This window comes from Hyaena hyaena, unplaced genomic scaffold (genome assembly GCF_003009895.1).
Source record: "Hyaena hyaena isolate Hyena2069 unplaced genomic scaffold, ASM300989v1 scaffold_41, whole genome shotgun sequence".
Lineage (NCBI taxonomy): Eukaryota > Metazoa > Chordata > Mammalia > Carnivora > Hyaenidae > Hyaena > Hyaena hyaena.
This window is the reverse complement of record NW_024080673.1, coordinates 4,513,960-4,586,048: the sequence shown is the minus strand read 5'-3', so window position 1 is coordinate 4,586,048 and position 72,089 is coordinate 4,513,960.

The window sequence follows — 72,089 nt, the reverse complement described above, 5'->3', positions numbered from 1 at the left end:
CACGGATTGAAGAGGCAGAGAGAATAGATGATTTAGAAGATACAATTATAGAAAAAGAGGAAGCCAAGAAAAGAGACAGAAACTAATCCAGGATGGGAGGAGAGTTTGAGAACTGAGCGATACAATCAAATGGAATATCCATATGAAAGGGAATTCCAAAAGAGGAAGAGAGAGAGAAAGGCACTGAAGGAGTCTTTGAAGAAATTATAGTTGAGAACTTCTCTAGTCTGGGGAAGGAAACAGACACTGAAATCCAAGAGGCACAGAGAACTCCTCTCAGACGTAACCTGAATCGATCTTCTGCACAACATATCATAGTGAAACTGGTAAAATATAAGGACAAAGAGAGAATTCTGAAAGCAGCTAGGGATAAAAGGGCTCTAATGTACAAAGGGAGACCAATCAGAGTAGTTATAGACCTATCTACTAAAACTTGGCAGGCCAGAAAGGAATGGCAGGAAATCTTCAATGTCATGAAAAAAAAAATGTGCAGCCAAGAATCCTCTATCCAGCAAGCCGGTCATTCAGAATAGAAGGAGAGACAAAAGTCTTCTCAAATAAACAAAAATTGAAAGAATTAATCACTACTAAACCAGCCCTACAAGAAGTCCTAAGAGGGATTCTATGAGGGAAATATTGCAAGCAACACAAGGTACCAAAGACACCACTACAAGCAGGAATCCTACAGACAACACAATGACTCTAAACTCCATTTTTAAAAATAATAACACTGAATGTAAATGGACTAACTGCTTCGATCAAAAGACAAAGAGTAGCAGAATGGATTAAAAAAAACAAAATCCATCTATTTGCTGTCTACAAGAAACTCATTTTAGACCTAAGGACACCTTCAGATTGAAAGTAAAGAGATGGAGAAATATCTGTCATGCTACTGGAAGTCAAAAGAAACTGGAGTAGCCATACTTATATCAGACAAACTGGACTTTAAAGTAAAGGCAGTAACAAGGGGTGAAGAAGGGCATTATATAATAATTACAGGGTCTATCCATCAGGAAGCTCTAACAATTATAAATGTCTATGCACAGATACGGGAGCACCCAAATACAAAGAACAATTAATCATAAACAGAAACAATCTTATGGATAAGAACGTGCCAATAGCAGGGTACTTAAATACTCCACTTACAGCAATGGATAGATCAACTAGACAGAAAATCACTAAAGAAATGTACTTGAATGACACATTGGACCAGATGGATTTGACAGGTATATTTAGAACTCTACATCCTGAGGCCATGGAATTCACTTTTTTCTCAAGTGCGCATGGCACATTCTCCAAGATACATCACATACTGGATCATAAAGCAGCCCTCAATAAATATAAATTAATGGAGATCATACCATGCATACTTTCAGATCACAATGCTATGAAACTTGAAATCAATCACAGGAAAAAGTCTGGAAAACCTCCAAAAACATGGAGGTTAAAGAACACCCTACTAAAGAATGAATGGGCCAATGAGGCAATTAGAGAAGAAATTTAAAAACATATGGGAACAAATGAAAAGGAAAATACAACAATCCAAACTCTACGGGATGCAGCAAAGGCAGTCCTAAGAGGGAAATACATTGCACTCCAGGCCTATTTCAAGAAATTAGAAAAAGCGCAAGTACAAAATCTAACAGCGCACCTAAAGGAACTAGAGAGAGAGCAACAAGAGCACCCCAAACCCAGTAGCAGAAGAGAAATAATAAAAATCAGGGCAGAAATAAATAATATAGAATCCAATAAAAACAGTTGAACAAATCAATGAAATCAAGAGTTGGTTTCTTGAAGAACTAAACAAAATTGACAAACCTCTAACCAGGCTTCTCAAAAAGAGCAAAGAGAGGACCCAAACAGACAAAATCATGAATAAAAATGGACTTATTACAACCAACCCCTCAGTAATACAAGCAATTATCAGGGAATACTATGAAAAATTATATGCCAACAAACTGGACAACTTAGAAGAAATGGACAAATTCCTAAACACACACTCACTACCAAAATTCACATGGGAAGAGATAGAAAATCTGAATAGACCCATAACTAGTGAAGACATTGAATCAGTTATCAAAAATCTCCCAACAAATAAAAGCCCTGGGCCAGATGGCTGTCCTGGGGAATTCTACCAGACATTTCCATCAGAGTTAATACCCATTCTTCTCATGCTATGCCAAAAAATAGAAATGGAAGGAAATCTTCCAGACTCATTCTACGAGGCCAGCATCACTTTGATTCCCAAGCCAGACAGAGACTCAGCTGAAAAAGAGAACTAGTGGCCAATATCCTTGATGAATACGGATGCAAAAATCCTCAACAAGATACTTGCAAGTCGAATTCAACAGCATATAAAAATAATTATCCACCATGATCAAGTGGGATTCATCCCTAGGTTACAAGGACTGGTTCAATATTCGTAAATCAATCAATGTGATGCAACACATTAACAAAAGAAAAGATAAAAACCATATGATCCTGTTGATAGATGCAGAAAAAGCATTTGACAAGATACAGCATCTCTTCTTAATAAAGACCCTCAAGAAAGTAGGGGTAGAAGGAACTTACTTAAACATCATAAAAGCCATCTATGAGAGACCCTCAGTAATATCATCCTCAATGGGGAAAAACTGAGAGCTTTCCCCCTGAAATCAGGAACATGACAGGGATGTCCACCCAGCACTGTTGTTTAACATAGTGCTCGAAGTCCTATCATCAGCCATCAGACAACAAATGGAAATAAAAGGCATCAGAAACTTTCACTTTTTGCAGACAACATGATACCCTGCATAGAAAACCCGACAGACTCCACCAGAAGCCTATAGAACTGATCCATGAATTCAGCAAAGTTGTAGGGTACAAAATCAATGTATAGAAATCGGTTACATACTTATACACCAATAATGAAGCAACAGAAAGAGAAATCAAGAAACCAATCCCTTTCACAAATGCACAATAAAACATAAAATACCTAGGAATAAACCTAACCAAAGATATAGGAGATCTGTATGATGAAAACTATAGAAAACTTATGAAGGAGATGGAAGAAGACACAAAGAAATGGAAAAATATCCCATGCTCATGGATTGGAAGAAGAAATATTGTTAAAATGTCAATACTACTCAAAGCAATCTACACTTTCAATGCAATCCCAATCCAAATTGCACCAGCATACTTCTCAAAACTAGAACAAACTAACCTAAAATTTGTATGGAACCACAAAAGACCCTGAATAGCCAAAGTAATACTGAAGAAGAAAATCAAAACGGGAGGCATCACCATCCCAGACTTTAGACTCAACTACAAAGCTGTCATCATCAAGACAGTATGGTATTGACACAAAAACAGACACATAGACCAATGGAATAGAATAGAGAACTCAGAATTGGTCCCACAAATGGATGGCCAACTAATCTTTGACAAAGTGGGAAAGAGTATCCGATGGAAAAGACAGCCTCTTTAACAGATGGTGCTGGGAGAACTGGACAGCAACATGCTGAAGAATGAAACTAGATCATTTTCTTGCACCAAAATGGATAAAGGACCTGAATGTGAGACAGGAAACCATCAAAACCCTAGAGGAGAAAGCAGGAAACAACCTCCTTGACCTCAACCACAGCAATTTCTTACTTGACACATCCCCAAAGGCAAGGGAATCAGGAGCAAAAATGAACTACTGGGATCTCATCAAGATAAAAAGCTTCTGCACGGCAAAGGAAACAATCAATAAAACTAATATGTAACTGACGGAATGGGAGAAGACAGTTGCAAATGACATATCAGATAAAGGGCTAGTAATCAAAATCTATAAGGAACTCACCAAACTCCACACCCGAAAAACAAATAATCCAGTGAAGAAATGAGCAGAAGACATGAACAGACACTTCTCCAAAGAGGACGTCCAGATGGCCAACAGACACATGAAACGATGTTCAGCATCCCGCATCATCAGGGAAATACAAATCAAAACCACCTCATGCCAGTCAGAATGGCGAAAATGAACCAATCAGGAGTCTATGTGGAGAAACAGGCACACTCCTACACTGTTGGTGGGAATGTAAACTGGTACAGCCCCTCTGGAGAACAGTGTGGAAGTTCCTCAAGTGTTAACAATAGAACTCCCCTATGACTTAGCAATAGCACTGCTAGGAATTTACCCAAGGGATACAGGAGTGCTGATGCATAGGGGCACATCTGCCCCAATGTTCATAGTAGCACTTTCAACTATAACCAAATCATGGAAAGTGCCTAAATGTTCATCAACTGATGAATGGATCAAGAAGATGTGGTTAATCTATACAATAGAATACTCCATGGCAATGAGAAAGAATGAAATCTGGCCATGTGTAGCAACATGGATGGAACTTGAGGGCGTTATGCTGAGTGAAATAAGTCAGGCAGAGAAAGACAGATACCATATGTTTTCATTTATAAGTGGATCAGGAGAAACTTAATGGAGGACCATGGCAGAGAAGAAGGGGAAAAATAGTTGCAGAGAGGAAGAGAGACAAACCATGAGGGACTGTTGAATCCTGAGAACAAACTAAGGGCTGATGGGGGTGGGGGAGAGGGGAAGGTGGGTGATGGGCATGGCAGAGGGCACTTGTTGGGATGAGCACTGGGTATTATATGGAAACCAACTTGACAATAAACAATGAAAGAGGGAAAAAAAGCTGTCCCAGTTTTATGTAGGCAATGAAGAAAGTAATAAGAAGATAAATTACTTGCTGGCCTGTTGGAGTCAAACCAGTCTCCCAATAGATAAGAGATACAAAGAGATAGATGATAGATAAGGGGAAGGAAGGAAGGAAGGAAGGAAGGAAGGGAGGAAGGGAGGAAGGGAGGGAGGGAAGGAAGGAGAGAGGAAGACATAATTAAAGATATAAAAGCCCATGAATCTTCCCTTATTTGGCAATATTGAATATCTGCATTTCAGATTCTTGCCAAAGAACATAACGTCAGGTTCTCTGGTCCTTATCTAAGGCTCAATGATAAAAAATTCACTTTTCCCAGGAAACTGCCTGCAGAATATACACTCTGCCCTTTCTCTGAAATCAATAGTTCTTATTAATTAGGAGTAGGGCACAGACTCCCCTATAAATACTATTTTCTTAGAAAAATATATGTACAAAGAATTTTAGAAGATCCACGGAGAGCCCATTGAGCCTCATTATAGAGGGGAACTTGGTCAGTACATAGCTTTTTCTCTTAACTGTCTTTGGGCCCCTGGACTTTGCCTCTAGAAGCATACATTCCCAGTCACTTGCTGGGTACTTTCCTGCTCCTGCAGAGGCCAGGGTTGAAGCTTGATGCAAAGGAATGCTCTGGTACATGTATCTTACAGCAGTACAGTTACTCAGACCCAAATGGTACATCCTTCCCAAATGTCAGAGGAGATACAGACAGGAGGAAGTTTGATGAAGATGATTTCTCAGCTCCAAAAGAGGGTGCTGTCTTTGGCCTCCCTAGCATGAGGTCTAGTTAGGCCCAAACAAACTGTTATACTGAACCTCTCATGCCCCAAACACCATCTTGAAACAAGGATAATTGCATTATAGGATTGCTAAACCAATGCACCACACTTCACTCCCTTAAAATGTTGCCCTTTAGGGGGCCACTCTGCTTCCTGTCTAATCTTCCTTATACCAAATCCCACCAAGACTAGACACCCACAGCTGCTCAGAGAGGAAATCCCTTTCTCGGTAAGGTAAGCATCCGTGTAACATTAAGTGAGAAAAGCAGGTTACAACTTTTCATGCAAAATGAACACCCGCACCATCATTGTTTGTAAAAACAATGGGAAAATTACAAAATGCTAGTAGCAGTTATCTTTAGAGGGTGAGATTGATAGTAAGAGTTCTGTTTATAATATTTGCTGGGCTTTTTTCCCGAAATCTCTGCTTAAGCTTACATTTATAATGTTCATAATCAGAAAAAAAAATGCCATAAAAAGTATGTGAGAACCATTAGCTCTTGCTAGCTTCTTCAAAGACACTGTGAGCCCTTACAGTGGAGGCAGACAAGGAATGAATATTTATGTGCTAACAACTTTATGTTCATTATTTCATTTAATCTTCACAACAGGACTGTTATAAACGTTATCCACCTTTTCAACTGCAAGGGAGAAATCTGACATTTATGGAGGCTTATGAAATGTACCCACTGTCACATGGCTAGGAGGTAGCAGAGCTGAATATTAAACCCAGGCCTGTCTGTCTCTACAACCTCAACACTTTCTACTGTTCCTCAAATGATAGAAATAATCAAACAATAAAAGTGACATTTTACCTTCCAAGTCTCAGCCATGACTTGTAAAGAAACGGCTATGTTTCGGGGGCTGTGCCCATGCTAGCGGGAACATGGAAGCTTCTCCGCCTTGAACACCAAGGCTGCCAACCCACTAGATACACGACTTCTCTCCATGAAGCACAAGGAAGTTGCAGAACTTGAAGAAATATGAGAACCGAACTCAGAAGTCAGGTAATGAGCCCTCACAAGGCAATAAGGTCACCGCCTGCAGGAGGAGACCAAGAGACAGCAGTCACCACTGCAGAAAACGGGCTCCCACACAGGCCTGCCCAGCTTTCTGGTACTTTCCCAAAGTTTCCTGGAGGAAAGCAGTGTTTCTCCTCATTGCACGGCCTGCTCGGGGCCCAGAGCGATGCCGTACCTGGCTAGAATTTGCATCAGATGGCTGAACGGCTGGCTCTGTGGCTTGGAGCCTAGTGCTTAGAGGCCGGCTTGGTGCTTCACTCCAGTTATCTTTCTGTGAAGAAACACTCTGCATAATTTACGGAGCCTGCACTGCTAATCTCTACCAGCTGTCTCACAAACGCCTGTGTTGAACTAAAGTGAGGCTTCGGGGAGCTGGAGGGAGAGCCAGAAGAATTCCTTTTGATGGGTCATCTTTGACAGCTGTGACTTTAAAATAATGAGGCTTCGGAAACATTCTGTAAACCCTTGTATTCATCAGGGTGTCAATGACTCCAGGAGCACTCTGATACTTTCTCTCCCTTCTCAAAGCCACTGTATGACCGGAAAGAAACAGAAAAGAAAACCATCTCCTGGCAACACTAGGAATAGAGTGGGGTGGACCACTGCCCGATCAGAAATGCTTACAGCCTTCCAGAAATTTAAAAGGGGATGGACTTGTTCTAAATAGATGGATGAGGTCACAGCCCAGAATATGCTGAGAAAAGTCCTTGGTGTGGGAGGTGAGCTTCCCCTCAAATGTGTACCTCTTCCATGACTTGGAGTAAACAAATTCACCATAAGCCAGGTGGCTTAAAACAACACCAATTATATTATCTTGGATCTCTGGAAGCTCAGGAGTCTGAAATTGGTCTTACAGAGCAACCAAAGTTGGTGTTCTTTCTGGAGGTTCTAGGGGAAAATGTGTTTCCATGTCTTTGCTGGTTTCCAGGGGCTGCCCACACTCCCTGGCTCGTGGCCAAGCACTTCACCAATGCTCCTGTTGTCAGGTCTCCATCTCTGACTCTGACCTTGCAACCTACCTCTCAGAAGAACCTTTGTGATTATTTGGTCCACCTGGATAATCTAGACTCCTCTTCCCGTCTCTAGATCCCTAACATAATCACACTGCAAAGTCCCTATTGCTAGGCGAGGCAGGGTATTCAGAAGTTCCAGGGATTAGAATGTGGACATCTTCGGGGGCGATTATTCTACCTAGGACACATGGTAAGGAAATACAGAGTGAAGTGAGAAGCAGAACAAGAAATAAGGCATTAGATACAAGACAGTTCCAAGCAGCTATACAAGTTGGTGCCACATACTGAACTCAGAACAATTGGTAACACTGAAATGCTTGCCCTCGGGATAAAGCTGGATAAACACTCTCCAAAAAATTTGAACAGTCTGCCAGGGAAGGTCTCATTCCCACACAAAAGAGAAAGATCAGAAAGAACACACAGAATGACTAATCCCAGAGGAAAGAGAGATGGAGGAAGGGATTTAAAGTTTTTAGGTAGTATCCTCACAAAGATGTTAAAGGTTTTACATTCATCAAACAAGAATAGTCTGCCATGAAAAGGAAGCAATTCTGTAAGTGTTCTCAGAACAGAAGATGGTGATTTGTAGAAAATATACCAGTTAGCCTAGATAAAAAGTCCAAAATAACTTCAAATCCTAAGGCAAAGAGACAAGGGTAGAAACTATGAATGAAATGGAAGATAAACACAGAAGGCCCAACATCCACCTAACAGTTTCTGAAGGAGAAGAAAACTCAAATAACAAAAAAAAAAAAAAAAAAAGGAAAAGAAAAATTAAGGAGCATAAATAACCAACAAAATAAAAGAAGAAAAATTCCCCAAACTGAAGAGACAAATGATTCTTCTTTTGAGAGAGCCAGATGAGTGCTGAGCACACATCCTCACAAAACTATAAGCCATCACAATGAATGAAAAGACTCCAAAGTCTCCACAGAGATAAAAAAAAAAAAATTTTTAAACAAACAAACAAGCAAAATCCCTCACCTACAAGGGAATGCAAATCAGTTCTCAATAGTAACATTATTTAGGAGACAATGAGCTATGATTCCAAAGCTCTGCAGAAAATTATAATATTAAATCTAAAATTCAGGTCTTTAGACAAATTATCCATGGTGACAAGGGGGAAAAAATCGATACATTTTCTGACAGGTTTCGGGAAGTGTGCTCAGGAAAGGTATTCAGCAAGTTGCATTTTTATTTTAATATACCTGGGAGTTGCTGTAACAGAATAAAGAGACGAGGAAGGGGTCTACTGGAATATAGGTGCAGCAGACACCACAGTTAGCTCACCCAATACCCACGCCAACACCCTTTCCATGAGCCTGGGTGCTACAGGGACTAGAAAGTCAGAGACTCCCCTTTCCCTGCGGTCAGTAGCCAGCTGCCTCAGGAGGTGACATGGCTGGCTACAAATTCTACAAATTCTGCTCCCTCTTTCCTAATATCCTAGGTGCTGAGCAGCAGCCAGAGGCATTTGTTACCCAAACTTCCCATTTTGTGCTTGGGAGTTTCTCCTGGATAAAACATTCATTCCTGGCCCTGTCACATCTTCTCTGAAGAACATAGAAATTCTGTAAACCACATATTACCCTGACATAAATCACTTTCTGCTTAAATAAGCTAATGTGGATTCTGCGGTCTGACTTTGGGGATTAGGAATAAGAGCGAGGAAGGATAGGACAAGTGGTTATTGGTTTCATTACAAATGGTTCTGACTTATTTTTTGCTGTGTACATGCATTACTTTGAATAGACATTTTTTAAAATTTTAATATAGTAATGGGCAAAAGAAATGAGGCCTTTTGTTTAGTTCACAGATTAGCAAATCCAAATGAGCTGAAAACATGTGCACGTTTCTGCAATTCACCAGTAACCAAAGAAATGCAAATCAAAATTATGCTATGCCCATTAACCTGGCATAAATTTAGAAGGAACACACCCATTACAAGATGTGGAAAAACTCTACTTTCAGGTGGAAGTGTGAAATGTTACAGCCCCCTTGAGAAACCAATCTGAAAACGTTGATTAAAATATAGATTAAAATTTTAAATATATGTACTCTACAATTCAGCAAACTCAGTCCTGGAAAGCTATCCCACAGAAATAAATAAAACCACCAGAACTTAAAGACTTTTTGTTACAATTGTTTATAGTAGTAAACACTAGTGTTAAAAATAGTAACCGGGGCACCTGGGTGGCTTAGTCGGTTAAGCGTCTGACTTTCGCTTAGGTCGTGATCTCGCGGTTCGTGGGTTTGAGCCCCGCATTGGGCTCTGTGCTGACTGCCAGCTAGGAGCCTGGAGCCTGTTTCAGTCTGTGACTCCCTCTCTCTCTGACCCTCCCCTGCTCACGTTGTCTCTCTCTCTCTCTCTCCTAGAAATAAATAAAAATATAAAAAAAATAATAAATAAAAAAAATAAAAATAAAAAGAGTAACCAATAGTGATTAAAAAATTGAATAGATCAGGGGTCACCCGCACTATACCTTTTAGAAGAATGGATCACCCTTAACAGTTGATATAAGAATAGGGAGTTCAACAAGGTGTGAAGTGAAAAACAGCAAGCTCAGGAAAAGTGGGAAGTTGCCCCAAAGGCAGTATATATGTTCCTATCTCCCTTTTGCTCACACTGTGTCTTCTATTTAAAACATTCTTCTTCCCTAACATCAACCTCTTACCTCTGCCTAAAAAGCCTTACCCATGTTGATTATAAATTAGCCTTACCATTTTAGAACAGCGGTATACAAAAATATGATTCAAAATATAAAATGTATACCATTTCACCCATCTTATACCTCTGAATTTGCAATAAAGAGGTAAATGTAAATGAGGCATCTATAAGAAATTACATAATATCAAAAAAAAAACAACAATCCAAATGTTCATCATCGGGGCGAACGGGGCTACTCAAATGATTTATGATTTGTACGCTCCATAAAATATTATATACCCATTAAAAAAGATGACGGAAGTCATACGGATTTGTTAAAAACATCTGGGACTTACTGTGTAAGTGATTGCGGTCATTTACAGACAAACATGTTATGTTATGATTCAATAGAATAAAGTTAGGTATATTTACCTGGACATATATTCATATTTGTTTATTGAGAGATTAGGATTTCCCAAAATATTTCAACAGTGGTTACCTTTAAACTTGTGAGATTTGAGTTCATTTTAGTTTCTTGTGCTTTTTCATTTTTATGTACTATTTTAATTTTTACCCAGTTATGTTATAGTTTATAAACACGATAGTGCTATTTTCTAAAAGTTAAGTCTACAGCTCCAATTTCCAAGCTTTAGAAAGTCAAATTATGCTGAATAGACTTCAAAAAATAATCATTGGCATTTATTGAGTATTTACAATGTAAATACCAGTACCAGTACCATCCAGTACCATCCTAAGTACTTGTACCCATGTTAACTTACTTATCTTCACAACAAACTTATTAGGCAAGTACAATTATTATCCAAATTTGATAGTGAGGGAAGTGAAGTATAGAAAGGTTATTTGCTTTAGAAATCCAAACTGTGATATTTTTAAATTTTTCCACCGTTTTGAAATGACAATGTAAAAAAGTTTTTCTTTTATTAGCACTCACCCCATTATCTAGAAGAGTCAACTAATCAGGACCCCTTATTCAATCTCTCATTTCCTAAGCCATTTGCTTTTAGCATGAAGGTTTAACTCGTTTTGTTCTTAACAATGTGGCCTCTCTCTCCCCATTGTATTTTCTGCAACCCTTTGAAGTACAGCTATGGTGAGGCTTTCTAGCATTGGTCTATCCTCATTTACATGCACCAGTACCTGTGTGGTTATAAAATCATCCTTTGCAAGATTTTCCTTCGTGCTGTGACACCCAGAAGGCAAAAGAAACATAATAAATGACTCAAAGTTTTAGTGCTTAAAGGTTTGTCACATGGAAAAAAAATGCTCAACAAACACAACCCAACACCCATGCACTTTACATTTCAGAGCACGCAATGGGAGAGATGTAATTACTATGGTTAATTGGTTCCTGGTAAAATGTCACTGAGAATAAGAAGTCATTAATATATCATTTCAATCACTGGAGACACCAGGTGCTCTTACTCAGGGTCTGCTCTGTGGTATCCACACTGAGATCTTTCTCAGGGTTACTGCCTTCTTCAAATGAGAAAATATAAACATCAATTTGTATATTATGATTTGGAATGCATTCTCTACAGTTTCTGTAAAAAGTCATGCAAATGATCCAGCCAGGTAAACTTCTATATAATTCAGGGAGATCCATGTGAGATTTCTGTCTAAAAGCCTGACCTTCACACATTAACCAGGTGTGTGAGTTTGATAAATATAAATGCAGATGAATAAAAAATACTATCTCTGGCTTGTCTTTATTAATGCAATTTTGGGAAGAGGGGATTTTAATTCATCAGACTGAAAGAAAAGCTGTTACATCAAGATTATCTCACAGGTCATGTTTCCACATTAGAGAGTTAAATCAGCCCTAGAGATGAAAATAACTCAGGAAAAAGTCCTAAGTGTATCCCACCAGCTTTTAACATCAACTCTTCTGCTCTCATGTGCCTCAGTATCCATATAACTCCCAGATCTCTAAACACTGCACATTGAAATGAGAATGAGGATGATGATGAAAATAATGAAAGAGAAGAAGGAAGGGGAGGAGGGTAGCAAAGGGGGGAAGGAGCAGGGGAAAGAGGAGGAGAGGAAGAGAAAGATGGCAATGGTGGTGATGGTAATGATGGTAATGGTGGTGGTAGTGATGAGGACGATAGTGATAATGGTGAAGATGATGCTGGTGATGTTGGAATTGCTGATGATGGTGATAGTGGTGGAGATGCTGCTGCTGCTGGTGGTGGTGATAATGCTCATGAGTGTAATGGTGGTGAAGGTGATGCTGATGGTAGTGACGTTAGTGATGCCAGTAGGGAGACAATGGGTGCCTTCTTGCATTAGGCACAACTATGCACTTCTAGGTTCCTAACATACATGGCTACGTTAAAAAGATGGTCATTGGAACTGAAAGAGAAACTATATTTCCACATTAGACATTCCTTCATTTTACTTTTTAATTTAGTTATTATTTTTAGCAACCAATCTCCATATCACCTTCCATGAGAGATACTTCTAACATTTCCAAACTTGTGGGAGACTTTTAGCTAAATATGTTCATCCTCAAAAACGTGGGGGGAGGGATTTTCTCACCAGAAGACTGAACTTGTCTCTATGTGGAGAAGTTTCTTCCTGAAAAGCATTTGTGCTTTTCACAAAAAATGAGTATTTATTACCATGAAAAATTGATCTTAAAATGTTAAGTAAAAAAAACCAGGTTACAAAATAGAACGGACAACATGAAAATCACTTTGTTTGCAGATATGACATCAATACACAGCCAGCTCTGTGTTGTAAAATGATAGATGATTTTATGTTCTTGGAGTTTTTTGCTTTTCTACATTTTTCCAAACTTCTTTTTTTTTTTTGCAATGAGCATGCAATACTTTTGTGATGAGATAAAAATATTCTTTTAAGCCTCTGCAAAGAAAGAGGATATTTTTTGTGGCTGTAGCTGGAACATTAAAACTGTAAATGGAATGCTTATATGGAGAAAGCAATGGAACCTGAAAATACAGACCTCACTTCTCTACTAGAGCTTAACTTATCACAGTGAAGGGGCTCTTAGGGAGGAAAAAAAAAAGAAAAGAAATAACATGAAGTGTTGAACAGGAAGCACTTCCAAGGGTCAGGGAGAGATGTCTGAAGGAGGCAGAGTTCTTTTCAGCTCAGCAAATACTTATTTATCATCTTCTCCATACAAAGCAGTGAGCTCCCAGCAAGACAGAGAATCAGAGTGTTTAGGGAACCTACAGCCCAGCAGGAGAGAGAGAGCAATGGAGGCACCTGGCTTCAATGCACTGGCAAGAATGTTCTGCAGAGGTGGGCACTGCCTCCCCTGAAATCCCAGAGAGACCCAGAAAACCGGTGTGAGGGTAGGTTTCTCAGAGACACAGATATAGAAGGTGAGTGACACTAAAAGAGAGAAATAAGTGAGGGCATGTTCCAGGCAAAAGAATGCCACTACCAAAGATACATCAGTGAACCGCAGGGTGCATTTGTGGAGTGACATACAGAGGGAGGTGGATAGTGCGAGAGTGCCAAGCAAGGCAGATAAGCCTATGGGGTTGGGAGCCTCTACTCTTCTATATCAGGACTAGGAAGGTTGGAATTTAACTGGTAGAAATGGAAATCCACTTATGGGTTTTAAGAGGGTTCACGATGCTGAGCCCTATATTCCCAAAGATGTTAAGAACCCCCTCACCCGTTTGTGTTCCTGAAATAGCTTCAAAAAAAAATACCCATCCTCCCCACATGACTTATGCAAGACATGGCATCCACATTTTGTCGTGACTCCAATAAGACCATGGGTGCCTCCCTTGTTTGCCTTTGACAAGACTGAACACAGACTTTCCCCCTTTTTCTAGGCACAGACTATACTAGTTTCCCAGGGTGGCCATAACAAAATACTGCAAATTAGGTGGCTTAAAACAACAGAAAACGTTTTGTTTCACAGTTCTGAAGGCTAGAAGCTTGAAATCAAGGTGTTGGTAGGGCCATGCTTTCTCAAGACTGTATGGAACCATCTGCTTCATGCCTTTCTCTTAGTTTCTAGTGTTGCCATCAATTTTGGCATTACTTGGCTCAAAGATGCATCTCTCCAATCTCTGCCTCTACATCACGTGACCTTCTCCCCTATGGGTCACCATCTTACCTCTTCTCATAAGGACAGCAGCCATATTGGATTAAGGCTACCCTAATGACCTCATCTTAACACAATTACATTCAGCAAAGACTCCATTTCCAAATAAGATCACATGCATAAATACTGGGGGTTTGGACACCAACATATCTTTTAGGGGGACACCATTTAATCTAGACCCTCCCATTCTTTATCTCATAAATGATTCAAGCTCTTTGTTTCCCTAAAACTAGCTAGCCAGAGGGGAAAACAGAAACAAAAACAAAACACACGTTACTTGGGCAGATAACTGACTGAAGTTTACCCTACTTAAAATACAACCCTAACTAAATCACTCCATCTGTAATGCCCTTACCCCTCCCTATAAAATTCCAAGGCAAATCTACCTTCCAAGATACCCTGAGCTTCAGCTCTGGGGTGGTTTCCCTCATGCAACAGGGCTGAGTAAAATCCTTACTCTTTGACCATGAGTAAAGGGTCATGGTCAAATCCTCTCATGTATTTTGAGCAACAACCCACAGGGGGGTCATGGGAGCAAGGGCTGATAGTCGACGCTGGGACTCTGCTCAGCCCAGCCCCTGTCACAGGACTGGTGTGCCCACACCTTCTTTGCTAAGAACATCAGCTGCTGACAGCTCTCAGGGACAGCTGAGGGAACTGCCTTAGCTTATTCACTGTGTACTCTAAAGACTAGACACATGTGACAGGATAATGCATTCGTCGTTTCTTTCTTCTAACTATAGGTATGTTCCTTCTCTACCCTCCAGCAAATATAAAAAGGGAGCCAGGCCCGGTGTTGCCTTTTCTTATGTGCTTTTGTGTTGCAGAGGACAGAGGCACCCAAGAGACAACACTCCCTTCTCCTTCCCCTATCCAGACTTTTGTGTCCAAGACCCATGGCTCAGTGAAGTGGTTAGGCTGAATGGTCCCAGAGCAATGGATGGGACTACACAGGGCATGTGGCAGCAGCCATATCAAAAGCATCTGGGGGGCCCCTGGGGGGCTCAGTCAGTCTTGATCTTGGCTCAGGTCTTGATAATGGTTCGTGAGTTCGAGCCACACACCAGGCTCTGTGTTGACAGTGCAGAGGCTGCTTGGGATTCACTCTCTCCCTCTTTCTCTGCTCCTCCCCTCCTTGTACGCTTTCTCCTCTCTCTCTCTCTCTCTGTCTCCTCTCTCCAAATAAATAAATAAACATTAAAAAAACAAAATCAGCTAGTATTTCTTTCCAAAAGAGCCTGCAAATGAGACAAGTTTTTCAGCCCCTTAAGGAGAGGTACCAGAGGACCAGCTCTGGCTCAGGGATGCTGGGGAGAGAATAGTAAGAAAGGTGGCCATGGGAACAGTAGCCAAAGGTGGCATGCTTGACAGCGAAGCAGTGCGGTCACCCACCTTCCAATAAGCCCTATAAGTGTGAGCAATGAGAGCCACAGCCATCACAATGATGGGTTATGCCATCCCCACTGCCCTGATCCTCGTGTGCCTGTGTGGAAATGGAGCAAACCTTCCAAACAGGACAGAAATCTAATTTCTCGCCCTCTAGAGAGTTAAAGCTCAAAGTCAGAATATGATGTATAAAAACAAGGCATTTCTCACAGTTCCCCCTCCAAGAGTGTGGACTAAATTTCTAACTGCTGTAGGGGCAATGCAATCCAGCCAGACGGCAGTATAAATAAGAGAGCTTCCTTTGAGCAGCTGTGTCTCCCCAAACTGCAGCTCAGGGATCATAAATAAAACCCTCTGGAAATCCACTCCACAGGGAACCGTGGTGGGTCACCTCTCCCAGTGCCCTGCCGATGACAACAACAACAAAAAAACACCGCCTCCCTCCTCCTTGTTCCTCATTTGTTTGTAAACAATAAATTAAACTTCCAGCTCTGGACCCAAGTTGACTTAGGTGACACAAGTGCAGGCTCAGTGGGTCTTCCCTGCCCCTGTGGGAAGTGGGAAAAAAGGAGTGGGGTGTCCCTCCTTCTGGGAACGCCCCTCAGTTGGGCCTCTGTTTCCAAACAGGTAAATGAGAATATTAGGAGAAGACAGAGTCTCAGACCCAGGTGGCAACAAGAAACCAAGTGCTGGAGACGCTCAGGGCCATGGTGTGTGGAAGTGGAGCCCTTCCCCCCAAACTTGCTGGGGAAGTGGGAGGGTCCTCTTTTTTAGTTGCTTTAACCCCTTCTGCTGTCGATCCTCTCAAAAATGCTGAAGTCCTATCTCCGGACTTCCACAGTCCGAGTCGCTGAGACCCCCAACACTCCAGGCCCACCCCACCATGGTGCCCACTTAGCCCCTCTGCCTTCCTGAACTGCCCTTCCTGGTGCTCCCATCTCTCTGGAATCCGTTTGCTAATCTGGATTCATGGCGGGGGGGGGGGGGGGGGGGGGGGGGGGGCATGCGCAGACGCCCTTTGATAGAACTGTGTGTTGTCTGCCTTCCTGCCCCCACCCTGGCGGCATCCTAGGACAACAGCTCCCAGGGCTGTCCAGTACTGTCAGTTACAAGAAGAGTCGCATCTGGGTCATTAAGACTCACTTTTCAGGAACGAGGAAGTCCTGCCCAGTAAGAATCAAATCCAGTCTCACATGCAAGGTACAGGTTTTCCCCTTCTCCCAGTCAGACCTGGCCAGTAGCATAGAGAAACAGCTTCACTCCTCTTCTCCACTCTCCATCTCCTGCTCTCCCTTCCGCCCTAAGAGCTGAGGTCTGGGCAGAGTCATGAGGGATGGGGCCCTCTTACATAACTCATGCTGTCCCCTCTTTACCAGCAACATCCTTGATGGGACAGGTGTCCCACACCGGGGCTATGGGGGGGCAAGTAAACCCTGCCTCCCTATGACAGCTCTTCGGGGAGCTCTTAAGATGGGGGAGTCATAGGGCTCTGTGCTGACAGCTCGGAGCCTGGAGCCTGCTCCAGATTCTGTCTCCCTCTCTCTCTGCCCCTCCCCCACTTGAACTCTGTCTCTCTGTGTCTCTCAAAAATAAACATTAAAAAAAAAAAGACAGTGGGAGTAATCAGGTCATGTTGTTTTCAGCTTTGAGGCTTCAGTAGAAAACCTGAAATAACAGGAAAAAATTTGCATATGATCCGGCTACATATTTGAATACTCCCAGTCCTTCGAAGTTCCAAACCAGCGCCCAACCTCTCCAAGGCATCTTTCTGCCCTGACAACTCTGGCCCTCAGTGAGATCTCCTTTTCTGGAACATCCAATGCACTTAATGTCAGAACAACACATTCTGATGAGTAAATATATTCTGTCTCATGTTGGCCTCCTGTTGTTTCTCCATGTTGTTCCCAATAGCACGGCAGACTTTTTGAAGGCAGAAACTGTGCTTTATACTTATTTTGTATCCCCTCTGGCTTTTACCACTTTGCTGCCAACATAAAGGTGCTCGATGCATATCTGAAGTGAGTTGAATTGAATTTTCAATCAGACACACACTAGAGAGAGCGCGAGCCTCGATGTGGCTAGGGTGCAGAGCATCAGCGCAGAAGAGAGATTGCACACAAAGTTCTCTCGAAATTTGGGTGTTGTGAAATTGAAGAGGGGCTTTTTAAAGGTAGCACGTGCTGTCATTCCTGGGAGCTGGGTGATGCTATTCATACATGGCTGGGAATAATAACATGGGCTCAAGATCCAGTGCAGGGGACTCATTTGCACAGACAGCCGCTGGCACCAGCACTGTGAGAGGGGATGATGGGGGGAGCCAGGAGAAGACCGCCTTTCCCAGCTCTGCTCAAACCTTCCCACCCAGGTTTGGTGACCGGCAGACACCCGGATGTGGCAGGAAACCCGAGCGGGACCAGGTGCCCTGGGTCAGAGAGGCATGCCCACTCCTCTCCTCTCTCACATGCAAGCACGTGGAGGCACGCACGTCCCCACAGAACATCAGTAGGGACTCTCCTGCCAAATGCAAGTAACCGATTGGGGCTAAGCTAGTTCTTCTCTTTCCTTGCCTTCACGCACCTTCTCCGCTGGCAGGGAATTCTCTCAGGAAACACTATAATACTTCTCAATCCCATCCAAGTGCTCTTTTATCCTTCTAACTTTAGATATCTACCTTGGATTACTGAAAGAAGAACCCAAGGTCTCAGAGCCACACACCCCCCACCCCTCCCAGCTAATGAATGCAGAAACACTCTTCAGTTAATATCCACACCCGAACGACATGACTGCAGTATCAGAGACTAGAGCAGAACATCGAGAGCCATGGCCTTTCCCCTACCTTTCCCGGAGACTTACGGAAACCCCAAGATGTGTGCAATCACTTATTCCCAAAGCTGGTGGAATTAGGGGTCCTCAGCCCTGCGAGCCTCTTACTCCTTCCCTTGAATCAGGAAGCTGGTCCCAAGGCCCTTAAATCTGCAATCCCTCTGCTCACCTGCACTTTGATCTGTCCCAGGTGGCCGCGGCCATGCTCTCCCGGACTCACTGGGGCAGGAGGTGCTCCTAGCACTGCCAGCCAGGTTTCCCCCCCTCACCCTGCTCCCAAACTTCTCCAGGGAGTTCAAAAGTTACCTTGGGGTGATACTAATGCAATATAAAGTTGAAATTAATTTAGTAGCAGCTGTGGGTCATTTAGACTTGACGGGTCATTTTCAGGTAGTCGTCAAAACAGGTAGGGCCAAAGAGAAGGCACTGAGAGCTTTCTTTACTTCCCTCTGAGTCAGGTTAGCATGGTCCCATCCCACAAAGAAGGGCTCAAAATGCTGGCAACGGAGATAGTGGGGGCACATGGGTTGTATCTCCGCCTGGTCCTGTGGCTGATGGCAGTGTATTCCCGACGTAATGATTCTTTTTATCTGACAAGGAGCTGGAGAAGGGGATGCTGAGTGAAGGAGTCCATATATTCCCCATAACTCGAATTACTACAATGAATTGCTACATTACTCACCTTTGCACTGGACATTAATCACAAAAACAAAAAACTGCCGAGCCAGGGAGTTAGAGAGGATGTGCTATTGCAGCCCGCGTCCTGTGCCAAACGCACACAGCGGCGATGAGGTCTGTGGAGCTCACCCTGCCCGTCCGTCCGCTGCTCCAGCATTAGCGTAGAGGCTGGGGGGCAAAGCGTCAGCAGAGAGCGAGACGGGGCTGGGCCCTGTCACCTGGGAGGCCACCTGCCTGCAGATGGCAAGCCAGGTCCTTCTCCGGCCCCTGTGCTTGCCATTTAAAGTGTCTCCACAGGCTCAGGCCTGACGTTGCCAAATTCTGGAGAAGGAGAACCTGAAATATTAAAAATAGCCACACTGTTTAATACTATGTATATGGAAGAAAGATAAACAAAACTTGTTTATTTTATGTCACAGAAAGAGGTGAATTATTAAGGTGAAAAAGGAAGTGACCAGGAGATCTATAAATATGATCTTATTTGTCTTATATGATTCTATTTGCCATCAGCTTATGGACACAGTTTCAAATGCGACTCTAAGTAGGCTTACAGAAGTAATAGATCTAGAACAATTGAGTTTGGGGCTTGGATATTCCTTTAACATGACTCTGGAAGTGCCTCCCTGCCAGGTGGGCCTCAAGCCCCGGGGTCCTGTATAAAGCAGGGAAACAGGGGCATCTGGGTGGTTCAGTGGGTTAAGCATCCGACTGTTGATTTTGGCTCACGTCATGATCTCACGGTTCGTGGGTCCAATCCCTGCGCTGATAGTGCAAAGCCTGCTTGGGATTCTCTCCTCTCTCTCTCTCTCTCTCTCTCTCTCTCTCTCTTCTCTTTGCCCCTCCCCCACTCGCACTCACTCTCTCTCAAACTAAATAAACATTTTTAAAAAATAAAGCAAGGAAGCAGGTAGAGGGCAAGGGTAGGAAGGTGATCATCAGTCACCTGTCCACACTGGCTCCCAGCCACCAGTGCTCTCTTGTCATGGCCCCTTCAGCTCCAGGGGTCTGCTGTCCTGCGGGCAAGGGATGCTTGCCCTGGATCCCTGTCCTGTACTTCTGCCACACCCTGTGACTATTGGAAAGATCCTGCGTCTTTCCAAACCCCCACCTCTCTGCTAGGGACAGGGCCTGTTTTCCCAGAGCTCCAGCACAAATAGTGCTCTGACCTTCCTCCTTCACCTCCTTCCTGTCCTAAAGATAAATCTTCCCCCCAGAAGATATAAACTATCATATAAAAAAAGCAGAAAGTTTTAAAAAATGTGTGAAGAATGTTCCATTCCTACCCCCCAATTAAAGGCACACAACGGCACTTTGCTTTTCCTGAACCTAGATTATCTTCAAAACTAGTAAGATATAATAGACTTACCAAAAAACCTTGGATTTTAATAGATGTCCAAATAATCTGTTCATGTTTGAATACTTACACAGAAAAAAGTATATTTTATATCAAATACTTTTGAAGAGCCCTGTATTTTAGCATTCTGTAAAATAAACAAGACAAAAATCTGGTCTTTGTTTTTTAAAAAAATCTTTACATATATTAAGCATAATGAAAAACTGGGTGCTATCAAGAAGAGAGCACTGAAACAGGCAATAAATAATCTGAGTTCTATTCCAGAAGATTCCCCATAGTTACTGTGTGAACTTGAGGAAATCACTTAGGCTCTCCAAGTACCAGTTTCTTTATGTTTGAAGTGGGTATCATTGGGGGAGGGGGTGCCTGGGTAGCTCAGTTGGTTAAACATCTGATCTCAGCTCAGGTCCTGATCTCCCCGTTCTCAAGTTCAAGCCCCGTGTTGGACTCTGTGCTGACAGCTCAGAGCCTGGAGCCTGCTTCAGATTCTGTGTGTCTCTCTATCTGCTCCTCTCCTGCTCTCACTCTCTCTCTCTCTCTTGCTCTCAAAAATAAATACTTGTTTTTTTAAATGGGTATCACTGCGGGATGCCTGGGTGGCCCAGTTGGTTAAGCATCCAACTTCAGTTCAGGTCACAATCTTGTGGTTCGTGAGCTTGAGCCCTGCGTTAGGCTCTGTGCTGACAGGTTAGAGCCTGGAGCCTGCTTCAGATTCCGTGTCTCCCTCTCTCTCAGTCCCTCCCCTGTTCGTGCTCGTTGTCTCTCTCTCTCTCTCTCTCTTTCTCTCTCTCTCTCAAAAATAAATAAACATTCTTTAAAAGAATTTTTAAATGGGTAGCATTGTTGAGAAATACAGTTCCTCAGAAATAGATCAAATGAAGTCCTAACCATCAGGGCATTCTGAGTGTTTCCCCAAAGTCGGCACTGGCCCTTGGCAAGTCAGGGAGACTGACCCATGCTCTCTCTTACTCCTTTTCATAGTCATTTCCACACACCAACTAAATCTTCCCTCTCAGAACCTTACTGCCTCCACTTCTCCCCTTTAACAGGAAAAACATTTGGAAAACCTTCAGAGAAAGACCTTAGCGACTTTAATGTGTTATTGCTTGCAGAAAAGTGAAGACTTTTAAAAACAAACATTCTTGAGAGAAGACAACGCTGAACCCAGGGGCTGGGATCAAAAATCCCATGGCACCCAACTATAGGGCTTTAAATCTGAACAGAGCGATCTTCCTGGCATGGCTCGAATCATCCAAGTTGATGGCTTAAATGTGAAATTACATGGAGCCCAGATATTTTTTTTTCCTCACCGAAAAGCTCAGCTTCCAACTGAAGAGTGATTGAACAGAGTAACATCAGGCATCGTCTCCCAACAAATGCAGCTGCGGCGGCCAGCCTGAGAGATGTGATTTACCAGCCGGCGTGGCCAAAGCTGGTACATGGAAGATGTTACTTGCACGAAATGCATTCTCTTCTAAAACAATAATCAGTATTAGACTCCTGTCACCTTCCCATTCAAATTGTGTAATACACTGAGATGTGCCGGCTGATGAAATAAATATAGAGGAAAAAGTCGTTGAAGCTTGTTTTAGTCCTGCCTTGCGTGAGCCAGCTACAGAAGCTAGTATGAGAGAAGGAAGGGATGGTCACTGGGAAGGTCATCATGAGGCAGGTCAGGGTTCACTCCCTTTTTTTCTCTGCCACTCCTACACCTAGAATGTGTGTGTGTATATGCGCACGCGCATTCATCTGTGGGGTTACTGGCATAATAACTCATCAGTTATGCCACAAGGAAAGTCGTTATTAGCAAAAGAAAGGCTTGCAGTTGAGATGTTCCATCTGAGTCAGTTGAAAGGCCAACACTGCTCACAGAGATGCTGGTTCCCCACCATCGACTTCCGGGGCAGTGGTCAGAGGTCTCCAGGGTTGACCACTTAGAGCAGTTTGGTAGTAGAGCCAGAGAGAATGGAAGATACAGAGAAAAGCCATTCTCTGAGGGTTTTCCAAATGTCTTTCCTCTGTTACAGGGGAGAATGGAGGCAGTAAGGTGCAAGATTCCAAGAGGGAAGATTTAGTTGATGTGTGGAAATGACTGTGAAAAGGAGTAAGTAGAGAGCATGGGTCAGTCTCCCTGACTTGCCAAGGGCCAGTGTCGACTTTGGGGAAACACCCAGAATGCTCTGATGGCTGGGACTTCATTTGATCTATTTCTGAGGAACTGTATTTCTCAACAATGCTATCCATTTTTTAAAAACTTTTTAAATCTTTATTTATTTTTGAGAAAGAGAAAGCCAGGGCATGAGCAGAGGAGGGGCAGAGAGAGAGAGGGAGACACAGAATCTGATGCAGGCTCCAAGCTTTGAGCTGTCAGCACAGAGACTAATGCAGGGCTTAAATTCATGAACCATGAGATCATGACCTAAGCTGAAGTCAGATGCTTAACAAACTAAGCCACCCAGGCTCTCCTCAATGATATGCATTTTAAAGATAAAGAAACTGGTGCTCGGAGAGCCTAAGTGATTTTTCTCAAGTCCACACAGTTCCATCCTCTCTGGTTCTACTAGGAAAGAAGGAGTACAAGGACTACCAAAAGCCCACCCAAAGCCCCTTCTCTGAGTGTCTGTATCCCCTAGTACTCTAGTAAGGTAATGTTACCCATTCACTCTGGATACCTGTCCCTGACAGGGAGTGGGAGTTAATGCAGTGTCCCACCTACTATGGAGGAAAAAGGTCCTTGGAGCTGAAAGACTGAGCTGGGTACAAATATCAAGTACCCTATTTTCCAGCCTATGACCCTAGACAAGTTCCATAATTCCTTGGACCCTCTTTTATGATACTCCTTTGTGAAATGGAAGTAGCATTGTATGAGGGTTAAAGTGCCAGACTAATGGTTAAGCTCTTAACAAATTCAACCAACAAATACGTATTGACTGATAATCGCAGTTGGCACCAGGCATTCTGGATTTCTGTGTTATCTTTATTTGCCAAAATAGTGGTATTTTGTTGGTGAAATACCAAAAACTTAATTTTTTTAAGTTAAAAAAAAGCTTTTTCCCAAAATATATCTGAAAAGTGATATGTCATTAAAACTTTAATTTGAATAATTCAGAAAGCATTTTTCTCTACCTCAGTAAGTGGAATAAAATGGCAATAAACAAAGCAAAGATTCTATTGCAAGAGTCCCACTCTGGATCAAAGACTTTCTGTGTAAAGGAAGTATGTACATAGTGGTGTTAAAATTGATACAGGTACCTCTGTGGTGGAAGCTCTATCTGTACACAGTGAAATAAAGAAAATAAGAACAAATCAGTGTATTCTTCTTTGAAACAAAATCTTCAGCTTTGTAGGATTTCAAAGATGGCATTTCCTGAAAAAAAAAAAAAAACAGTTCAAAAAGATCTCAATATGTTTTAAAAGACCTCAACAATACAAGTATCCTGTTTTGAAGGGGCTCATGCACCCCAAAGTTTATAGCAGCACTATCAACAATAGCCAAAGTATGGAAAGAGCCCAAATGTCCATCAATGGTTGAGTACATAAAGAAGATGCGGTATATGTATATACAATGGAGTATTACTCAGCAGTCAAAAATAATGAAATCTTGCCATCTGCAACTACATGGATGGAACTAGAGGGTATTATGCTAAGCGAAATTACTTAGTCAGAGAAAGACAAATAGCGTATGACTTCACTCATATGAGGATTTAAAGAAACAAAACAGATGAACATAAGGAGAGGGAAGCAAAAATAATATAAAGACAAGAGGGGGACAAAAACATAAGAAACTCTTAAATATAGAGAACAGAGGGTTACTGAAGGGGTAGTGGGAGGGGGATAGGCTAAATGGGTGAGGGGCATTAAGAAATCTACTCCTAAAATCATTGTTGCACTGTGTGTTAACTAACTTGGATATAAATGTTTAAAAAATAAATTAAATTAAAAAAATTTTCCCACAAAAAGAAAAAGAAAAACAAACAGGGAGGCAAGCCTTAAGACGCTCTTAAATACAGAGAGCAAACTAAGGGTTGCTGGAGGGGAGGTGGGTGGGGATTGAGCTAAATGGGTGATGGGCATTAAGGAGGGCACTTTTTGACATGAGCACCAGCCGTTATATATAAGTAATGATTCACTGGATTCTACTAATGAAACCAATACTACACTATATGTTAACTAACTTGAATTTAAATTTTAAAAATTAATTAATTAATTAATTAAATAAAAATACCTCAACATGTTGAAGATGAAGGAGTCAGAAGAAAATATTTGGGGTTAACTTATGACCATCTTCTCTCTACCCATCTAATGGGGTGTCAAAAAGGTGATTTCATCAGCTGGAAAATTCTGCACAAAACTCACTTCTCAGTGACTCAAAGATGACAAAATTATTACACATCGTTGTTTCCTTTACCATTATGGATATGTAGCTAGCTTTGGCACAATTAGGGATCTTAAGAGATCTTGACATTTAAGAGAACTTTTTGGTGAAGTTTATTTTTAAAAAGGCATTCTAGAATACAAAGATTACCAATGAAGAGAGATAGAAAAGGAAAGAGAAAATGCTGAGTCACCTTGGCAATCAGAACTAGAGATGATCATCTAGTGGGTGGTTTTCAAACATTTGGATTTGGATTTGAATTTCTTTTCCCCCTCAGCAGAGTGACTCGGGTTATATCATGAAATATTTGGGTCGTTTAAGGAGAAAGGAGCAGAGAGGAATGTAGACGATCAGGTGAGGAGCATGAAGCAGGGACAGAGGGGAATCAGAGTCATGACAAAAGGAATCTTTGAATTATTCTTACTAAAGCTGCTGATTATTTTTCCCAGTTTGTAACAAATGCAACCAAAAAAAAAAAAAAAAAAAAAAACAACCCAACCAACCAAACAAAAAGCAGCAACGATACTAACAAAGGGTATGCAGCATCAAACCAGAGGGGCCTCAGCCCATTCCTAACCATGAAATACCTGTAAAACAGCAACTAAACAGAAGAACTAATTATAGGAAGATTTGTCTGAATAAAGAAAAATATAAAGAATTTTAAATTCAGTTCTATTTCTTTCCATTAGTGACAGTAACATCAATGAGATCTGTGAGTGCTTCCCAGATTGTTTGCCAAATAAAGATGGAGAATTTACTTTTGTTACAAAAAAGAGCGATTTTAAATTAACCTATTATAGTGGAAATATGAGTATTTCTACAACACTTATTTTAACACTTTAAACATTAATCTGTTTAAACTTTCTATAGGAGTCATTTCTTTAGTCACTTGTTATTTTGTACAGAGAAATTTAAACACCTCAAAATACCACCAACTCTAAATTTGATATCTAAATTCATAGGAATCAATACCAGAGACCTTTTTTCATAAATGTGATTCCAAAAGACTTTACTGATATCATGGGATTAAGGTGATTCTTATACCCCACCACTACAAGGAGATATATTGCAATTCAAACCTATATAAACAAAAGCTTATTTTTTCATTTCATTCAGTAAGCAAATATTTACTGAGTGCCTACTGTGTGACAGGGCCTTCTTGGGGTTTATTTTTTACTTAGAAAAGAAACAATAACAAATCAAGGATTAAATATATAGTATGTATATCAAATGACAGTAAATTCTATAGAGGAAGGTAAAGGGTCTAAGTTTCTAGTTTTTAATAGGATGATCATGGGAAGTAAGACCTCATTCACAAAGTGATACTTAAGCAGAGCCTAAAAGAGATGAAGGAGCAAGACATGAAAAACATCTAGTGAAATCACATTCCTGCAAATGCAAAGGCCCTGAGACAGACTGGGCTGGGTTTGTTTAAGGAAGCCAGTGTGGCTGGGGAAGAGTGCAGTGGACATAGACAAGCACTACCCAAAGCATCAGCAAACAGTCTCAAGCTGTGCCTCAGCTGTAGAGAGCCACCTTCCACAGGTCACACCCTTCTCAGAGCAGCATTCAGCCAATAGCTGATGAGGCAGGAAAAGAGGTGCAGCCTTTGGGGCCTAACAAGAGGCAACTGTGGCCTGCCCAAAGCTCCTTGTAGGCAGCCTGCAGTCTTGCCAGGCTGCTTCACTTTAACTTCTCTCTCTTTGGCCCATCCTGCTTCATCCTGTTTCTTTCCATGGATGTTAAGTCCTAACCAGTATCCAGCCCCACCAATCCTGTCTCCAGTATCTGCTTCTGGAAAACTCAGCTTGCCACAAAATGAGCCAGGGAGAGGGTAGTTGGATATAAGGTCAGAAAGTTATCTGGGACCTCGACTTTGACTTTTACTGAGAGGAGGGCTCTGGAAGTTTTGAAGCAGGGAGATTGCTGGCTTTGTCATGAATAGAATGGAGAAGGAAAAGGGTGAAAGCAGAATGAGAGAGCACAATCCTGGTGACAGACGAAGGCTTGTACCAGGCACTAGTGATGGGGAGAGGACTTGTGAGAAGTGGTAGGACTTGAAGAAAGAGCCTTCAGAACTTACTGCTGAATTGGATGTGGATGAAAGGAAAGAGAAAAATCATAGATGACTCCTCTGGTTTGGACTGAGTGACTGGAGGAAAAGAGTTGTGTGTTTGCAGAGAAGCTCAGAAGTTCAGTTTCAGACTTGCGACATCGGACACTTTAGATATCCAAGTGGAGATGCCAAGGAGACAGTGGGATTTGAGAGTCTAGACTTCTCCAAGAGGTCCAAAATAGAGGTATAAATTTAGGATCATCAGCATACGAACAGGAAAGCCATGAGTTGGAGGGAGAGTGAATGTAAATGAGGAGAAGATATATCCCAGGACCAAGCCCTGGACATTCATTAGATTTCCATCCAACACTGACAAATCAGCCAAATGCCTAAAGCACAAGAGCAAACATGTGAGCTAGGGAAGGTAAAGAGGAAACACCACCAAGGCAAAAGGGAGCTCAGGTCCTCATCCTGTTTACTAAACAAGAAAGCTCAGGTTCATAGGTGATACAACTGTAGCTCTTGCTGGGAAGCAAAGAGCAGCATATGAAACAACACAGCTCTGACTGTGGAGCCAAGGAATTTCCCTTACAGCAGCCTGTCCAGAATGGGTCCCCTAATCTTCATTAACACAACCTTTATCAATGAAGGTTGATATCTTATCTCAGTCTGTTAAGCATCCAACTTCAGCTCAGGTCATGATCCCACAGTTCATGGGTTTGAACCCCACATGGGGCTCTGTGCTGAGAGTTGGGAGCCTGGAGCCTGCTTTGGATTTTTTGTCTTCCTCTCTCTCTCTGTCTCTGTCTCTGTCTGTCTGTCTCTCTCTCTCTGTCTCTCAAAAATAAATAATAAAGCATTTGAAAAATAAAAAAATAAAATCTATTCTCATTGAAAGAGAAAAGTGTGAATCATACATGCACATATACTTTTTTAATGTTTATTTATTTTGAGAGACAGAGCATGAACACATGCAGGTTTTTAATAGAAATCTTTCTCTTTCTATACCTACATTGAAAGGACAGATAAAAGCCACATATAAAGGCATATGCAAAAAAGAGTGAGCTTCTTTAGTTCAGTGCTTCTCAAACTGACTGTGCAACTGAATTACATAGAATCTTGTTAAACTGCAGATTGATTCAATAGGATCTGGAGTAAAGGCTACATTTCTGCATTTTTAATAAGCTCCCAGGTGTGCTGCTGCTGCCTCTGGTCCACCAACTACAGCTCCAGGAGTGATGCTTCAGTTAACATTATCTGATAAGAGGGTAAATAGACCAGGTGCTAGAGGGAAAACCCCTGCAGACACCTGCTCATCAGGAGATCTTACATATTGGTGCACATTCACAGAGAGCAAAGATTTTGATTATAAGCAGACAGATTCTGTGTGAATAATACCTGTACAAACCTGAGAAAACCAGAGTGAAAAATCATAAAATTTTCAGAAGAAAAGATCAAGCAAGGATTGAAAACCATAAGTCATTGTGGTAAAATGGTACCAAATTATGCAGAAGTCTTGTATATTTCCTTAAATTTTACAATCTAACTTAATCTATATGTTCTAATGTGTATACAAATATTTTTATAGCTTACTTCAGTGTTTGGGGTTACTTTTAGAAGAATAAGTGGGTGAGGATCCTTTACCTATTTTGTTTGCTTCACTTATCTCAACAGTTCTCAATCCTGACTGCACATCATACTCTGGAGAGCTTTAAAATTGCTGATTCCCAGGCAGGTCCCACCCCCTAGAAAATATGGTTTCATTACTCTGAGGATGGGCTGTGGGCATCCATGAATTTTAAAGCTCCACAGGTGATTCTAATGTGCAGCCCAAGTGAGAACCACTGAATTTAACCAAACCCAAGAGAACTTGTGGGCTTCTGAAGACTATAACCCAGGAAACACCATGCACACAGTGGCAGAGTATCAGCAGGAAACAACTTCTGGAGACTAACCCTGCACACCTGAACTTACAAAGTTATAGCAAACCTCATAAAGAATTAAGCAAATCCTTTGATCTCAAAAACTTCTGAAAATCTAGTCACTTCTCCTTCCTCTTTCCATTTTTCCAAATCAAAGGCTTCAGACAGATTATCTTTAAGCAGGTTTTAAAAGACTCCCACTGAAATTGAAATGTTGGTAGTTTCCAGCAGATATCAGAATGAAACCGATATGAAGAACTGTTCCTGAAGTGTGAGAATTACTTATTGATCTTCTGATGCTTTAAATTATATAGGAGGAGGAAAAGAAGGAAGGAAGGAAGGAAGGAAGGAAGGAAGGAAGGAAGGAAGGAAGGAAGGAAGGAAGGATGGAAGGAAGGAAGGAAGGAAGGAAGGAAGAGGTCAGCTCCTTTGAGAGAACATTTCATTTTTTTCCTGTTGAGCTGATTTTAAGCAGAAATCATTCAAAAGAGTAATTTTTACTCTTGAATGCTGAGAACAAACTGAGGACTGATGGGTGTGGGGGGGAGGGGTTGAGGGGTGATGGGCATGGAGGAGGGCACTTGTTGGGATAAGCACTGGGTGTTATATGCAAACCAACTTGACAATAAACTACTTTTAAAAAAAAAATCCAAAAGAGTAATTTTTATGAACACCAGTTTTCTAAGTCTGAGTCTGAAAGTGAAAGGGCAAATTAAAAAATAAACTTCAGACCCCACAGTCCACATGGAACAGCGCCATAAAGATAGAACACTGGGAGTGCCCTGTAGAGGTGAGTTAGCTCAGTTTGTTGAGAGACAGTGGGAAGATCAAGGTGAATTAATAACATTTCAATCTAAGTCAGTTCACTTCCCTCTATTCTCCAACCATTGACAGCACCCTTAAATCCAACCAGCCATTTTAGAAAAGGTATTCTCTTGAACAATAAAGAAATGTAGTGAGGACCAGAAAATGGCTCATGGCAGATCTATCCCACTAACTGGAAAAATCAATCACTTATACTTATGCCCTTACATATGAGCAATGGCACAGTTCCACAACAGTACCTCTGGTTCTTCTAAGGACACGAATTTGCCTTTATACAATGGAAAATCCAGTAAGAATTTTGCATGTAGGCTGCTTCTTGTTTCTCTGTGATTTTGCTTGGGTTTCCACAGGTAAGCAAAGTGTGGTATGAAGAGGGCATCCGAGAACTGTCCTCAGAGTTCACTCTTGATTTCCCACACAAGGAGCCACTGTGATCCAGGGACTCCTCCTCTCCCAGTGGGAGGACCTGCACTGAGAATTCAGTTTCCACAAAAGTGCCCCAGCCCTGAGATTACCTGATCCTCGGCAACTAGCTTTCTTTTTCTTTTTTTTTTTTTTTTTTTTTTTACAAATAGTTTATTGTCAAATTAGTTTCCACATAACACCCAGTGCTCATCCCCATAAGTGTCCTCCTCTATGCCCATCCCCCCTCCCCCCCACATCCATCAGCCCTCAGTTTTTGTCAGCATTCAAGAGTCTTTCATGGTTTGCCTCTCTCCCTTTCCCCCACCATTTCCCCCCTTCTTCTCCCCTTTGTTCCTCCGTTAAGTTCCTCCTAATTCTCCTATACGTGCAAACATATGATATTTGTCCTTCTCTGCCTGACTTATTTCGCTCAGCATAACACCCTCAAGGTCCATCCATGTTGCTACACATGGCCAGATTTCATTGTTTCTCATTGCCATGTAGTATTCCATGGTATAGATAAACCACACCTTCTTGATCCATTCGTCTGTTGATGGACACTTAGGCTCTTTCCATGTTTTAGCTATTGTGGAGAGTGCTGCTATGAACATTGGGGTACATGTGCTCCTATGCATCAGCATTTCTGTATCCCTTGGGTAAATTTCTAGCAGTGCTATTGCTGGGTCATAGGGGAGTTCTATTGTTAGTTTCCTCAGGAACCTCCACACTGTTTTCCAGAGGGGCTGTACCAGGGCAACTAGCTTTCTAGAATACCTCCTGAAAGAGAAGCTGACACCTATTTCCAGACTAACCAGTGTCCAAGTAGACTGTTTTTCCTTCCAGTGACAAAGTGACTGTCCCAGTTAAGCTATGGAGAGGGGACACAACAGGGGGCCATGTTCCTTTCCTGGAACACAAACTCAGCATGAGCCCAGCAAGCTTCTCTGTGAATGAAAGAAGTATCAGGGGACCCTGTCTCCTCTTGCCAGCCCTGTAGTTTATCTCTGGCAGCCTTTCTAATACATCCATAGGCAGTTGGAAGATCTACAATAGCCTCACCCATGTGTTAGCAGGCTTTTGACTGGGGTGCACCTCATTTCTCTTCCACACAACCTCTCACTCTCCACGAAGCAGTGTATTATTTTGCTAGGGCTATCATAACAAAATATCACAGACTGGGGGCTTAAGCAATAGACATCTATTTCCTCCCAATTCTGGAGACTAAACCTCTGAGCTCAAGGTGTCAGCAGGTTTGGTGTCTTCTGAGCACCTCCCTCCTTGGCTTACAGATGGCCATGTTCTCCCATGTCTTCATGTGGTCTCCCGTCTGTGTGTATCTGTGTCCTAACCTGTTCTTCTTATAAGGACACTAGGCATACTGGATTCAAGCCACTCTAGTGGCCTCATTTAACCTTAATTACTACTTTAAATACTCTGTCTCCAAAAATAGTCACATTCTGAGGTATTGGAGGTTAGGATTTCAACATACATATGGGTGAGGGGTGGGGAGACACAATTCATCCCATCACAGCTTACATGTGCTCATTCACATAGTGGTCACACGGTTCCAAACACAGCAAGGGAAAAAGTCCCAGGATACAAGCACTTTGTAAGCCTTTGCTTGTGTTGCATTGCTTAAGTTCCACTGGCCAAAGGCAGCCTCAAGGCCAGAGTCAGTATAGAGTCAGTGTGGTGCTGTCAAAGGACTGGGATAGAGGGAGGAGAATAATGTGTAGGCATTTTTGTAGTCTACCACATGTTGTCATCGAAATAGAGAAGAATTGGGCTACTCTAGCCCCCGGAGAACTTTAACCTGGTAGGAGTATAGTTCAGATACCTCTTTGTAGAAAAAGAACTTCTAGTATAATAAAAATTCACTCTAATAGGTTGTGACATATTACAGTGTCAGCATGAAAAGTCATACAATTTCCTTATAAAATAAGAAAAGCAATCCCCACCCTTCCCTTCCTCACAAACACCTAATGAGATCAACTGTGAAAGCTCCTTGGAAGAAATATACTCAATCATCTCTCAGTCTCCTTCAGTGATGTATTACATTGACCAAATCTGAAGTATCTTAATCCAAATAATGTAGCTATTTTTAATCAATATCAAGTCATTTAATAGAGATATGTTGCATTGGGTGTTGACCTGTCTCCAAACTTTTCCCAAATACTGCCTTTTAACAAGACACTTCAGAATGCAGGAAGTCTTTCAAATGACATTTTGACTGTCACTGCTAAGTTTCTGTCAAGCTAAGCTCTGTGTCCAGTGGTCAGTAAATAGCACAAAATTTGCAAGATCCATTTTGCCAACTCAGTTTGAGGGGTGGTAGAATCTTCAGAGGTTCCAAGAAATGAGCATAGAAAATGAGTTTTTGTAATAAATGCTTCAGAGGAAAAAACAAGGTCAAACATCTATCTTTAACCAATCTATTCTTTTAAGACACAGCTCAGGTCCTTCCTGACCCATGATACTTTCTCCACCAATCCGTGCCCTCCAAGATCTCTCCTTTTGAACTTCAAAAATATTTTATTGAATGGGCTGGGTTTAAGGGGAAGCAAGCAAAAACCAATTTTATTTTTCTCTCACCTTTCCGTAAGTTTGATTAGCACTGACATTCCTCATTACCTTCTTTGATAAATTTGGGGCAGATTCTCGCTGCTTTGGCCATTTTTAGATATGAAAATGTCCAGTGGAAACTAATCATAGCAGAACGTCAATCCAGCCCAATCTTATAATCATGCAACTTTAACATAGGGGCAATAGAATATCCAAACTGCTAGTGAATTAAACTTTCTCCTGCCCCCCCATCTGGCACCTGCCTTGGCTGAGGAAGCATGTAGAGAAGGAGCAGCAGTCACCTTCGCCACCCTGCCCTTCTTCTCTACTCCACATCCTCTCCTACTTATTAGCTGCTGCCATAGCTGAGATCTGGAAATGGTGTCCTTATGCCATTGCAGAGTCTGAAGGACACGCTTCCTCTCCCGATGTGCTTTTGCTGGTTTCTGGGGATTCTCCACTTCTGACTCCAGTTTTGTTGCCTCATACAGTGCTTCTCCTCTGGCTGATTGCTTCTGACTCCCACTTCATTTTCAAGGATTTATCTCTCAGTTAGAGTGGTATCAGCTCTCCAGATAATCTCCCCTGGCAGGGACCCAAGCCAACTCCCTTCTGTGAAGCCCGTCTTGCAGGAAATGTGCTCCTTTGCTCCACTGTCAGCAGGACTACAGCCAGCTCTTTCTTGATTCTGCTGTCCCAGGGCTGTGGGCCAGCCACAAAGTCAGCCCCTGGTCTTGATTCACTTGAAACAAGAAGCAGGTATCAGTCTCTAAGTCTCCAAAACTCCAAGGAACGTGGCCAGCCTTTCTGAGTAGTTTTCTTGAAACTTCTCTTCATTTGGCTTACAATCATTAAAATCATTTGGCTTGAAAAGTACTGATGAGCACGGACAGAAGAAATGCACAGAACCCTCTAGACTCCCTCCAAAGAAACCCCTTCTTTCAGCTCTTCAGTCTCTCCCTCCTATATATGCTAGAAGTGAACGATGGGCTAATAAGACAGATCAACTGCACAGTCTCTGTACACACTCTGCCTACATGGCCGGGTCTAGCACATTGCCCTGTGAGTGTGGATACTTGGTACCAGGTGATTTGTCCTCTGAAATCTTTACGGGAACTCTGAGACAAGTGACATCTAATGACTTGTTACTCTTCTATATGCATTGCCCTTAACAAGATTGCCTCATTTTATTGAGTACCACTATAATATTAGCCATATTTAAACTCTGGGAAGATAAAAGTTTGAAGAAAATGAAATAAATGAAGAAGAGAACATACTTTGTATTCTTGAGGTCCTCACAAACTAGTGGAGAATGTAGTAGAAACTTTTTGGAATCAGAGATCTGCCCCATGGCCAAATGCCCCATTTCTTTGGAAGCTCACCCCCACAACCCCCAGATGGGCCCCAACAGCTATGTTTGTATGGTAATGCCATTCATTAGGCATTGCTTACTGGACCTATAGCTGACATCTTCCTCAGATGAGCTAATTAGATTACTTTCTTGAAAGTTAAGGATTGAACTAAAAATTATATCAGGCTCTGTAGCTGGAAAGATAGGCATTTTCTACCTCTCAGAACAGAGAAGAGAAAATCAATCTACAGAGTAAAAGAGAGAATGGAGTAAGCATACAAAGATACACAGAAATGAGGGGAAGAAAGAGAGAGAGGCTGTGAACCTGGTTTCAATGACCTCCCTATTGACTGGTTGCATCTTTGCCCTTTGGCTTATGATACTCCCTGTACCCATATAGGAATCCTCTCTCTCTCTCTCTCTCTCTCTCTCTTTATTAATCTAACTAAAGTTAGTTTTCAGTTTCTACAGTCTGAAGCATCCTAAGTAACTGAAACATAATACATATACAAAAAGGCGTTGAGAACAAGACAACAGCATATAGGTAAAAGTGGATGATTAGGAAAGATATTATAGAATCAGTATTTGCGGTGATCTTCAGAAGATGAGTGGGACTGCTATAAGGAAAATGGGAAATAATCTATGTAGAGAAAACAGGATGAGCAAAGGAAAGTAGGTAGAGATTTTAAACATTTAGCTGAGGTGCCTAATAGGTCAAGAGGAGTCCCTGGAAAGAAAATTAGACGAAGGTCAGATTTTAGAGAATCTTGAAAGGCATGTGAGAGAAATTAGGAAAGTTTTAAAGATTTTTTTTACATGGGGTAACACGATAGTATCTGTGTTACCAAAGCTAATTATTATAATAGTGGTTAGGAAAAAATTAGAAGATAAGGGGACTAGATATAGGGAAAGCAGATGAAAAAGGCTAAGGGGGGACCAGTTTAGGACAGTGGATATTGGAAGATGAAAGGAAAAGGCCAGTTTTAGTTCTGGAATAAGGGTAGGGAGTGTGACGGCCCCATGGCAGAAACAATTCCAGATCTAAATGGTGCCAGACATGACCATGTCCTAGCCCATTTAATAAGTAGCTACTGTCCTGGTACACTGCTGTTGGGCAAATTAAATACATGCTATAGCAGACACACTCTCTATCCAAACTAGCAGCAGCTTCCCCTTTCCTTGGGGAGCACCACTCCAATTTTCTTAGAGAAACTGGGTCAGGAAGCTCTTCTAAATGTGCATGTCTCTCTATCACTGCCGAACTTCAGATGTGATATAGGCATCAATGTCTCTCAATGTCTTTGTCATGGAAAGCGACACACAAAGCACTTTCTGACTCTGTAGCTCTCAACACTAGGCTTATAAAGCCCCCATTCTGGACTCATCTTTGTGATTCTCACCCCCAATCAGACATCATTGGTGGGAAGAAGGATCTGTACGTATCAAATGGCTATCATAAAATTAGTCTTTTTTTATGTTTATTTATTTTGAGAGAGAGAGAACTGAGTGGGGAAAGAACAGAGAGTGAGAGAGAGAGAACACAATAGGGAAGAAGGAGAGAGAGAGAGAGAGAGAGAGAGAGAGAGAATCCCAAGCAGCTCGATGTAGGCTTCAGCCTATGAACAGTGAGATCATGACCTGAGCCAAAATCAAGAGTCAGACTTGCAAATGACTGAGCTACCCAAATGTCCCCATAAAACTAGTCTTTAAGTGACCCCTTATCCTCTACTTTGTACTTGACAGGATCTATGGTGTTAGGCTACCTGGGATTGAATGTTGGCTCTCCCACATACCAACTGGGTGACCCTGGGCAAGTAATTAACCTCACCATGATTCATTATCTTCACCTACAAAATAGGGATGATAGTAGGGCCTATCTGAAAGGGATATTATGAAGATTAAATACCTTAAAACTCATATAATGCTGAGGACAGTATTTGGCACATTGAGAAGGCCCAAATAGCTTGCTTATAATATAAGAAGTACTTGAGCACATCAGCGAGTTACTGTCCAAAAAGAGTAGCTCAGCTTCTCATTGCAGAAGAGCTGAGATTGTTGTGTCTGGCACATTTCCTCAACATGTCCAATAAACATGACTGCCCATAAGGTAATATCGTCAATCTACTTACGGTTATACGTGTACAGCAAACTCATTCTGGTGGGCCTATTCCAATGATGCAGCTAAATTTGAAATCAGAAGTTTTGTCAGGATTATACTAAGATCTTATGCTGAATGAGGACTTTGACTGGTAACACCTGTCCTAATTTTTTTTATAATAAATCATACGTACCTTTGAGACTAAACCAGGTTCTTTTGCCAATATTTGTGACATATGCATCTTTTCTTTTTCTTTTAAGTAAAAATTGACTGTCTTGGGTTTGAATAACACGTGTTCATGTGCCAAAACTGCTTCCCCCTTTCCCCCCATCACTCAATACCAATCCTATCTGCAAGTTCCCATGCAGCCTCAGACCTTTCCCAGCCCACAGGAAGATAGCCACCCTTAGCCTTTTAAAGATAATAGGAAATAAGATCCATTTGCCACTTAGGGTGATTTTGCCAAAGTGATAGACCTATAACATTGTCACTCTCTCAATAGATTGGTGACTCTGCCTCCCCAATCACTTTAACCCACATGGAAAAATTCCCAAAATACTGAGAATTAGTGCTATAGCCATTTGCTAGATAATCTGACTCTCAATGGACAGGGTATGGAGACTGCCTCTTTAATGAACAAGTTTAACCATTTGATTTCCTTACAGTGTATAGGTTCCTTCCTTAGTATGTCATTAGAAAGGCAAGGACTTGGACCTTGCATAGCACAGTGTGAAGAGTTCAGAATAGAAGCCCTGGATCCAAGTCCCAGGCCTACCCCTTATTTGCCATGAGATATAAGGACAATAATACTTGTGCTGCTGACCTCCAGAGGGTTCCAATAATGAGACAGGGTGATCATTAATGTTTGTGCACATGCTTTGAATACCCTCAAATGCTCTTCTACCACAATATAGATTTCCCAACACCCACAGAAATGTCTAGGGTAAGATATACCCCAGGGATATGCCACAAGGCCTGTTATGAGACGAATCCATTAAAGTTGTATCATTCACGTTTAAAGACAGTGCTCACTCATGGCTAAATGCCCCCATTAAAAGGGCCTTGAGGATAAGCTCCAGCTTGAGTTTAGTCTCAAGGAGCAGTTAGCATCTATCGAAATTTTATAGGATTTCCTTTATATGACAAGGAAAATTATGTAACTTTATTTCACTTTTTGGAGCTAAGATCAATGAAAAACTGTAAAATTAGCACATCTTAGGTGCCTGGGAACATCTATTCTGGCTGTTCCTTTCAGAGCGTGAGCTCTACTGTTATTTTTAATTTGACTCCTCTACATTATATTAAATTGTATCTGAGAGCTTTTATCACAAGAAGAAGGAATGAAAAGGAGGTATCAGTGATGAATGACTGAAAAATACCTCCAGAAGAAAACAAATACATGTCCTATAGGTCAGATAGACATTTACCTGGCAGTACGTTCCAGGGCTCTCTTTCAGTACTCAGTTTCTCTGATTTCACCCGCATCCAAGGTATTACGGCAACTCTAAGATTATCCAGGACAAAGGAAACAAAAGCCAAGAAGCCCAGCTGAGTCCAGAGCCCACACAGAGGTCTCTCTCCACATGCCACAGGCTACCCCCTACAGTCTAGTGAGGAAGACCCAAGGCCAGGTCACTGTCTGCTCCCTGGGACTGAGGATAATTGGAGCAAGAGATCCCAGGGCCTACAGCAGCATGCTCTTTTTCCAGGGGACTACTCTAAAGATTTTTTATTCTAATAAAGTTAACAAACATGTAATGTTTACCCACTATGTGCCAGGAACACATGATAAGTAACACAAGCACAAATATAAGGCACAATTCCCAAGCCCAGGGAATTTGTGATGTGGCGGGAGAAGAGGCACATGTTGATGGAGCCATAACAGAGGACATGGTGGGATAAGAGATACATGAGAAGCATAAATCAGGGCTGAAGGAGTGAGATGATAGGCAGAATGGTGGGCTCAGAAATCCATCCACTGCCTGGGCACAAATGCCTTCTCTGTTGCTCACAAAATGTGTGACTCCGGGCAAGACACTTAACCTCTCTGTGCCTCACGTCCTTCATACAGTTGGGATAATAGTACCTACATCACTGAGTTGTTAGGATGCCTGAATGAGTGAATATGGGTAAAGCATTTGGAAGAGTACCAGGCATATAGTGTATGGCGGGTTGGGATGAAAGATTGGCACTTTCATTCATCCCAAAGAGATAGAAAACAAAGCTAGTGACCAGTCCAATCTCCTTGTCAACCAGACACATTGGTTAATCATCTAATGACACTTGCTGGGAAGGAGACCCCTGGGGAAACATTGCTCTTACTCCCCAGACTGGCCCCCTTTGTTGTGCCACCTAAGAGATGATGCCACAACCCCCAGGACAACAGTTGTGCATTAAATACTAAGCTTCGTCAAAGTGTTTTTAATGCTCTTGAAATTAATTCGAAGGACTTTTAAAAATTAAATTGAATTGTTCAGTCTCTCTTTTGTCAATTCTCTGCAATAGCAAGGTTCTCCCCATTTACTTTCAGGCTTCAACTTTCATTTAAAACTTTTAATAATCTGATGGTTAGTTTCCCTTAGTAACCTTAATTTTCCCTTAAATATAAGGGAAAAAGTCCTCCTAGTATCCCCAAATAGCACCTAAGGAAGAGAAAATCTAGAAGGAGAAAGTGCATGCAAAATATGAACGTGTCTCTTTCCAACTTTGTCAATGACCTGACCCTTCATTACCCACAGAGAAGAGAGGCCAGAACCTTATGGGCATTGGATGGAGAGCATCTTGGGAGCATCCCGACCTGCCCGTAGACACAGCTAAGCTCATAAATGTCTGAGCATAGCTGTTATAAGTAATAAACTCTCAGGATCAGAGATAGATACACACACACATACATACATACACAGATGATAGGTGATAGAAAATTGAGTAAATAATGCCTGTTTCTGAAGAGTCAAGAAATGTTTCATCTCCCCAAATATTTTCCCCAATCCAAGATTTACTGTGTCTGAAATCCCACCATTAACATGCCTTTCAGTTAAGCCACACCCTTTGTGGGCATAATTTAATAAATTTAAATATTCTTAAGATTGACAGTACACTGTGTCTCTGACACCTGGCCTGAACCCAGCCATCAGAGGGCCTTCCTCCTGGATGGAGGAACAAGGATGCTGGCAGATGAGGAGTGTACGGAGAGCCATAGCATGACTCACAACAGAGAAGGTGGAAGGCAGTGCCCAGGACAATTTCCCACGCTCACCGTTTGACCAAGAGCTGATCCTAGACCCCTACCTCGTCCAAAGATCATCCTCTGATTTCACAGAAAGGTCAGGAAAAGATTTATCACTCAGTCCTTGCTTCTAGGCTTGTAAGTGGAATTTCAGAGAAGTGACGCTGTGGGGAGACATTCTTCGATTGGTAGGTGAGTCATAGCTTGGTTTCCACACTTTTTAATTGCCAGAGGAAATAAATGGTAAATGGTTGAATTACAGTTGGTGGTGACATTGTTCTGAACTGCTCAGGCTGTAAGGAAAGAAGCCAGTGGGAAGGAAAATAGCCAAAGAACAGCTTTGTCATGGGCATTTCCAATGCAACACAGCCAGCCAAATCAATCAAGAGGGGGAAAAAAACTGGCTAAAGTCCACCGTCTCGCCAATCCTGGAAGAGAAAACCATAGCAACATATGTTCCCTTAAAAATGGAAAACTGCAGTTCATTTCCAAAGTAATCATTCCTAGCGCCTGCCCTAACTTTTTATGCCTCTCTGAACTTCCTGGGTATATTTACAGACCAAAACTTTCTCCCTGTATGTGTGTTCATGCTGTGTTTTATTTGCATTGCAGAATATCACTGTAGCCCTCCCAGTCCCTATAAATTAAGTTTATTTTGAGATGAGAGGAATGGAGCAGAAGTAGTCCCTGCTGTGACTTAATGTTGTAAGAGTTTATTTCTTTGTTTTTCTTGGGAAACTACATTGATGGGGCAGGCAAGGGAAGAAACCAAAGATAAAAAGCCTCCCCCAACTCCATGTCTGTTTTGACTCTCATTTTTAAAAAGCAAATGTATCCAAATAATCTCCTTCCAGATGTACTCAGATCAAATGGGGACACTGGGTAATTGAGAAACAAGATTTCCATCTGCTCTATCAATTGAAAGGCAAAAAGTGGAAAGGAAAAAAAAATTGAACCGCTCCTCTGTTGCCTGTGAGCATTGTAATGGATGGGTAATTCAAGTGCTGGAGGACCTGGAAAGAGCTGAGATGCCTGAGTGACTAACAAGTGTAGCTCGTGGACAGCCATGCCTGTGGGGTGGCTATCCTCCAAGGCTTTCTCCAGGGCCAGGGTACTGCCTCCGGTGCCCCTCTCCCTTGGCTGATGTGTCCTCAGTGCCCCACCCACACTGGCCAGAAGCATGCATGCATGTATTCATCTGTTCAGCCAATATTTGAGCTCCCCACCATCTCGACCTTCACTTAGTCATTTGGATTTCACCATGACCATATGAAGTAGGTGCAGGTAGGCAGCTCTTTGTTGTCCTGAAATGTTAAGTCCCATACTTTATGAATCATTTCACCATACCTCTGCTTTGTCCTTCAAACTAGATTAGAAACTTTTCAAAAGCAGGAAGACCAGCCACAAGGGTTTGTCTTTCATGGCTCAAGTTCTCCAGAATGGCTTCTAGCAAAGAGCACTGCATATAACAACAAAAGCAAAATGAACCCTATTTTTTTATTTAAAAAAGAAACTGGATTTACTTCATTTTTAAATATAGGGATGTGCCCAATAAAGCAAACCTCAATCACTGGGAAGAAAACATTTTCTCCAGTCCTAGCCCTCGCTGTTTCTAGAGTCAGAAACACCACCTTTGGAGCAGACCATTGCTCTGAGAGAGGCATTTGAGACATCTTTCTGACTTATTTAGGTTAAAGCAAGTGCTTTAAGTGCTTATTCATTCTGGAAGAATTGTCAAACCACACGCCTTTGCCTTGGCGAAAAGCTCTGCAGTTGGAGCTAGAAGTGAGTCCAAGTCCTTCCCTGGTGGATATGTGCACCTGTTCATTTACCCCAGGGCCTGGGAACCTTCTGATCGGAAGGGAAGTGGCACCCACTACCCTTCCTTGAAGGACAATGTGGCTCCCTAGAAGAAACGTACCACTAACATGAGCGTCACTCAGCTCAGACCCTGCCCCTTAGTGAAGAGGGCCATACAGGGGACTCCCTCTGGACCTGCCTCTCCACTAAGGAAGGTGCTTGTGGAAAGTGGCCATATACCATGTGCTGTGGATTGAATTGTGTCCCCTGCCCAAAAGCCCTAACCTTAACATGACTGTATCTGGAGATACGGTCTAGAAGTAGTTAAGATTAAAGGGAATCATAAAGGTAGGGCCTTAATCCAATAGGACTCTGACCTTATAACAAGAGGAAGATCTCTGTCCCTCTATTTCTCTTGGTCTCTCTATGTCTCTCTCTGTCTCTTTCTTTCCACCATGAGAGAAAAGAAAGAAAGTGGCCCTCTGAAAACCGATAAGAGAGCCCTCACCATGAACCAACCCTGCCTGACCTTGATCTGGGACTTCTATCCTCAAGAACTGTGAGAAAATAAGTATCTGTTGCTTAAGCCACACAATGTACGGTATTGTCTGACAGTTCACACTTACTAATACAGGTACTGTCTATCTTATTTAGTGGATTAGAAAACTGAATTCAGAAAGGTTAAGTAATTTGCTCAAGATCATATATCAGGGCGCCTGGGGGGCTCAATCAGTTAGGCATCCGACTTCGGCTCAGGTCATGATCTCGCAGTTTGTGAGTTCCAGCCCCACGTCAGGTTCTGTGCTGACAGCTAAGAGTCTGGAGCCTGTTTCAGATTCTGTGTCTCCCTCTGTCTCTGCCTCTCCCCCACTCATGCTCTGTCTCTCTCTCTCTGTCTCTCAAAAATAAATAAACGTTAAAAAAAATTTTTTAATAGATCATATGGCCAGTAAGTGACAGAGCTAAAATTCTGCTGTCTCCTTTTGCTGTACTGAGATTCTGATGGTAAGCCACATACACTTTGATCCACACTGTTACAGGAAGGGGAGTTTGGCTCATTAGTCAGATAATAATGAGAAATGTATATGCCATTATAATAGCCTTAGGTGGCCTGAAATAGTGAAAAAAACAGGCTTACCAAAAATTCTTGCTGAATAAATAAGTAAGTAAGTGAACGAATGAATGAGTGAATGAATTTCTCCAGGCTGGAGCTAGCAAGGCCTCATGGAAGAGGTAACAATTAGGAAGCTGGCGTTCTTTCCCCAATACCTGAGCCTTCCCTCGGTGAACATTCTCACCACTGTCTGATGTCAGGAGGGTTAGTCCAGCGGCTACCTGGACTTTGCAGACTTAATCCCTCCTCCCTGTCCCTATAGCGTCTTGTACGGCAGTGACAACTGACAGATGTGTGCTGGTTGCGGGCTGGCACCCTCTTCTGCTCTCCTTTTCCTGTGTTCACACTTTCCTGCAATCCATGCAGAGGCTTCATACACTGAATAGGACTTTTTTTCTTTTTCCTACATCTGTGCATGAGGCCACCACGTTGCCTGGAGACCCGGAGCAGTCATGTAGAGGGAATGAAGACTTGCATATGTTACTGCTAGAACCGCAGAAGAACTGAGACAAATGGGATGTGCCCTGTGCGCAACAACAGAATTGCACAGGAAAATAGAGAAAGGAGGAAACCACACTATGCCCACCACATTCTGCCCTCAGGGAGACTAGGAGAGGGGCAACAGGAGGGAGTGGAATGAAGCACGGCTTTGGAAGAAACCTGCAAGGGAGGCAGGACATTCTGAGCTAGAGGGCCAGGGCGTGAGAGTTGTTGCTCAGGAATCAGGTCCTGTATGGCCAGCTCCAATGAATGGCAGGGAAATTAACCCAGAGGGTGAAAGCCAAGCCACCACTGGTGGTCACTCGCCACCATTCAAGGCTCCACATTATTCAAACAGGAAGCCCCATTACTGTCCATCTAATGGCATGGGCTCAGAGCCTTCCACCCTTAGCCACCTAAAGTCTACCTGTGGATTCTCCACCAGAGGGGAAGAAAGCACACCTGCCTGGACCCCACCCCAGCTGCGTCCCACCCCTACTGTCTTCTGTGCACTCCCCTTCCATTCAGCATTGAGATAGTAGCTAACCCATAGAGCTTACAGTGTAAGCTCTATGTGTGTGTGTATACATATAAATGTGTGTATACATGTAAATATATAATTTATGCTTATTTACTCCTTACCACAAAACTCTACGGCAGATATGATTATAGTATCTCCAGTGTATCAATAAGGCTGTCTGTGGCACAAGGAGATTATTTAAAGCTACCTAAAGTCATACAGAACTGAAAATCAAACCTGGCAGTCTGGCTCCAGATCCCTGGTTTCCACTACTATTCAACAATATCTCTCATCACCCAAGATACATGTAGGATCCCCTGAAACAGAGGGTGTGAATGTAAGAGGTGGTGGTTTAGGAAATGGAAAGAGCAGACTGTCGCGGTCCTTCACTGAAGTCCCCACCCCCATTACACGTGATCCACCCTCTACCTTGTATTGGACTCTCAAGGTCTATGGTCTCTCTCTCACAGTGGAACTAAACTCCTCCAGGTGAGAGCCCTGCCTTATTTATCTTGATACATCCCTTTCAAGGACAACATCTTCATGCACAAAGAGCTCAGTAAACACTAAATACATTGACTTACTGGAAGTTATTAATAAAAGCTTTAGTTTTGAGTAAGTTATTGAGCACCATTCAGGGTCCTAGAGCACTTCTCAAAGAGGCACACACAGATACGGCACAGAGCTCTCCTGTTTGGACCAATAACCAGTCTTTCATTCTCTAGAGAACATGGAGGGAGAGACCAATTTACCTTTACTAATGCTTTACACTTTTCAGAGTGTTTAAAGATATGTCACCTCAGTGCATCTCACAGACTCTGAGTGATAGGTATTTAAAGGGAGGGACTTCACCCTTACTGTACAGGTAAAGAAACTGAGGCATTAAAGAGGTTAAAGCAGGTGTGCAAGATCACACAGCTGCTCAGTAGCAAAGCCAGGACTGTCATGCGCATACCCATTTCCCAGCTTCCAGTCTGGCATTCTTTCCTCTATACCTGGATGCATCCCTTGGACAGTGGATCTATTTCTCATTCTCAGAAGCTATAAGCTTTATCCCACAAGTACCTTTCCCAGGCTGCACACTTGCTGGAAAGGATTTGGGAGAGGCATTGCACACAGAGCCTTGCTAGCTAAGTTTTCTATGTGCCAGCAGGTTCACCATCACCTAGGAGCTTATTAGAAATGAAGAACCTTTGGCCCATCTAGTATATATCAAACCTAAGTCTGCATTTTTAAAGTGTATTTATTTATTTAGAGACAGAGATAGAAGGGGGAGGGGCAGAGAAAGAGAGAGAGAGAGAGAGAATCCCAAGCAGGCTCTGCACTGTCAGACAGAGCCCAACGCAGGGCTTGAACACATGAACCATGAGATCATGACCTGAGCCAAGATCAAGAGTAAGATGTTTAACAGACTGAGTCATCCAGGTGCCCCTAAATCTGTATTTTAATAAGATTCCTGGGTGATTTGTATACATGCAAGATTTTGAGAATCTTTTCTGTAGAAGACCTGCCCACAGGGCAGTCAGCAACAGATATGAAGAAGCCAAATGTTCTCAGGTAGATTCCATGAGAGCTTCATGGGTATTTTATGCATCTGACCACATTCAGATACCGACTTGGTAAGCAACACCTGGTTCTCATTCACAACAAGAAGGTGAAAAAAATGGGCATACCTTGGAAGTAGACCTGTTACAAACTTCAGGCAGCATACACCAGAATGCACAGGTAAGTGCCATGCACCAGTTAGTCTCTCCCACATGACAAAACTAGGGGAGGAGGGGCACCTGGGTGGCTCAGTCGGGTAAGCCTCTGAGTTCTGCTCAGGTCATGATCTCACAGTTCATGAGTTTGATCCCCTTGTGGGGCTCTGTGCTGACAGCTCAGAGCCTGAAGCCTGCTTTCAATTCTGTGTCTCCCTCTCTCTCTGCCCGTCCCCTGCCTCTCACTCTCTCTCTCTCTCTCTGTCTCTTAAAAATAAACAAACATTTAGAAAAAGAAAAGAAAACTAGGGGAGGGGACACCCACCTAGAGACATATATGCATGAATTTTCTGCCCATAAATAAGGTACTGACTGGCACCATTCTCTTCCCGTGTGTCTTCTGAGGCTGCCCTGGGGCACCGTGGTGCTCATTGCCCAGATTACCCAAACCAGAATAGTGACTCTGCATTACAGACGATGCTGCCTCAGCTGATTTCAGGGGTGTCTGTCCTCCGGTCAGTGGACAGGTGGTGGGCTGAGTTGAATTCAACCCCCTCCTCCCACCCTGATTCTCTCTGTCAGCTCTCATGCCAAAGGAAGTCTGAGTCAAACACTATTTTTGATTTTTTATAAATTGTCTCTGCGGGATGACGTTCAGCCTATAACATGCAGAATGTGTGAAAGGACCGGCTTTTAAAACTTGTCTGGAAAAATTAAGCATGCTGATAAGATTTTCTTCACCAAGAGAAAACTTGCTAAACCGTATGAGTCTTTCCACTAACCATAATGGTACCGTAGCAGGTTGAATAGTCTTCCCCCAAAATTCATGCCCATCAAAACCTTAGAAAGTGATCTTACTTGGAAATAGGGTCTTTACGGACATAATTAGTGAAGATGAGGTTATACTGGATGAGGCAGGGGTGAGCCCCAAATCCAATGACTCGTGTCCTTATAAAGAGAGGGATATTTGCAGATACACACACAAACATAGGTAAAAAGATCATGTGACTGTGGAGGCAAAAATTGGAGAGATACAGCTACAAGCCAAGGAACTACCAAGGACTGCCAATAACCACAGGAAGCTGGGACAAGGCAAAGAAGGTTCTTCCTCAGTATCTCCAGGAGGAGAAGCATGACCTGCCAACACTTTGATGTCGGACTTCAGAGCTTCCCAAACTGGAAGAAAATATCTTTCTGTTGGTTGAAGTCATTTACTTGGTGGCACTTCATTAAAGCAGCCTAGGAAACTACTACAGTATCTAATAACTAATGTTGCTAACATTATTTTGAGAGCTTGTCCCATGCCAGGCACTGCTCTGAGCTCTTCACATGTGTTTACCAGTTTAATGCTCCAAGCAACCTTCTGAGGGAAACATGGTTCTTCTCACTTCATATAAGAGATACCCAGTTCCCACATTTTTTACCCAGCTGATGGGTGCTCCAGCAGGTTCTAACTCAGATCTTCCTCGGAACCTCCAGCCAGGAGCTCTGAAAGATGGGAAGAGACACTGAAGAGAACGTGTGGGCAAGAATTAGTATGGCCACATTCCTGCTCTGGCCCTGCCCCACGCACAGTGAAAGTGAGGACCCATGGGAAGCAGCTGAAGGAGCAGGAAGCTTGGCCACCTGGTAGCATAAGTTAGGCTGTTTGATTTCTGGGAAATTGAGTTATTAGCGAGGACTCTCAATTAAGAAAAGCCCCAGTGTGCTAACCAAAGCTAAAAAGAACTCAGGGGCTGCAGTAGCAGATATTCTTTGGAGGACGAGCAGGGCCAAAGCTTCAAAGAGTCCAACTAGAAGACCCATTTCACTCCCAGACTTGAAAGCAAGTGGACTTGCAGTAGCAGCTGGGAGGAGATCCAGGGAAAGAGTGATCTTGCTGAGTTCAGATGTTTAATTCTTTGAACATATTTCCCTTAAGTCTGTTATGGCATTTAAGAGCTATTTCTAAAATTACAGTGCTAATGTGAAGTTTGGGTTGGTCGAAAGGGTGGGCTGGCTCTCGGGAATCTGTCAAATCTTTCAAAAGGGCCCCCACTGTTAAGCCACAAACAAGGAGGAGCTGGAATGGCACGTGGTGGCAGACAGTTCTCACTGTAAACAATGCCTGAGGCTTTATAAAAAATGTATGGACTGAATGTATCCAACATGCAAAGTCTATACCAAGGTTTCTCAGCCCTCTTGGTTGGTTTTTTGAGCTGGATCATTCTTTGCTGAGGTGGGGGGAGTATGTCTTGTGCATTATAGGATGGACAGCAGCATTCCTGGCTTTTTACCCACTGGATGTCCAAAAGCACCCCCATCCCAGTACAAAAATGTACCCAGAGGAACAAAGTCACCCCCATCCTGCCGAGAACCACTAATCTATACAGAGTAACAGAAATATGTCACCATTCACTTGGGAAAGTCTTTGTATTTACAAGGTTTGTTAAGTAGCTCAACGGAGAGATTGGATAGCACTCCTCTTTCACATCAGCTCTGCTCACATGCTCTTTTTTTAAAAATTTTTTTAATGTTTATTTATTTTTGAGAGAGATGGGGAGGGGAGGGAGAGAGAGAGAGACAGAGAGAGCAAGGGAGAGGCAGAGACAGAGAGGGAGACACAGAATCCAAAACAGGCTCCAGGCTCTGAGCTGTCAGAACAGAGCCCAGTGCAGGGCTCAAACTCCAGAATGGTGAGATCATGACCTGAGCCAAAGTCAGATGCTCAACCAACTGAGCCACCCAGGCACCCCTTTGCTCACATGCTCTTAGCCCAGATTTGGCCACCTACCCAGAAATCTTCTCTACCCTGTTTCTGTCATTCTTCCTTGGCTTCTCCAACACTATTCTTTCCTTTCTTCCATTCCTAATCTTTCCTGTTCTCCTTTCCTGGCTCATTTTCCTCTGCTTGTCCCAAAATATGGATGTTTCACAGCTTTTATCCTTAGCTCTCTGGTTTGCTTTCTTTGGTTAAGTGTCACTCACCCATAACCCCATTTCCCACCTACACATTGACAACTGACTTCTACATCCCTGTCTTTAGCCTGACCCTGCTCTAAGCCTTAACCAAAAAGGACTAAACTAGTATTCTAGTATTTCCAGCTAGATATCTATATGTATTCCACAGATACTTCAAAATCAAATTATCTATAACCATCCAAAATATTTATTGAAATTCCAAGCAACTTGGTCTCAGTACCACCATCCATCTGATGAAAATCCGGTCAAGATTCTGAGAGGTCTCCCTTCTATAAAACCCCATGACGAACTAGTCACCAGGCACAGATATAGATTCTGCTGTGGCTGCTTCCTCCAGTCTGCATCCTTCTCTCCATTCCTGTTGCTACCGCCCTGGTCCAGCCATCTTTCAGGACTGTAAACTGGGCCTCTCCATCTCCATCTGCCCCCACTGTTGTTAAAGCACCATTCCAAAACATTTAGAATCCACCTCCCCTCTTCCTCCTATGCTTCTACTACAAGGAAAGGTTCCATGATCCACCCAGGTACTCAACCCAGGAACCTGAGCCTCACCATTCACTCCTCCTCCTACTTCCCATTCAGCCCGTCAACAGGATCATCTTCATTCTACCTAGAATTCATCCATTCCTCTCTTTCTACTCCTGCTACCTTAGTCTCAGCAATTGTAACCTCTTGCCTGGACTATTCAGTAAGTTTCCCTCCCTCCAAGATTTGCCCCATCTAATTAGTATTACAACAGTCACTAGAATGATCTTTAAGAATAAAAGTCTGCCATGTAACCCAGCAATCCCACCTCTGGGTATTTATCTAAAAGAATTGGAAACAAGATCTCAGAGATAACTGCAAGGTCATTTCATTGCAATGTTATTCACAATAGCCTAGAAGTGGAAGCAATCCAAATGGCCATCCATGGATGTTCGAATAAAGAAAATGTCCTATATATATACAGTGGAATGTTATTCCACATTAAAAAAGGAGACCCTTCACAAGCTACAAGATGGATGAACTTTGAGGACATTATGCTAAGCGAAATAATCCAGTCACTTACACGAGGTGTCTAAAGTAGCCAAATACGTGGAAACAGAAAGTAGAATAGAGATTACTGGGAGCTGGAGCAGGGGTTGGGGGGGAAGAAATGGGGAGTTGTTATTCAATGGGTATAGAATTTCAGTTTTGCAAGATGTACCTGGCTGGTTCAGTCAGTTAAATATCTGACTTCAGTTTAGATCATGATCTCACAGTTCCTGGGTTTGATCCCCACATCAGGCTCTGTGCTGACACCTCAGAGCCTGAAGCCTACTTCAGTTTCTGTGTCTGCCTCTCTCTCTCTGTCCCTCCTCTGCTTGCACTCTCTCTATATCTCTCTCTCTCTCTTTCAAAAATGAATAAACATTAAAAAAATTTAATGGTAAAGATGCTAAATTTTATTTTATGTGATTGTACCATGATTAACAATTGTTTTAAATAAAAATCTGTTCTTATAATTGCCTATTGTAAACCCTTCCCTGGATCACTTTCTCTTCTGGCCTTTGCAAAATCTGCCGTCTGTTCCACTCAGAACATTCTTCAAAACACATCTTTTCCCCTACTCTGCTCCTGGCAAATGCTTCCTGGTCCTACTGGACAACTTCTCTGACCTCCCTCCTTTGTGATGACATAGCCCCTAAACTTACCCCGCTGGGGCATTCACAGTAAGGAGCTGATGCCCATTTTCTGTGTCTTCTCACCCTAAAAGACTGTGAAGTCCTCACACAAAGGCACTTCAGCATCCGCCACCTCTGAGTCTCTGAAGACGCGCATACTGCCCAGCTCATTTAGCAAGGCACTCGTCAGAACCCAGGGCTGTGCCTAAGAAGGTTTCTGTTGAATTCTATTTTTTCCATTTTATCCTACCTGAAATGAATGTTTCTCCTGTTTCCCCAATCTGACTTTTCTGCCTTCTTTTTTATTGTCTTCTCTCCTCAGTAACCTTCCAACACTGGCTGCTCCTGCATTGACTACTCGCAGGGTTTCCATCTTCATTTTCCTTATACTTCTCTCCCATGGCTTCTGGACCCCATAGCTTTTCATCCATGTAATTTCCCTCAGACAAGGTGTAGGATGACTCACTGAAGTGGAATAAAGTCTCATCCGAACTGAGAACTGTTACAATAAAGCAGTGGCCAGTAGGATTATTAACATACAGTCTGAGGAGTAATCTGCTACTCTGGGCCACTGGAGAGGAGATTTGCGAGCATTTCTCCACCTCTGTTTTGAAGTGTAGATTTTATCATTATTCCATTCTGGTGAGAGGAATTCCACCTGACCAAGAGAAGGCTGTCATTGAAGAGATGGTTGGTTATTCACAGTCTGCAAGAGCAAGGGGCATACCACACTATCAGAGTCATGGGAGGAAGGACTGGGGTTGCTCAGGAGGTAAAAGAAGTGAGGAGAAAGCATGGGTGAGAACTTTTCTCTTGGTTTTACCCGGAAGAAATGGCTGAGGCAGGGAAAGCAAGCTATGCACATTAAGGATTGGCTAGTTTGAAGACATGAAGTAGGCTTCAGGGCATAGGGGCTATCTCTAGTCATCTGGTACCTGGCCTGCTGGTGATTATGGTAGGGGATAGTGTAGTGGCCCAGAGCGTGAGAGCCCAATAAAAGAGGTGCGTGGGGGAGATGGGCTTTGGATGAGTTGGTTTACATGTGGAAGGTACAAAGGAGTCATAGTTATCCTTAGGAACTGGCTTACCCTCGGAGGAACAGTGTGATTCCCCCACCAGCTAGTCTCCAAGATATCAGAGCATAAAATAAAAACCATGATAAATATACTTCCCAACACCAGAATCAGACCATGGGGCATGAAGTATGTCTGCAGGAAGACAAAGAAGGGGGGAAAAATATGGATAATGTTGCTATTATCATTGCAGGTAATCCAGACCAGAGCATTCCCTGACTCCTAAAAAGTTGGTAAGAAAAATCCTTCCAGCTACAGATTTAAAAATAGCCACTCACTTTCTCAGAAGCCAGCTTCTAAAACATTTACTTTAGATTTCTTTTTATGTGACGTGATAAATATACACTTTTTCCCATAGAGAATATTTATGAAAACTTTTCTGGGAAATGTCTTTTCACTAAATATAGGGTCTCTGGAGACAGATCAGGAAAACAGGCCCCCAAATGTGCTGTCAATTGTGACCTGACAGTCTGAATTATCATATTTTTATATTGTAACTCACTTGCTTTAATGATATATATATTCTACTAATGGTGTGAAAGAGATAGAAACTGGCAGCTTTAATGGTGTGTGATGTATGTGCTCCCTAACCATTAAATGCAAGATTTTGCCCGAGATAAGAGGGAGCTCCAACTTGCTTTCGTGCCTGGCATGGGCTGAACCCGACACTTAGCAGAGGTGACTTTGGTGTGAATCCCATCTCAGCGCATCTTAAAGGTGACCACTCAGGCAGATATTGACATTTGGTAACTTTTGAACCTTCTATATGCCACTTTCTTTCTCCCGATGGCCTCCCCCTCCTCCCACATGGGTATCCCCTCCCTGCTTTCCTATTTCTCTCTCTCTCTCTTCCTGGATGAGGCTCGAGCCCTCAGCACTTACTGGAACTGATTGTCAATTCAAATGACTGCACCCAGGGGTCATCCTGCTGGAGGACAGGCGTGACCACGTGTGTTTGCATTTTGGAAACTGGGACATTCATAATGAACCTAAAGTGGTATTTATACAGTAGTGTGCCCAAGGGCGCCCCTGTCTGGTGGCCCTTCCTGGAACCCGGGACACCCTGTCATGTTGACAGCCTGCGGTCTCCTCTGCCCACACAGAGGGTGCCAGTGCCTTCTCCCTATTGGGCTGGTCACTAGGAATGGCCCCAGGCTCCCAAGCTTGACAAAATTTCCAGGTAGAACATATCTGTCAATGCCACTTTCTGTGACATGCTGTGTCCGCCCGTAACAGAGACATGGCTGCCCTTGTGCTTTGAGCCCTATGAGTACATCCTGGGCACAGTCACTGTTCCCTTAGCGCCTCTCCCAGCTCTGCTTTTTCTCCTCCTCTCTCTTAGGACTGAAAGCTGCTACCCTGCCTTCCCCAATCCTATCAACCCCTGACTTCTGTTTGCCTTCTCAACATCAGGTCCACAATTGCTGTGTTTTGTTGTTGTTTTTTGTTTTTTGTTATTTAATGTTTTATTTATTTCTAGGAGAGAGAGAGAGACAGCGTGAGCAGGGGAGGGTCAGAGAGAGAGGGAGTCACAGACTCCGAAAACAGGCTCCAGGCTCTGAGCTGGCAGTCGGCACAGAGCCCGATGCGGGGCTCGAACCCACGAACCGCGAGATCATGACCTAAGCGAAAGTCGGACGCTTAACCGACTAAGCCACTCAGGCGCCCCTGTTGTCTTTTTTTTTTTAAAACAAAAATTACACATTTTATATAAAAGTTAAAAAAATCTGAAGACACGTAAGGAATTCCTTAAGAAAAACCTGACTGTTTAAGCATAAATCAAGACTTTTGTCCATGAGACTAACCCAGTATCTGCACTGACTCCTGAAGGAGAAAAGAAATCCTGGCTTTTAAATCAAGAATGTGGACAAATATAGACAGCTCCAATAAAGTACAGGATTTTTTGGGAAAGTTTCAACAAATGAAGAGATATACTGCGCCCTTGTATGTGCAAACCAAATATCGCAAAAACATCAAATGAAATTAAAAACACCAAAATGAAATTTAAGCTTTAATCATAGTCTCAAAAAAAGCTTTTTTTAATCATATGCTCAAAAAAAGCTTTTCTTCAAACTTAATACACATTAGTTATGAAGTTCATCTAAGAAAGAAAACAGGTAAGTATAACAAGGGAAACCAACAAACAGACTATTTAATTTCAATGGAATAAACAGTCCAGAATTAGACCATATTCTAAAATCAGAAATTTATATGTAGTAAAAGGCATCATAAATGAAGGCAAAGGTGGAAATATCTCATAGCATTGGTTTTGCTGATTAGCATTAGAGGAAGAATTACTTCAGACCCAAGTAACATAATGAATAAATTTAAAATGAATAAGAAGTTAAATATAAAACTGCTACCATGAAAATATAAATATAGATACACACATAACTGATAATTTTGTACATCTGGAAAGTTTGGAGGAGGGATGACTTTCTAAGTACAAATGTGAACGAAGAAATCACAGAGAACAATGAACAGATTTGTAGAAAAAGTTAAAAACACCTAACATCCAAGGAGAATTGTTAACCAAAATAAAAAGATTAAGCTGACAAATATGATACAGAAGTGACTGACATTTTTAGTTCATGCAACTTGCAAAAACCACATTCAGACCCTAGTACACAAACTAGGAAGACAAAGAGATAATAAAATTCACAAACATGAAAGACTTTGCCAATTATAAAAATAATGCAAATTAAACAAGCATTAAGGTACACATCTTACATATTAAATTAACAGAATAAAGGTCTAATGGTAATTTATATTGCTAATAATGATGCATCAAAAATGTTGCCACCTATGTTGCATATAGCATTTTAAATCAATACTATCCTGGGGCGCCTGAGTGGTTCAGTCGGTTAAGCGTCCGACTTAAGCTCAGGTCATGATCTCTCAATTTGTGGGTTCAAGCCCTGCATCAGGCTCTGTGCTGACAGCTCAGAGCCTGGAGCCTGCTTCAGATTCTGTGTCTCCCTCTCTCTCTGCCCCTCCCCTGCTCACGCTCTCTCTCAAAAATAAACATTAAAAAAAAATTTAAATCGATACTATCCTTTTGGAAAGTTACTTGGCAGTATATTTCAGGTACCATATGAAAGATTATATTGCCAGACTTGATAATCCTACTTTCGTACAAAATATGGGAAAAGCTATACACATGAAGATGTTGTCACAATATTATCTTGGTAGAAAAAAAACAGAAGTAAACAAATGTCCAGTGATAAAAGAATAACTAAGCTGGTTGTGAAATTGAATTTTGAAACATCTCTGCAAACTCTGCAAACTCTTTCATCACTCAGCTAGCCAGACATATTCCTTTCCTTTGAATCTGGGTTGACCTTGATTACTGGTTAGTGTAGCTGGAGGGGCACACTGTATGAAGGTCATAGAAGACAGTACAGCTTCTGCCTGGCTTGTTAGAACACTTCTGCTGGAGCCCTGAGCCACCACATAAGAAGTTCTAGCATCCTGAGGTTGCCATATTGTGAGGAAGCTCAAATTAACATAAGTCATGTTAAGATACTCTGAGACTATATAAGAGAGATGGATATGCAGCCAGCCCTCGCTGCCCCAGCCCCTCTGTCCCAGACCCAGCCACCATCTGATGGCAACTGCTTGAACTTAAACCACCCAGACAAGCCCTTCCCAAGTCCCTGACACATGGAAGATAACACAATGACTGTTTTTGCTTCAGGTCACTAAGTTCTGAGTGGTTTGTTTCACAGCAATAGATAACTACAACAGAAATCTCTATTACACAGAACATGAAGCAACCATTAAAAATCTTAATTTACAAGACTATTTGAAAACACAGGGGGCGCCTGGATGGCTCAGTCGGTTAAGCGCCGACTTCGGCTCAGGTCATGATTTCACGGTTCGTGGGTTCGAGCCCCGGCAGGTTCTATGCTGACAGCTAGCTCTGAGCCTGGAGCCTGTTTCAGATTCTGTGTCTCCCTCTCTCTCTGACCCTCCCCTGCTCATGTTATCTCTCTCTCTCAGAAGTAAATAAAAAACATTTTAAAAACACAGAAATATTCCTTTACATAATATTTAGTGAAAACACAACACATAAAATGTTTATACAATATGACTGTAACCATTAAAAATACATACCAAAGGAGGAGGGGCCAACATGACAGAGAAGCAGAGGGATCCCAAGTTCCCTCGTCTCTCAAATAAAGCAGGATCGAAGCCAAAGGACTCTGAACTCCTAGAGTCTGGGAGTCAAAAAGACAGTCACTTCCAGGGACCCACCAGGACAACCTGATGGGGCATACATAAGTGTGCAACTGCAAACTGGGAGAGATAAAATGAACAGAGGGAAGGGATCCCCTTTTGCAGAGACACAAAAGGGAGAGAAAGAAAGGCTGGGGAAGCAGAGAGCTGTATCTCGACAAGAGAAAAGCCTTGGACCTGGATGGAGAAAAACCCAATCTCTAACTGCCGGGCTTTCTCTGGACTGGGGCTGGCTGCCCTGGGGAGGAGGGGAGCCAGCCGTGGTCTGATGGCTAGGTCAGGGGAGCAGTCTGCAGTGGGAGAAGGCGATCCCCTCCCTGGAGTGCTGTGGGACAGGACAAAACCAGCCTGCGTCCGCCAGCCAGGAACCACATACTGGGCGTCAGAGCGGTTCGTCCCCAGTGCGGGGCGCACGGAGCGATTTTGAATCCCAGCCAAGCTCCAGGACACGGGAGTCGTCGGAGTGGGACAAACGCCTCGTTTGCGCCCACGGCACAGTGAGGACTTCCACAAAGTGGTTTGGGACACCCGGTTCGTGGAGGAGAAACAGGTGTCACCATTTTCCTCCCCACCACCAACGAGGTGGGGCCTCAGGGAACTGACAGCCCGGCCCACAGTGGAGGCGGGACCCGCCCACACCAGACTACGCCCCTCCGCACCTGCTAACTGCGTAGCTACTGGAGCCGGATTGACCCAGATGAACCACACGGCCCCTTCTCCAGACCAGTGCTGTTGCACTGCCTGGTTTCATTCTCCGACAATTCTGGGCATACAGATCTATTCTTCCTTCCTTTACTCCTTATATTTTCCCTCCTCTAGTCTTGTTACTCTGGTAACCCTTGAATACATGTTCTATACCTCCTTTATTTTCCTGTCTCTCTCTCTGGGTTAAGCTGTAGAGTTTCTTTGGTCAGTTCTATTTTCTTTTCTTTTTCTTCACCTCCTTCTTTATTTTCCTTTTCTCTGGATCAAGCTGTGTAGTTTATTTTTCTGATCAATTCTATTTTCTTTCCTTTTCTCCAGCCTCCTTCTTTATTTTGCTTTCTCTCTCTCTGGATTAAGCCATAGAGTTTCTCTGTCGGGTCAGTTTTATTTTCTCCTCTTTCCCCTCACCCCCTTCTGTATTTTCCTTTCTCTCTCTCTGGATTAAGCCAGATAGTTTCTTTGGTCAATTTTCTTTTTCGTTTTCTTTTTTTTTTCCCCCACCTCCTTCTTTATTTTCCTTTCTCTCTTTCTGGATTAAGCCATATAATTTCTCTGTCAGGTCAGGGTTTTTTTGTTCTTTTCTCCCGCCCCTGTCATTTCTCTCTTTGTACGGGATAAGTCCTCTTCCATCAGCACTGCCTCCACCCTGCTGTTTACTTGTAGCCTGTTGTTTCTGGTTTTGTGTTTTTGTTTTGTTTGTGTGCATGTTTTTGTTTTCTGTTTGTTTTTTGTTTGTTTGTGTGTTTGTTTTCCTTCCCAGGGCTACTTCAATGAACAAATCAAAGCACATGGTGGAGGATCCAAAACATCACTAGGAGTAGGCAGATAAAGTAACCAAAGTCACAACAACAGAGAGCCAGCAACACTCTCCAAAATACACCTCCTGAAGGGCCAGGCCCTGGACAGTGTATGACCCTCCTTAGTATAGTAGGGTTTGCAGGTGCAGGGCACATAACATGCTTTTAAAACACATAAGGGACAGAAAACTAGCCAAAATGGTGAAATGAGAGAACTCTCCCCAAAATAAATTTTAGGAAGAAATGACAGCTGAAGAATTGCTCAAAGCAGATATAAACAATATAACTGAACAAGAATTTAGAATAATAGTCATAAAATTAATCACTGGGCTTGAAAAAGGCATAGAAGACAGTAGAGAATCTATTGCTACAGAGATCAAGGATCTAAAAAATAGTCATGATGAATAAAAAAATGCTGTGAATGATGTGCAAAATAAACTAGAGACAGTGACAGCAAGGATTGAAGAGACAGAGAAGAGAACAGGTAAAACAGAAGATAAAACTGTGGGAAAATACGAAGCTGAGAAAAAGAGAGATAAAAAAATTCTGGATCACGAGGGGAGAATTAGAGAACTAAGTGACTCAATGAAATGGAACAATATCCATATCGTAGGAATTCCAAAAGAAGAAGAGAGAGAAAGGGGCCGAAGGTGTGCTTGAACAAATCATAGCTGAGAACTTCCCCAATCTGGGGAAGGAAACAGACATTGAAATCCAGGAGGTACAGAGAACTCCCCTCAGATGTAACTTGAATCAATTTTCTGCATGACATATCATAGTGAAACTGGCAAAATACAAAGATAGAGAATTCTAAAAGCGTCTAGGACAAACAGGCTTTAACCTACAAGGGCAGACACATAAGGGTAGTAACAGCTAGGGATAAAAGGGCCCTAACATACAAAGGGAGACCTATCAGAGTAGTTACAGACCTATCTACTGAAACTTGGCAGGCCAGAAAGGAGTGGCAGGAAATTTTCAATGTGATGAATAGGAAGAATATGCAGCCAAAATCCTTTATCCAGTGAGCCTGTCATTCAAAAAAGGAGAGATAAAGGTTTTCTCAAATAAACAAAAACTGAAGGGGTACATCACCACTAAACCAACCCTACAAGAGATGCTAAGGGGGACTTTGGGAGTAGAATGTTGCAAAGACCAAAGTATCAGAAACATCACTACAAGCATGAAACCTACAGATAATGCATTGATTCTAAACCTATTTTTTTCAATAATACCACTGAATGTAAGTGGACTAAATGCTCCAATCAAAAGACATAGGGTAGCAGAATGGATTTTAAAAAATCCATCTATTTGCTGCCTACAAGAGACTCATTTTAGACCTGAGGACACCTTCAGTTTGAAAGCAAGGGGATGGCAAACCATTTATCATGCCACTGGAAGTCAAAAGAAAACTGGAGTAGCCATACTTATATCACACAAACTACATTTTAAACTGAAGGCTGTAACAAGAGATGAAGAAGGGCATTACATAATAATTACAGGGTCTATCCATCAAGAAAATCTAACAATTATAAATATTTATGCACCGAATTACAAAGCACCCAAAATATAAAACAATTAATTACAAACATAAGCAATTTTAGTGTGGTGATTGCAGGGGACTTTTATATTCCACTTACAGCAATGGACAGATCACCTAGATAGAAAATTAATAAAGAAACACTGGCCCTGAATGATACACTGGACCAGATGGACTTGACAGATATATTTACAACATTTCATCGGAAAGCAGCAGAATACACATTCTTCTTGAGTGCACATGGAACATGCTTCAAGATATATCATATATTAGGTCACAAAACAGCCCTCAAAAAATGTAAAAGAATTGAGATCACACTATGCACTTTCAGATCACAATGGTATGAAACTTGAAATCAACCACAGGAAAAAGTTTGAAAAACCTCCAAATGCATGGAGGTTAAAGAACATCCTACTAAAGAATGAATAGATCAACCAGACAATTAAAGAAGAAATTTAAAAATATATGGAAACAAATGAAAATGAAAACACAAACCTTTTGGGATGCAGCAAAGGCAGTCCTAAGAGGAAAATACATTGCAATCCAGTCCTGTCTCAAGAAACAAGAAAAATCTGGGGCATCTGGGTGGCTCAGTTGGTTAAGCATCTGACTTCAGCTCGGGTCATGATCTCACGGTTCGTGGGTTCAAGCCCCACATTGAGCTCTGTGCCAACAGCTATCTCAGAGCCTGGAACCTGTTTCGGATTCTGTATCTCCCTCTCTCTCTGACCCTCCCCTGCTCACTCTCTCTCTCTCTCTCTCTCTGTCAGAAATAAAACATTTAAGAATTTTTTTAAAGTTAAAATATTAAAAAAAAGAAGCAAGAAAAATCCCAAACACAAAATCTAACTGCACACCTAAAGGTACTAGAAGCAGAACAACAAAGAAACCCCAAACCCAGTAGGAGAAGAGAAATAATAAAGAGCAGAGCAAAAATAAACAATATAGAATCCAAAGAAAGAAAGAAAGAAAGAAAGAAAGAAAGAAAGAAAGAAAGAAACAGTAGAACAGATCAATGAAACTAAGGGTTGGTTTTTTGAAAAAATAAACAAAATTGATAACCCCCTAGCCAGACTTCTCAAAAAGAAAAGAGAGAGGATCCAAATAGATAAAATCATGAATGAAAATGGATTTATCACAGTCAATCCCTCATAAATACAAACAATTATCAGAGAATACTGTGAAAAATTATATACCAACAAACTGGACAACCTGGGAGAAATGGACAAATTCTTGGACACCCACACACTACCAAAACTCAAACGGGAAGAGAAAGAAAATCAGAGCACACCCATAACTAGTGAAGAAATTGAATCAGTTACCAAAATTCTCCCAAAACTAAGAGCCCTGGGCCAGATGGCCTCCTTGAGGAATTCTACCAGACATTTAAAATAGCATTAATACCCATTCTTCTCAAGCTATTCCAAAAAAATAGAAATCAAAGGAAATTTCGACTCATTTTACTAAGCCAGCATCACTTTGATTCCCAAACCAGACAAGACCCCACAGAAAAGGAGAACTACAGGCCAATATCCCTGATGAACCTGGATGCAAAAATCCTCAACAAGATACTAGTAAATCAAATTCAACAGCATCTAAAAAGAATTATTCACCATGATCAAGTGGGATTCATTCATGGGCTGTAGGGCTGATTCAGTATTCGTAAATCAATCAATGTGATACATCACATTAATAAAATAAAGGATAAAAACCATATGATCCTGTCAATAGATGCAGAAAAAGCATTTGACAAAATACAATATCCTTTGTTAATAAAGACCTTCAAGAATGTCGAGATAGAAGGAACATACTTAAACATCATAAAAGCCATATATGAAAAGTCCACAGCTAATCATCTTCAATGGGGGAAAACTGAGAGCATTTCCCCTGAGATCAGGAAGATGGCAGAGATATCCACATTTACCACTGTGGTTTAACATAGTGTTGGAAGTCCTACCATCAGCAATCAGACAGCAAAAATAAATAAAAGGCATCCAAATTGGCAAAGAAGAAGTCAAACTTTTGCTTTTCACAGATAACATGATACTCTACATGGAAAACCCAACAGACTCCAAAAAAAGACTTCTAGAACTGATTAATGAAATCAGCAAAGTCGCAGGGTACAAAATCAATGTACAGAAATCAGTTGCATTTTTATACACCAATAATGAAGCAACAGAAAGAGAAATAAGGAAACTGACCTCATTTTCAATTGCATCAAGAACCATAAAATACCTAGGAATAAACCTAACCAAACGTGTAAAAGATCTGTATGCTGAAAACTATAGAAAGTGTATGAAGGAAATTGAAGAAGACACAAAGAAATGGACAAACGTTCCATGCTTATGAATTGGAAGAAGAAATATTGTTAAAATGTCATACTACCCAAAGCAATTTACACATTCAATGGAATCCCAATCAAAATTGCACCAGCATTCTTCTCAAAGCTAGAACAATCCTGCAATTTGTATGGAACCACAAAAGACCCCGAATAGCCAAAGTAATATTAAAAAAGAAAACCAAAGCGGGAGGCATCACAATCCCAGACTTCAGCCTCTACTACAAAGCTGAATCATCAAGACAGTATGTAATTGGCACAAAAAAAGACACATAGACCAATGGAATAGAATAGAGAACTCAGAATTGGACCCACAAACATATGGCCAAATAATCTTTGACAAAGCAGGAAAGACCATCCAGTGGAAAAAATACAGTTTCTTTAGCAAATGGTGCTGGGGAGAACTGGAAAGCAACACACAGCAGAGGGAAACTAGACCACTTTCTCACACCATACACAAAAATAAACTCAATGGGTGAAAGACCTAAATGTGAGACAGGGTGCCATCAAAACTCTAGAGGAGAAAGCAAGTAACAAACTCTTTGACCTCAGCTGCAGCAATTTCTTATTCGACACATCTCCAAAGGCAAGGGAATTAAAAGCAAAAATGAACTATTGGGACTTCAAGATAAAAAGCTTCTGCACCACAAAGGAAACAATCAAGAAAACTAAAAGGCAACTGATGAAATGGGAAAAGATATTTGCAAATGACATATAGGATAAAGGGTTAGTATCCAAAATCTATAAAGAACTCACCAAACTCCACACCTGAAAAACAAATAATCTAGTGAAGAAATGGGCAGAAGACATGAATAGACACTTTTTCAAAGAAGACATCCGGATGGCCAACAGACACATGAAATGATGTTCAACATCACTCATCATCAGGGAAATAGAAAACAAAGCCACTGAGATACCACCTCATACTGGTCAGAGTGGCAAAAATTAATAACTTAGGAAACAACAGAAGCTGGCAAGGATGTGGAGAAAAGGGACCCCTCTTGCACTGTTGGTGGGAATGCAAACTGGTGCAGCCCCTCTGGAAGACAGTGTGGAAGTTCCTCAAAAAACTAAAAACAGAACTAGCCTATAATCCAGCAATAGCACTACTAGGAATTTACCCAAGGGATATAGGAGTGCTGATTCATGAGGCACATGTACCCCAATATTTATAGTAGCACTTTTAACAATAGCCAAATTATGGAAAGAGCCTAAATGTGCATCAGCTGATGAATGGATAAAGAAGATGTGGTTTATGTAGACAATGGAATACTATTTGGCAATGAGAAACAGTGAAACCCTGCCATTTGCAGCAACATGGATGGAACTGGAAGTTATTATGCTGAGTGAAATAAGTCAGTCAGAGAAGGACTGTGCTGACCACTCAGAGCCTGGAGCCTGCTTCTGATTCTATGTCTTCTTCTCCCTCAGTCCGTCCCCCACTCATGCTCTGTCTCTATTTCTCTCAAACAAACAAACATTAAAAATTTTAAAAATAAAATAAAATAAAAAATAAAGCATGAAGCTAAACGCTGCTTGACAATAGTGGTAGAAACCAAAATTCCAAACCAGCTAGTCTGACTCAGGAGCCTCATGTTCTTAACATAGTCACCCAGCTTCTATGTGGGAATACATAGTCTGGGGCTGCCAGTCCAACATGCACACAAATAGATTCTGGTGAAGAAAACAGCTGTGGGCTTCTTCTCCAGTGACTTTTGGAATCATAACATGCCTTAGAAAAATTATGAGGCTAAGTTTGAAAAATAAACGGGAAAAAGGAAGTGAAGGTCCATCAACAGATGAATGAGTACCCAAAATGTGGTATATATCCATACAGTGAAATAGTATTTGGTCATAAAAGGGATGAAGTACTAATACATGCTACACCACGGATGAACATTGAAAACATTGAGCCAGGTGAAAGAAGCCGTATGACTCCATTCATGTGAAATGCCCAAAATAGGGAAATCCAAAGAGACAATGAATTAGTGGTTGCGGGGGAAGGGGGGGTTGGAATGGGAAGTGACGGGGATGGGTAGAGGGTTTCTCTCTGGGGTGATGAAAATGTTCTAAAAATTGATAGTGGTGATGGCTGCCCAACTCTGAGAATATACTAAACACCGTTGAATGACATAGTATAAATGGGCGGATTGTATCTCAATATAGCTGTTGCCAAATAAAAAGTCAAAGGTGATACTGCAAGAAGAATGGTAACACAAGGCAGTGGCTTGAAGACACAGGGGCACTGCATGAGCTTGCAGAAATAGCTCGTGCAATCAGTCACACTGGCGAAAACGTGCCATGGTGAAGCCACGTCCATGTTAGGAATCACAAATTGCAGTTGCTGCCCTACAGATTAACAAACGGAAAAGAAAGGGAGGAAGGTTTTTTTTTTTTTTAAAGAACTATGACAATCAAGGAGTGCAAGATGCATGAACTTTCCTTGTAAATTGTTAAAATGTTTTAATCTTTGTTATAGACTAACTATCCTTGACATGTTTCATGATTCAATATAGAGCCAAACATTCTACCCTTGCAGTAAAAATCATATAAAAAGGGAGAGCTTCTTCTAGCTGGTCTGTCTCTTCAGGACAATATAGATGGTGCCAGCGCTCTCCACTCAGTGCCTGCACTCTCCTAGGCAATTACTCAGGATTCCACTTACTGGAGCATCAGAGGTCCAAATGATCCATCTCCTCTTAGTTTGTAGTCAAGCATCCACATTAACCTAGTGTTCAGGAACTTTTCCAAAGTGATGAATCCAATGCAGGCAGAGCTTCTGACTCCCAGACCAGGATACTTTACCCTGTACCATGCTCAATCCCAAAATAGCAATGAACAAATGCTGTGAAAATGTTCAAAGTTAATGAAACTCAATTTTTTTAAGTTTATTTATCCATTTTGAGAGAAAAAGAGAAAGAGAGCGCAAGAGAGGGACAGAGAGAGAGGGAGAAAGAGTGAATCCCAAGCAGACTCTGTGCTGTCAGTGCAGAGCCCAATGTGGGGCTGAAATTCACAACCTGAGCCAAAACCAAGAGTTGGACACAACCAAATGAGCCACCCAGGTGCCTCAGAAACTCAATTTAATGTAAATATTCTCAATATTTAATAGAGACCAAAGTATGATTGTGGAACAGGGATAAAAATGTATGTGTGCCTACTCACTCAGGCATCTAAGGAGGAAGAATTCTTGCAAGCCAGGTCAGCTCCTGGGCTGTCCCGCAGTGTGGAGATTCTGGAAAGGGCAAAAGGGAAAATGGAGAGAATAATTGTTTACAACCATCAGGCCATGATTTTCAGAGACAGGGAAATGAGAGCAAAAGGGAAAGATTTTCAGGAGGCAAAGGATATTAAAAGGAGCAGCAATGGGAGAAAAACTATCTTAAAGAGGGTGGCCATGTATTAAGAACACAGTAGCCTCTTTCCCATTTCAATAAGAAATTGAGTAAAGAGGGGCGCCTGGGTGGATTAGTCGGTTGAGCGTCCGGCTTTCGCTTAGGTCATGATCTCGCGGTTCGTGGGTTCGGGCCCCGCGTCGGGCTCTGTGCTGACTGCCAGCTCAGAGCCTGGAGCCTGTTTCAGTCTGTGACTCCCTCTCTCTCTGACCCTCTCCTGCTCACGCTGTCTCTCTCTCTCTCTCTCTCTCTCTCTCTTAGAAAGAAATAAAACATAAAAAAAAAAAGAAATTGGGTAAAGAAATTGAAATATTTTGTATAACCTTTTGGCCGCCATATTGCTCCTTTAGACATAACAACGCTGTCCAAATTGAGCCTTAAGAATATTGAGATATTCTATAATTTATTCAAGTTATATTGATAACCAAATTAATCTATCAAAGTCACCTACATAGTAATTCAAGAGAAGAGGCTCTCAAAACTTTTTTTAACATTGTTTACTCTCAATTATTGCAGTATATGAGCTACAGCTAGTAGTGAAATTTTAGAAAATAGAGAAGTTGTTACTCATCTTCGTATCCCCAAAGTACCTAACATTGTTTTTACATAGGTGTGAGAATTGTCAATATTTGCTAAGTTAACAAACTATCTGAACCTTCTGATTACTCTCACATGTGAAAAAGAAACAAGAAGGAAGTGCCTGGGGCTCTGTGGTAGAGCTGATAGTTATCCCCCAGGATCACATAGGCTACCTTGGCTTGTGTTGAAAAGAACAATATAGCCTCAATTTCCATAAAGCGAGGTCCTGAATTTTAGATTCAAGGATTGATATTTGGCTTGTAATAGGTTCTCTTCTGGAAAAAGAAAGACAGGGAGCAAAGGGTGAGCTCAGAAGACCATTCCAGGAAATCGATCTGAGTCAGAAGCAGCAGGGACAGTTTTTTTGAAAAGATGGCCAAAACCCATCAGCCCAAAGTTAACAAGAGTTCAAAAGATCTCAAGTTATTCAGTTAAAAGACGGTTCTAATGCTTTTTCTTGCATACAGCCCATCAGAGCTGAAACAAATGAACCAGGAGAAAACTTGAGACAATATCATTAAAGGTATTTCCTTAGAAAACCAAGCTTGCAAATACAACCAGCTCTCAGTCAGCCAGAGGCTGGCAGTTCGATCTGTGAATCCATACTAATTCTTCATCTCTTTGAGATCCCTGCTATCTGCTTTTTAACACTTCACCAACTCCCTCAAGCCTGGGAGGGAGCATTAAAAAAAAAAATCAAAATGGTTCATCCAGGAAGTTGAATTATCAGAGCTTTTTTGTCTTCTGTCGGGAAAGTGATATTTCTCTTTAAACCACAATCTTACCATTGACTAAATTTTATGGCCTATTTCTTTCTGTGTCAGTCAAGTTATGCTAGGTTGCACTACAATACCTAACAACCCCTGAATCTTAAAAGCTTAAAAAACAATAGTTTGCTTCTCAGTAGATGCAAGTTCTAGCACCTTCCAGGTAGCTATCTTGGGTGTTGTATCACCCATCGTCCCAACTTATATGATTATTATAGGAGAGGAAGAGAAAACACACCAGTTCCTTTTTTTTTTTTTTTTTTTTGGTACTCATTGTTTGTTTCTTTAGAGTACAAGGATTAATTTTCTTTTCTCCGTTTGCTAAAGTTGAGATTTAATTGACATATAACTTTGTATTAATTTCAGGGGTATAATAGAATGATTTGATATTCATGTATATTGGGAAATGATCACCACAGTAATTCTAGTTAACATCCATCACCACGTGTAGTTACACTTCATTTTTTCTTATGATGAGAACCTTCAAGATTTACTTCCTTAGCAACTTTCAAATACACAATATACAGCATTATTCATTAGCGTCACATACCAGTTCTTAAGCATTTCCATCTAGAAGTGACCTATACCTCTCCCACTCACATTTCATTGACCAAAAAGATCACATGGAACATCCGTTGTTAGAGGCTGGAGAAGTGCAATCCTACCATTTGCCTAAAGGCAGGAAAGCAGGAAATACTGGTGGGCAGCAATAGTGTCTTCCACACATGTTCTGCTCCTAAGTAGTAAGAAGCCTTATTATTCTTTGCTTTTTACTTTGATTTCTGAAAGCCTCAAGCATGGCAGGGAGTTCTGTCCAGATGCTTGGCGGTAAGAGAGCTTGAATGAATTACCTTGCGAAACACAAGTCTGGCCACCCTCATCCGGACCATCCTCTGACATCAATTACTTTTTGAAAGCTACCCTTCAGATGCTACGGCGACCCTCAGAGCTCTGTTGGCAGGGCACATTCGATAGGGTTCCATTTTAATGAGCCATCCTCAGTCCTTTCATCACTCCTTATAAAAGATGCCAAGCATCTGTACAACTAGAGAACATTGTGTGACATTGGAACCAAATTTCAGAAAGTCTAAACCAATAACACTGTTTAAAAATACCCACATTGCACACGCAGCATATTACAGAGGGGAAGCTTGAGGCCCAGAAATGAAGTGACAAATCAAAATTATGAAGCTAATATAGGGGTGTTGTTTTAAGTTGCTAAATGTGTAGTAGTTTGTTATACCAGAATAGAAAACTAATAAAAGCGATAGTTTCCCAAGAGTATTTATATTTTAACTAGGCTCAAATTAAGACCTAATGTACTAAAAATCACCAAAGGCAATAAAAAGCTCCTGACATTCCACAGTAACTTCCATAGGTAATTCAAAATGAAATTTAGTTTTTGAAACATTTATATGCATAGTATAATTAAAAGAAATTTATTACAGATATCTGATTTCGAGAATCTGGATCTTTCTATCAACACAATATGTTTCTCCCTGTTCTCCTTTACTAGTTAATCCACCATAGAGTTTTAAGATAAAAGGGGAAGGCTTAAATTAAAGTTAATGTCTAATTATGGAATTTCAGAAATCAAGATAAGAATGGTGCACATGGGGGTGCCTGGGTGGCTCAGTCGGTTAAGCATATGATTCTTGGTTTTGGCTCATGATCTTGCAGTTCCGGAGCTCAAGCCCCACATCAGGCTCTGTGCTGACAGTGCTGAGCCTGCTTGAGATTTTCTCTAACCCTCTCTCTGCTCCTCCCCTGCTCTCTTTCTCTCTCTCTCTCTCTCTCTCAAAATAAATAAACTTTTAAAAAAATAATAAATTTTATAAAAAGAATGGAGGCACATCAGGAATGCTTCCCTGGGATCCAGAAATCATTGCAATCATCAGGCCACCACCCAGGTAACCTGATTTCATGGAAGCAGCAGCACATGCTCCTTTTTTCTTCCCACTGGGGTCTCTCACTCTTCCTGCACTAGTTTTGACCCAGGCTTCTACTGCCATCCCCTCCAGCTATGCCAGGGAACTAAACAATACACAGCAGAACTATCAGATGCCTTTCAAATCATACTCAGGTTGCTTCTGAGGTGGGAGAAACCAGTGAAGCCAACAGACATTGCCAAGTCCCCCGACTGCCAGGTGCAGCCATGCGTAGCCATGTGCAGCCAGCGTCCCACTACAAATAGACCAAAGGCTACTGAGGCAACTGCCCCCTTCAGGGCAACCACTAATAGCCACTGTTTGCAGAGGGCCCACTGGGAAAGAGGCAGGGAGGAGAGGGCAGAGGAAGAAATCTAGGGAGCAGGTGGCACACATAAGCAAGAGAGCAGATGTCAGACCACCATGAAACAGAAATGGAATTCCATACAGGGTAAACTTCTGCAGAAGCCAATCAGGCAACCCCCAAAGCAGCCTATAGAGGTGAAAAGAAATGGCCTTGACATTGCTTGCTATTCATGACCCTAGGTAAGTTGCTTAACTTCTCAAAGCACCTTTTACCTTGTCTGTAAAATGAGGATGATAAAAGTAGCTTGATGGGTTGTTTTGAAGATTAGAGGAGTTAAAACACAAAGTGCTTCATCTAGTAGCTTACAGAAATTTCCCTTTTTAAGGCACTCTCTTTCTAACCTTGGGGAAAGTTGCTTTCACCATGAAAGGAATGAACAACCATTCACCACCTCCCTTCCCACTCCTGCCACTGCCATTCCCAAACACAGTCGCCTTGCTCACAGGACAAAAGGTGGGACCATTGTTGAAATTCACTCAGTGCCTGGAAGAAGCAGCGTGTGATGTCACATCATCCTAACTTTGTTCCAGCAACTGCTTCCCCCTCAGCCCCACCATGACCTTCCTCTATGGCAGCAGCTAATTGATAATGGACAGCTGATTTTTTTTCTTAATTTGTGGCCAGAGACAATGGCTTCTTTTAAGTAACGGAATCATAGCTCTGATAGTTAGGAGGAGGTCTGGACTCTGTCAGGAGAGATTGTGTCTCTTTCCCATTCCAAGTTTCCCCTGGAACGAATCTGCTTGGAGGTAAATATGGCTGGCACAGTCTAGCATAAATGTGCAGCCCCTGAGTGCCAATGCCCATCTCGAGAAAGGAAATCACAGATTCCGCACTGCCCAAGGCAGTTAGCAAACCCCAGGCCAGTACCCTGAGCTGTGACAAAAAGTAATGAGATAAGAAAGAAGAAACAGGCAAAAGGATTGTGGCTTTAAGCTACATAGTCTTAATTTAAAGAGGTGTCCAGCAAGCTCTTTGAACCAATATAGACAGTATACGAGGGTGATGGAAACACAACCCCAAATAGCTTTTGAAGCCAACTGGCAGAGCTGCCTCATACTGGAAAAAAATTACTCAGAAGGTCTTTCAATTTATAGCTCAAAAATTACATTCTCTTGGTCAACTTTCTAACTTACCTTTTGAAGGGACTTTCTCCTCTGAGCCCTGGGCTCAAGATAAGATGAAAATAAAAATAAGGGATTCTAGTGAGCTCTTTGATCCCCATAGGTCTTGTTCAAATGACCCAAATGAGCTCCCAAATCTCTGAGTAAAGTTGTCTGTCACTCAAAGTCACAGATGGAAAACCCTAATTCCAAAAACCCCCACAGATAAGACAAGACAGCATACATATTATCTGAGCAACACTAAGTCAGGGAAATTTTTCCCTATTTACTTTTCAGTGTAGAATTATCACCTAATGTCTAAACCTCATGGTTAGAGCTTGCAGAGTCCTTCATTCCAAAATGTGCTGGTTCCATTTGGCCACGAAGTGGTAGTAATATGCTCCTTCCCAAAGGGAACAACAGCAAGAACAGAAATGTAATTTATTTTTTATTGCTGAGTTGGGCTTTTGTAAATGATTTTTGCAGACATATCTTTAATAGATTTTCAGGCATATTTTATTTGTTGAAAAATTTCCATGCCCTAGCATAATTTCAATTATTCAATGGAAACCAGAGTTGGGGGAATTGTGTCCAGCCACTCATTCAGCTCTTTGAATAAGCTATATATATAACTTCAATTGATTACTTTTCCATTTGGAAATTAGCTCAGATGAAGAGGGATTAGGAGAGAATATGTTTCAAATTCTTTTTCCTCCTGCAATCACACAGGAGCTCTTAGATTCCTTGGAGCAGCTTGGAGCCTGGTTTTTCAGGTCACTGGAGTCCTAATGAAGAAGTACAGGAGACAGAAGGTGTCACTGAGGGCACTGTGTCCCTGAAGATGCATTCAGATGCATGTAACTGAGGTTTGTTTACTCACAGTTCAATCTACAGATGGGCAGTCATTAGCCTTGGTTAGGGAGACAATGCCCCTCGTCAACATCTGGGGTTGTTTTCTGACCAAAGGTGGCTGCTACAAGTCAAGTCACCACATTTATGAAGAAGAGTAAAGAGGGAAGGATCACTTCAGCATGAATCTGTCTCTATTAGGAAATCAAAACCTTTGCCAGAAGCCTCAGCTGATGTCCACATACTTCCTCTGCCACCCTCGGTCTGAACCACCATCACATCATCTCATTGCCTTCCAGTTTGTCACCACCTTCTTCCCCTTGACCTAATCTGTCCTTTCTCAACATAGCGGGCAGAGTGAGCACATTCAAATAGAAATCAAAAATGACATCCCTCTGCTCCAAGCCCCAAGAGATTCCTGGTACACTTAAGAGTCATATCCAAACTTCTCAGTGGGGTTTAGATGGTCCATGTGATCTGGCTATTTATTTCCTCTCTGATCTCCTCGCTGCCTGCACAACCCTTGCCCATTTCACACCAGCCACACTGGCTCGCACTATATTTAGAAGGCCAGTCCTCCCCCATTCAAGGCTTTTACATCTGCTGTTCCCTCTGCTTAGCACGCTTTTTCCTCTCTATCTCTATATGGCTGGTTCTCTCACCTCCTTCAGGCTTTGCACACATTTCAACTTTGTGGTGAGACCTTCCCTGACCACCCTATTCATAATTCCAACTTTCCTTTCTCTATTCCTGTCTGGGTTTTATTTTACTAAAATAAAATAGCATAGCATAATCTAACACACACACACACACACACACACACACACACACACACACACTTTTTTCTGTCTCTGCCAGTGACCAGAACAGTGTTTGGCACATGTCAGATGTCCACATACTATCTGTTGAATAATGCATGGCAGCATGCAATAATGAATGGAACAGAACTGGCTTGAATGGCCTCTCTTAGCAAGTATTTTCTAGAGCAAGATCTACTGGGAGGAAGGGGGCTAGGAATGACTTTTGAGTGATCAACAAATATTATTTTCCATATGGATTTGCCCATATTTCTCCATTATTGCAAATTCCCAACCTTCAACTACTTGTGAATGGTTGTAGCAAAACTGTTCAAAGTAATTCTGGTTGTTTTTATTTAGTGAGCATCCCAAAGGTTGGTTAGAGTAGTAGATGTAGGGAAAAGGGAAATAAATTAAAACAGATCCCAAATGTTCATAGACACTTTATGTGTTACTTACCTCTTTAAATCCTCAAGACAGCCCCGGAGGAAAGGGAAATTCAGAAACATGGAATAATGTGGCCACACACCTTCAGCTGGGATGTAAGTCTGGGTGCTTTAGTCTCCAGGTTCTTTGTTCTGCCTACTGTACCAGGTGTCTCCTGATGCACATATTGACGCCCTGGTGTTTGCATCAGCAGCTGAGAACATGACTTTTAGAAGCTTAGGGACACCAGCATCCTTACTTGCCACCTTGTGCAATTATTTGAAAAAAGTAAGAAATGATACAAAAAGTTTTTCATCAAAGGCAAATTATAAGTGTGATTTTAGAAGTCTAGAAAGGCTGCTATGTTCCCAGCCCAAAATATGTCCCACCCACTTCCATGTTGCTGCTCAATGTTCCTTTAACTTTTAACCAAGTGAAAGCTTTTCATGATTCTAAGCTTTTCATGTTCTAACTGAACATGTAGAGCCTCACAAATTTCTCCTGAAATTATTTTGATTTTTTTTCTATCTCAATTTGTTCACCTGTCACAGGCCTTTGTGTGTTCCCAGAGCATAAGCGAATGAGGAGGAAACCGTGCCCCACACATCTAACATAGTATTTTCCCCCATCAGTGAATATTAAATAAGTGCTTGCTGATTGGTTATAAAGTCAAAAATGCAAATCCCCAGGGGAATGTGTTGTAATGGGATATCTGTGTTTGGAGCAGTGTGCTGGCGATAAAGCATGAGTGAGTCATCCATGCCTAAGTTTCCACCCTGGGTCTACCAGGATGCCTTTGCCTCCCAGAGCCATCAGTGTCCACATTTGCAGGCCAGTGCTTGGCCTATCTTGTCCCTGAATCAAAGCCAGATTTAATGACCCTCAGTTATAGCTGCTGTTCTGGTTGGGGGGGGGGGTGGCGGGGAGGTGAATGGCACCTGTTGGAAACACCTAGCTGAGAGCAACTCCTTCCTTTTGTGAAGGGCCAGTGGTTCCAGTGAGGCATCATCTCAAGAGAAGGACTGGCCTGGAGTTCTGGAGAGCCAGAGAAAGGCAGGCAACAGGACACCGGCCACTCCAAACCTGCCCTTAAGGAGTGAGATTCCCCAGCACAGAAGATAGTGACTGTTCTGTGAAAAGATACACTGAGGCTTAGATCCAGCCCAGGCTCAGCACTCTTTCAGAACAAGATCCACTCAGATAGAAGAGGAAACCAAAATCATCGAACCTCATTCATGCACATGTCTGAAGATCCAGCCATCGGCCTGAGGGAAGCTGAGTGCTGCAGGCCCACAGAGCTCCTGAGTTCCCTTTCTACCTGCCCTTCCAACCATATTCAGGGTGGCTGCTCTCCTGTCACACCTGTGTCTTGGGGCTGGGTGGCACAGCCAGCTTCCTACATCTCTCTGCCCTTCCAGACATTACTTGCCACCCTTAGCTTGACCCAACTCCCAGGTTCTACGGCAGAGATGTTGCTAGCCTCCAAACTTTTTTTTAAATGTTTATTTACTTTTGAGAGAGGGGGCAGGTGGAGGGGCAGAAAGAGAAGATGAGAGAGAATTTGAAACAGGCTCTGCGCTGACAGCAGAGAGCTGGATGCCTGGATCAAACTCACGAACAGTGAGATCATGACCAGAACGGAAG